Source organism: Lontra canadensis, unplaced genomic scaffold (genome assembly GCF_010015895.1).
Source record: "Lontra canadensis isolate GAN:19392208 unplaced genomic scaffold, GSC_riverotter_1.0 scaffold7, whole genome shotgun sequence".
In the NCBI taxonomy this organism is placed as follows: domain Eukaryota; kingdom Metazoa; phylum Chordata; class Mammalia; order Carnivora; family Mustelidae; genus Lontra; species Lontra canadensis.
The window spans coordinates 13573014-13645102 of NW_022631001.1; the positions used below are offsets into that span (position 1 = coordinate 13573014).

A 72089-nucleotide genomic window follows, 5' to 3' on the forward strand; every position below is an offset into this window, starting at 1 on the left:
CTATGTAATCTACACATTCAATGCAATCCCTATCAAAATATCATCGACCTTTTTCACAGAAATGGAACAAATAATCATAAAATTTTTATGGAACCAGAAAAGACCCCAAATAGCCAGAGGAATGTTGAAAAAAAAACCCAAAACTGATGACATCACAATTCTAGACTTCAAGCTCTACTACAAAATCTGTAATCATCAAGACAGTATGGTACTCACACACACACACACACACACACACACACACCACATAAATCAATGGAACACAATAGATAACTCGAAATGGACCCTCAACTCTACAGTCAACTAATCTTTGACAAAGCAGGAAAAAAGTATCCAATGGAAAAAAGATAGTATCTTCAACAAATGGTGTTGGGAAAATTTGGACAGCGACATTCAGAAGAATGGAATCATTTCTTTACATCATATACAAAAATACACTCAAAATAGAAGACCTAAATGTGAGACAGGAATCCATCAAAATTCTTGAGAACACAGGCAGCAACCTCTTTGACCTTGGCCACAGTAACTTCTTCCTGGACATACCACAAGGAAAGCAAGGGCAAAAATCAACTATTGGGACTTCATCAAGATCAAAAGCTTTTGTACAGCAAAGGAAACAGTCAACAAAACCAAAAGACAACTGACAGAATGGGAGAAGATATTTGCAAATGACCTATCAGATAAAGGGCTGATGTCCAAGATCTATAAAAAACTTCTCAGACTCAACACTCAAAAACTAACAACCCAGTCAAAATATGGGCAGAAGACATGAACAGACACTTCCCTAAAAAAGACATACAAATGCCTAACTGAAACACGAAAAAATGTTCAGCATCACTAGCCATCGGGGAAATACAAATCAAAATCACGTTGAGACATCACCTCACACCAGTCAGAAGGGCTAAAATTAACAAGTCAGGAAACAACAGATGTTGGCAAGGGTGTGGAGAAAGGGGAACCCTCCTACACTGTTGGTGGAAATGCAAGCTGGTACAGCCACTCTGGAAAACAGCATGGAGGTTCCTCAAAAAGTTGAATATAGAGCTACCCTACGACCCAGCAATGGCACTACTGGGTATTTACCCTAAATATACAAATGTAGTGATCCGAAGGGGCACGTGCACCCAAATGTTTATAGCAGCAATGTCCACAATAGCCAAAGTATGGAAAGAACCTAGAGGTCCATCAACAGATGAATGGATAAAGAAGATGTGGTATATGTGTGTGTGTATATATCTATATATATAGATATATACATACACACACATACATACATACAATGGAATATTATACAGTCATCAAAAGAAATGAAATCTTGCCATTTGCAATGAGATGGATAGAACTAGAGGGTATTATGGTGAGCGAAATAAGTCAATCAGAGACATCATATCATCTCTCTGATATGAGGAATTTGAGAGGCAGGGCTTCGAATTGTGGGGTTAGGGAAGGAAAAAATGAAAGAAGATGGATTGGGAGGGAGATAAACCGTAAGAGACTCTTAATTTCACAAAACAAACTGAGGGCTGCTGGGGGGTGGGGGTGCTAGGAAGAGGGTGGTTGGGTTATGGACATTGGGACGGGTATATGCTATGGTGACTGCTGTGAAATGTGTAAGCTTGATGATTCAAATACCTGTACCCCTGGGGCAAATAATACATATGTTAATAAAAATAATTTAGAAAAGTAAAATAAGAAAAATGGGGAAAAGAACATGCCCAAAGCACCAACTCTCTCCCCACCCACTCCTACCAAGTCGAATTATTACTTCTTCAAACATTGCCTTGCCTTGTTTTTTTTGGATATGCAATTACCTCTGGACCTTTTCATTTTATGCAATATAGTTTTTAACTCCTCATATTATTTCCTTCTTTAACACAGTGCAAGTAATTTCTCAGGATCTCTTCCAATTCACTAACCTCTATTCAGTTGTGTCTAATCTAATTAACATTCACTTTTACTTCAATCATTTTTCACTTCTGAAAGTTCTACTTGTTTCTTTTATAAATCCTCCTGCTCAGTCTTGGTATTCTCTAACTGCTTGCTTATTTTTGTAATTTCAGCTTTTATTCATTTCATTCATTCAAGTATTTATTGAGTATTTATTATGTGCAAGGCACGGTCCTAAGTGCTGGGGTTATACCAGCGAAACAAAGCAAAAAAAAAAAAAAACACAAACCACAAACCACCCTTATAACGACTACATACCCACGGGAGGAGAAATACAGCTAACCAAAGTAAATTATATAGTATATTAGATGATCATTGAAATGTTCACGAAGCAAGCCAGTAAAGGGTGGAACAAAGGGTGGACTATAAGTGAAGAGAAGCAGTTTTAAATATGGCTTTTACATCTTCTGATAACTCCAGTATCTGAAGTCCTTGGTCGTCTAAGTATATTACGTACTGTTTCACCTATCAGTCATAGCATGATTCATTGCCTGATGATCTTTGTGAGCTATTTGGCTGACCTAAATTTTCAGCCATCTTAGAGACCTCCTTAAGTATTTAGTTTCAATATCTAGTATCCACAGCAAGAGTGGGCAAACTGTGGTTTATGAGCCAAAAAATGGCCCACTGCATGTTTTTGTTAATTTTATTCAACACAGCCAGGCCCATTCATCTATGTATCATCTATAGTTGCTTTCACACTATGGTAGCAAAGTTGAGTGAATGTGACAGAGAATGTATGGCCTTCAAAGCCTGAAATATTTACTATCTAGCTGTTTACAAAAAAAAAAGTTTGCCAACTGCTTATCTACAGATATACACAGGAATTAAAAAAAGTAAAATGGGTACCAACATACACTGCTGGAGCAAGTGAATCTGGTAGAACCTTAATAGAAATATTCTTCCACTAATTCTGACAGACGACTGTGGAAATAATCAGAGATACACGACGACTTGTATCCTGGGCTAGAAGTCTAAATATTATTTATAATAGCAAACAACCAGAAATAATGAACACATCCAGAAAGGTATTAAATACTATTAGATCCATGGAAATGCATGAAATTTATAGGAACAAGGCTCATGAATCTGAATATTTGATAAAATTCAGTCTTGTATTTTACCTGGCACCCCTCATTTTACTTTCTCCCTTCTCATTACTCAGGTTTTCCTTATTCTCTCTGCTTCAGGTTAACTCCTCCACGTCATGTTGGTTCTATCTCTTTGGGGATTTTCTGGTCTTTTGTATCAGTCTCATTCTTGCTGTTTCTTCTTGTTCATAAATATTTACAAAGCACCTTATGTTTGGAACAAAAGATCAACTACTCTTAAGTCTGATTCCCACAAACATAACACTGTACATATTCCCCATTTCTTTCATTTTCCAATCACCTGCATTCAAGCTTCTATGTTCTCTTCTCACTTGCTCTTATGGTAATATTTCAATTAAGATTTCTAGGGGCGCCTGGGTGGCTCAGTTGTTGGGTGTCTGCCTTGGGCTCAGGTCGTGATCCCAGGGTCCTGGGACTGAGCCCTGCATCGGGCCTCCTTGCTCAGCGGGAAGCCTGCTTCTCCCTCTCCCACTCCCCCGCTTGTGTTCCCTCTCTAGCTGTGTCCCTCTCTGTCAAATAAATAAATAAAATCTTAAAAAAAAAAAAAAAAAGGATTTCTAATGGTCTACCTGCAAACCAAATAGCAGTATTTTTTAAAACCATTCAATCATTATATATTCCAACTCTATAGAATTTTAAACATAATTACTATGAAGTTATTACAGAAGAAATAAGAAATAAAAGACAAAGTTAATACAATTTCCAGTAAAAATAAGTAACAATATTTAGGGTTTAGTGTATGTCAAGTACTGTTCCAGCTGCTTCACTTTGATCATTTGAACCTTAAAAACCCTGTAAGGTAGGTATTTTCTTATCCCTGTTTCACACAGGAGGAAACTGAGGTAGATGTTAAGTTACTTAGCTCAGCTCATAGTTGCAGAGCCAAGAATTAAATTCAGCTTAGTTCTAGAACTTAACTTAGTCACATTAAAGAGCTTTCTTTAGTTAAAAGAACTACAAAAATGATCATTACAAAAAAGGATGTACATTTCTTTTTCTCACAATGAAAACAGACTAACACACAGCTTTACAAAAATAAATTTTTATTAAAAGCAGTAGAGTCTGAGCAGGAGACAGTACAAAGAATGTAAACAATGTAAACATCACTACATTCAGCTCAGCCTGATTGAATGCTGAAAGACAACTCTAAATGCTCTATGTGCCCTTACTAGCAAGATACAGCAATTCTATTATACACAGAAAACACACTCTAATTTTGATTAAGAAAAAGTATTTTATCGAAGTCGGTCCCAGCGCCAAATACTGGCATCATCACAAACAGCTATAAGAATACTGCTATCCCTGCTAAAACTGGTTTGTCTAATAGCAGCACCACATTTATGATGAGTCAGTGTTGTACATCTAGGAAAAAAACAAAACAATAGTTTAAATGCCAGTCATTAAAAATGTTGTATCAAATTAAACCAGTGAATTAGAAAACAAATAGATGTTCTGAGTCATATGGAAAGCATTTAAAACATCACTAAGAGTTCAATCTCTAATTTCATAAAACTTGGGTATATTTTTAATTAAAAAAAAAAAAATTGTCACCCCAGTACTTATGATAAGCAGTCATTATGAGAACACAAAGTATTTTAAAATAACTGAGTCATGTAAATGTTAAAAATGATTTAAGAATGGTAGTTCAAGTATTAATTACTTCCTATCTATTGGCATTTGAGTAAAAAGACAGAAATTATCAGTAAAGGGACGCCTGGGTGGCTCAGTTGGTTGAGCATCTGCTTCCGTCTTGGGTCATGATCCTAGGTTCCTGGGATTGAATCCTGCACCGGGCTCCCTGTTTGGTGGGAAGCCTGCTTATCCCTCTACCTGCCACTCCCCCTGCTGATGCTCGTTCTCAATCTCTCTCTGACAAATACATAAAATCTTTAAAAAACAAAACAAAACAAAAAAACCCACTTTATTTTTCCAGAGAGAGAATGCACACAAGCAGGGGAGGGGGGCATGCCAAAGGAGAACCAGACTCCCCACAGAGCAGGGAGCCTAATGCAGGACTCTATCCCAGAACTCTGGGATTATGGTCTGAGCCGAAGGCAGATGCTTAACCAACTGAGCCACCCAGGCGCCCCTATCAATAAATAGTTCTAAATACTTACTTGGCTTTATGAGGATCTTCTACTTCTAAATCCCAAACATAAAGTTTGCCAACCTGATTGCCCAATGCAAGCATCTGTATAAACATATTTTTAAAAAATTCAAATTATTAAATAGGCTACAGGGCCTTCAAGCATTCCTAAGACATGTTCATATTTCAGAAAAACCTCAGCTTTAGCCTATGACTATGCTCATGATTAGTTCTTTGCATCCTGTATTTCTGTAAATGGGGATAATAGCAACTAATACTTCAGAGGTGTCCTGAGTAAATTAGAAGGCATTTTACAAATTTATGAAGGACTTTACCATTTACATAGTTAGAATGTACTCTTTATTCTGCCTTAAAGAATTATAGCAACAGCTACAGACAGCTTCTCCAGTTTTCTGAGAAATAAATACCCAGATAATTTGTTACTATAAATTCCTAACACAAGTCTCTTTAAAATTTTAGATAACTATTACTTTGCCCCACCTACCATGCTGATTTTTCTCCAAGCTTTTATATAAAAAAATCTACTTAAAAAGTTTAACATTCCAATCACCAAACATTAAATCTTAGTAACAGATGTTATGGAAAGTAAACACCTCACTGCCACCACTGACACCTGTTAACTACATTTAAAATAAACATTGCAGATGGTGAGTAGAACCACAAATATAGAATAAATAATATCAATCGCCAAAGTAATCAATATAAAAGATCAAGGTAGATTCTTAGAGGAAACTGAAGTTGGATGCACAACAGAGAAAAGTGAAATTTTCAATGGTCTTAAGTTTAAAATGTAAAAATATGTTGCTACCTTTTGCCAGAAATCCATAGAAAACCTCATGTACCAAATGTCACACTGGCTGTAATCGAATCGCCCAAGAATAGTCACATTAGACTCACTGGGTTTAATTTTATCTATATCATCTTCCATTTTCCCAGGTTTCCAGCACACAATGGCATTTTCACAAGACTTTAAAAGAGAGAAATGAGAAAACAAGAAATGTTACATACAGAACTGAATTTTAAATATTAAAAACAAAGCCCTTCTTTATTATCTTTTTAGAATTGACAGTCTTAAAACCTGGTTACCCACCTACTAAATATAGTGATATACATTCATTTATATTTACAGAGTCAATGTCCACACTTGTGGACAAGAAGTCATATTACAACAGAATTTAACAATATTCAAAAGCATTATGTTATCTGGAGTATTCATTCTGAAGTCACAATTTCTCTTCCAAACCAAATTCAGCTCTAGATACCGTGGCATCCAGATTTGAGTGTTCTATAACGAAGGTAAAATTACAAAAACTCTATACAAATGCATGGCTCTTCAATATGGCCCCTGCTTAGAGGCCTTAGAGATCAGATTATACAGAAGGCAATAAACTCAGTAGTTTTAACATCAAGACACTGATATGGCGATAGGACTGAACTAGGCTAACTTACATTTTCCTCATTCTATAATATCATTATCTTTGCATACATTCTCGTTAAGCAGCAAGTGATAAGGAATACAATGGAAGAAAAACTGCAACACGGTGGGCACTATTTATATTAAAGGCCAGTGGTGTGATAATGAGGGACATTTGGCAATGTCCCTGGCCTTTGGTGGGTGGACAAGGAAAGATGCTGCTGAGCAACCTACCATGTACAGGATGGGCCCTCCCATTAAAAAAATGATCTAGCCCAATTACCTCAACAGAAACTGAACTGAGAAATGCCTGTGTAGTGAAAGAGTGCCTGCTGGAGTGTTACAGGGCACACAGTCCAGGTGATTCTGGCTTGGTCCCCAGCTGTGTCTGGTTCACTGACATATGAACACTTTAACAGCAGGGCCATAGGAAGATTAGGGAGACAGTACCCCCCCTTTTTTCTTTCTCTGCCTTTTTTAGATTATATAAAATCCCAGGGCTATATATCTGATACATAAGTTTTTTAAAAAGTACCTTAGATTAGAGATCATCTACTTTGGTAACCTAACTAAATGCACAATTGGACTGATAGCCCATAGACTTCCCTCAAAAAACTCATCTTGGTCCCAACTCTACTGAATCAGAATCTCTACAAGGGAAGGCCAAAGCAGAACAATTGTGACAAGAGTTCTTCAAGTGCTTTGCACTGATTACACTGGTAAAGGATTCTTAATTAGTCAAGTCCCCTCATGAACTAAAACCTGAGGTAAAGAGAATTTGTTCACTATAATGGATGACTGCATTTGAAAATCATCTAGATGGGTGCCTGGGTGGCTCAGTGGGTTAAGCCTCTGCCTTCAGCTCAGGTCATGTCTCAGGGTCCTAGGATCGAGCCCCGCACTGGGCCCTCTGCTCAGCGGGGAGCCTGCTACCTGGCCCCCCGTCTGCCTCTCTGCCTACTTGTGATCTTTGTCAAATAAATAAATGAAATCTTTAAAAAAAGTCATCTAGAGAGCTTTTTAAAAATTACAAATTCCCAGGTCCTTTTGCCAGATTTAGAATCTCTGGGACTGAGGCCTAAGAATCTATTTTTACAATGTTCTCCTAGTGATTCTGATGCAGAAATAGATTTGTGACCATCAATATAGTTCATTCAGATCAGCTTCCTGAAACCTAAAGTGCAGAAATCCCTTCCTATCATTTGACGAAGGTCTAAGAAAAGAAATTTTAGAGCTAGTGGCTTTTTACTTCTACTTCTAAAACGATGGGGTAGGTGTACTTTTCCCCATTTATCCTCACTACAGCTTAAAAGACTAAGTATCAAATATAAAGCAAACATAAGACTTTGAAAGGTAGAGAGAAGGCAGACTGGATAGGAACCTTGGGACATGAAGGATGCTGAGTTCCTTGGTTTTCTTTGCCTAATTTATGTATCCCAGACTAGATGCTAGAGAAGGCAGAAGCTCAGCAATCAATACCTATGGCTTAATTACAAAACACCCACAACAAAAGCCTGCTCTCTCTAACCAAAGAACCAGGAAAGTGACAACCTAGCAGGAGAGAAATTTTCAAACATCCTATTCCAGGAAAACACCACAGAAAAAAACTGGGCTCACCCTCGCATGAACCACCAATGGCCCAGTGGGGAGCACTTCTCAGGTGGTACCTATGTACCTCAAATGCATACCCAACCCTCCCTACTCCTGACTCTACCTGCCCCTCATCACAATGAGGTAACTTTGGTCTCCTTCTCTTTGCCTGGGGTGGTATCAGAGGAGGCCCAGCCAGAGTCAGCTTGTTTACAATCATCCAGAGCCCTCAGTGTCAGTGGAGACCACTTGGGAACAGTAATGAGAGGCCATCATCTCGACTTCCCCACCACTTGCCAATGATGAAGCAATGCTCCCCTTCTCCAGCTGAAAATTTATCAGAGGAAGACTGCTGCAAAAGATCTAAATAAAATAAGATGCAGTCTTGTAGTGTAACACTCAAAATACCTAGATCTCAATAAAAAATTCACTTGTCATACCAAGACTCAGAAAAAATCTCAACTTTAATGCTAAAAGACAATAAATGCCAACAATGAGATGCATAGATGGTCAAACTACCTGACAAGGATTTTAAAGCAGCCATAATAAAAATGCTTAAATGAAAAAAAAAAGCTTCAATAAGCAATTACACACTTAAAATAAAAAGGTCTCAGCAAAGAAATAAAAAGAATCAAATTGAAAATTTAGAATTGAAAAATATAACCAAAATAAGAAAATCACCTGAAAGGCTCAATAAAAAAAGAGTCAATTTAACGTCTGAAAAACAGAAACTACCCAATCCAAACAAAATGAAACAAACCTAAAAAAATGACAGTCCCAGGAGTCAAATGAAAGATCTAACATCTACATCATTAAAGTTCCAAAAGGAGAAAAAGAGAGGTCTAGAAACGAATTTGAATAATGGCTGTAAAACTTCCAAATTTGGGACAAACTATCTCCAAAAGTAATAAATCTATTACAAATATAAGGTGAGGGAACTCCTAAAGATAAACTCAAAGAAATCAAGGTACATCATATTCAAACTTCTGAAAACTAAAAAGACAAAGAAAAAAACCCTGAAAGCAAATAACACAGAACACCTTATGATTAGGAGAAAAATAATTCCAATGATGGCAGGTGTCATCAGAAACCACAGACCCTGGAGAGAGGGAACACAACATTTTTCAAATGTGTAAAGAAAATAACTGTCTATGTAAAATCCCATTTTGAATGAATATACCTTTCAGGAATGAAGGAGAAATGAAGACATTCTCAGACAAAGAAAAATGAAGAATTTGTCACCAGCAGACCTTTCCTAAAAGAATGGTTACAGGCAGTTTTATAAACACAAAGAAAATAATGTGAGAAGGAATCTTGGAACATCAGAAAGGAAGAAAGAACAATGGAAAAAGCAAAAATGAGTAAAGACTCTCCTTTTCCTCTTGAGTTTTTAAATTACGTTTGATGGTTGAAGCAGAAATAGTAACATTAAAAAAATAGTAACTTTTTTTGATGTTGTTCTCAATTATAAAGGGAATATTCAAGACAATCAAACTATAAATGGTGGATAAAGGAAAGTAAGATTGGTAAAATGTTGATACACAGTAGAGAGGCTACATAAATATATTTTTATATTTGTGTTTGCATGGTAGACATATCTTTGAGCAATTTTTATCTTTTTTTTTTTTTTTTAAGTAGGCTCCATGCTCACCATGGAGTCCAATATGGGACTTGAACTCACAACCGTGAGATCAAGACCTGAGCTGAGATCAAGAGTTGAATGCTTAACTGATTGAGCCACCAGGCCCTCTGGCAATTTTTAACTTTTAATCTACACACATTTTATACTTAAAGTGACTTTCTTACAGATAAAGCATTAATAAAAATACATAATATATAACAAAAGGTAACAAAATAGTTAATAAATATACATATATAACATCTAGAGGAAAAACCAAAAAGCTACATTAAAAAATGTACTTCAGGGGCCTGGGTGACTCAAATCAGTTAAGCACCTGCCTTTGGCTCAAGTCATGATCCCAGAGTCCTAGGACTGAGCTCCACATCAGGCTCCCTGCTCGCAGGGATCCTGCTTCTTCCTCTCCACCCTGCTCGTGCTCTAATAAATCAAGTCTTTTTTTTTTTAATAAATAAAATCTTAAAAAAGAAAAAAAATGTATTTAATATTACAGATAAATCAAATGGAATTCCAGAGGTACCTGGGTGACTCAGTTGGTTAAGCATCTGCCTTCAGCACAGGTCATGATCTCGGGTCTGGCTCCCTGCTCAACGGGGAGTCTGCTTCTCTCTCTCCCTCTCACCCCCCTCCCCTCAAAGGTTATGCTCTGTTGTGTGCTCTAACAAATAAAAACACCTAAAAAAAAAAAAAAAGAAAAGTGGGATTCTAAAAAATGTTCACATAGAAGTACCTGGCTGCTTTAGTCAGTAGAACATGGGACCTTTGATCTAGGGCTTGTGAGTTCAAGCCCTACATTGGGCATAGAACCTACTAAAAAAAAAATGTTTGCATTACCTATAGGAAATTAGGGGAAAAGCCCAGATAAAAGAAAAAGAAGAAAAAGACAAAAAGATTCCAGTCACCAAAACACAACAATAACAAGCAAACCACCATAAAATTGAAAGCAAAAAGGGAAAAAAAATCCACAAGTACAGCTGGAAACATCCCCATCTCTCAACAATTGATAAAATACACAGACAGGGGGCGCCTGGGTGGCTCAGTGGGTTGGGGCCTCTGCCTTCGGCTCAGGTCATGATCCTGGGGTCCTGAGATCGAGCCCCGCATTGGGCTCTCTGCTCTGCGGGGAGCCTGCTTCCTCCTCTCTCTCTCTCTGCCTGCCTCTCTGCCTACTTGTAATCTCTGTCTGTCAAATAAATAAATAAATAAAATATTTAAAAAAAAATACTTAGAAAAATCAATGAAGCCATAAAGAATTCAACCTCACCATCGACCAACAGTACCTAACAGACACTTACGGAACACTCCACACAAACAGAATTACACACTCCTTTCAAGCTCCCACAGAACATACCCAAGATAGTGTCATAAAACAAATCTCAAAAAAGTTTAAAAGAACCGAAATCACAAAGAATATGCTCTGACCACAATGGAGTCAAACTAGGAATCATTTAAGAGAAAGATAACAAGAAAATCTCCAACACCTAGAAACTAAAATTCATATCTAAATTAGTGAGATGCAAAAAAATAAAAAAATAAATTAGTGAGATGCAGCTGAAGAAGTGCTGAGAGGAAAATCTATAGCATCTAATACTTATCTTAGAAAAGTCTCAACTCAATAATCTGAGCTCCCACACCTTAAGAAATTAGTAAAAGAGCAAAATACACCCAGGGCAAACAAATGGAAGGAGAGATAAAAAATTGAGAGGCCTTTACCAAGACTTACAAAAAAATAGAAGACATTAACTACCATCTCAGGAATGAAATCAGAGACCTTACAGTTGTCAAACGTACAGTAAGAGAATATTACAAACAACTCTACACATCAATTTTACCTTAGATGTAGTCAATTAATTCCTCATATAACACAAACTACAACTCACACAATATGAAATAGTTAATTTGAACAGTTCTTTTAACTATTAAGGAAATGGAATCTTTATCTTTAAAACTCTCAAAAATTTCTAGGCCTGGATGACTTAACCAGAGTATTCTAACAACCATTTATGAAGAATTTCTATATTTCTTCCAGAAAATAGTAGGTAAAACTTGCCAATTCATGTCAATAAGTCTGTGTTATCAATGCCAAAACCAGACAAAGACATTACAAAAAACTTCAGACTAGTATCACAGCCTCATTAATACAAACAAATCTTTAACAAGATTATCAGATATTAGCAATATATATAAAAAGTCACACACTATGAATAAATAAAATTTATTCCAGGGATACAGGACCAGATCTATTTAAAAAAATTAAATACACTCCATACAGGCTAAGGAAGAAAAAGCCACCCGATCATATCAAATGATACAGATAAAGCATCTGACAAAATTCAACACCCATTTATGATAAAATTCTCAAAAAATTAATTGTAAGAGGGACAGTTCTCAACTTGATAGAAAACATCTACAAAAACCATATAGCTAATATACATAATTGTGAAAGACAGAATTTTTCCCTTTTAGTACCAGAAATAAGTCAGGAATGTTTGTTTGATCTTAACACCACTATTCAACACAGAACTGGAAGTCTGCCAGTGAAATAAAGCAAGGTCAGAAAGGAAGACATAAAACTGTCCCTATGTGCAGATGACATGATGGTCTACATAAACACTCCCAAGCACTAGACAAAAAAAATCAGGGGATTCAAGGTCAATATGAAAAATTAATTGCTTTCCTGTATACTAACTAGCAGTAAACACACAGAAATAAGGAATACCATCTATAATCACTCAAAAAAGAGCAGTAGTTAGGTATAAATCCAACAAAGCATGTACAGGACTTGTATGCTAAAAGCTACAAAATGCTGATAATAAAATCAAAGATCTAAATAAATGGAGAGACATACTATGTTCATGGACTAGAGAGCAGAGCAAAGACATTAATTAATTCCCCATCAAACTGATATACAAGTTTAACAAAATACCAGTCAAACTCTTCCCTGCCCAAAAAACCCCCAGCAAGATTTTTTATAAAATGTAGACAAGATTATTCTAAAATTTAAACAGAAAGGCAGGAATCAAAATAGCTAGAACAATTATGAAAAAGAGTAATAAAGTGGAAGAAAACACCTAACCAATTCCAAGACTTATTACAGAGCTACATTAATCAAGACTGTGTATATATAGCAGTGGTAGAGGGAAGAGAACAGAAAAACCAAAAACAGCCTCACACAAGTAGGCCAAACAATTTTGACTAAGGTACAAAGGCAATTCAAAGGAGAAAGAATAGTCTTTCAACAAATGGTGCTGAATAACTGGATATCCAAAGGCAAAAAATGAACTACTACCTAAACCTCATACAAAAATTAACTCAAAATAGATCATACATTTAATAAAACATAACACTAGAACACTTTTAGAAGAAAACAAAGAAAAAACCCTTTAGGATCCAAAGCGTGAAGAGCTTTTAAATGTAACATCAAAAGCATAATCCATAAAATTTTTTCAAACAAAAATCAATAAACTGAAATTCAACAAAAATTAAAATGTTTGCTCTGCAGAAGACCCTGTTAAGAGGATGAAAAGACAAGCTACAGACTGGAAGAAAATATCTGCAAACTATGTATCTGACACAGGATTTATATTTAGAATATATTAAGAACTCTCAAAACTCAACAATAAAAAAACAAAACCAATCCAATTAGAAAATGAGCAAAAGATATGAAGAGACATCATCGAAAAGGATTTAAGGATGGTAAATAAGCATATGAAAAAGATGTTCATCACTAGCCATCAGGGAAATGCAAATTAAGACCACGATGAGATATCACTACACACCTATCAGAACAGCTAAAATAAAAAATAGTGACAATACCAAATGCCGGCGAAGATTCGGAGACACTGGATCTTTCATACATTGCTGGTGGGAATGTAAAATGGCACGGCCACTCTGGAAAATAGTTTGGCAGTTTCTTAAAAAACTAAACAAACTTAACCATGACCCAGCAATTGCCATTCTAGGCATTTATCCCAGAGAAATGAAAACTTAAGTCCACACAAAAACCTATACACGATTGCTTATTAGCAGCTTTATTTGTAATAGCTCCAAACTGCAAAAGGACCAAAATGTCCTACAATAGATGAATAGTTAAATAAATGGTGGCACATCCATACCATGGAATACTACTCAGCAATAAAAAAGGAAAGCTACTGATACACACAACAACTTGGATGGCATACTGAGTGGAAAAAAGCAATCTTAAAAGGTCCCATACTGTAACATTCTTGAAATGACAAAATACACATGTAATAAAATGACAACATAGAACTATATGCACACACTGTACAAGGTCAATTTCCTAAATTTGATATTATACGGCAGTTACGTGAGATGTATGTAGAAGATATTGGGTGAAGGGCAATATGGGACCTCTCTATACTTTCTTTGAAACTTACTGAGAATCTATTATTTCAAGATCAAAAGTTAAAAAAAAGAAAAAAAAAAAGGTATAACTATACCTGTAAAGCCAAGAAAAAAAATAAGTCAGGCTCTGCCCAAGAAAATATGAAATGCCCTGAAATCCACATCTAGAAAAGAAACTGGACAGCAATTTTTCCAAATATGACAATTCTAAACGTTCAGATACCATCACCAACAACTACTCTAAATTATCAGCAAAAAAATCAACACATTAGAGAGCAGGGGTTGGCAAACTGCAGCCACAGCCAACTCCAGCTATCTGTTTTTGTAAATACAAATTTACTGAAATGGACACAAACATGACAAAAAACCCATTACTGACTTTAGATATTCGTTACTTTATAACATCGGATATCAGAGAAGAATCTCATCTTACAAGTTAACATTTTTTCCTTTATTGCAGAACAAGTTATAATAATTCATCAGGATGTTATACGCCTAAAACAAGTTTCCAAATCTGAGACTTCAAGGAAAAAAAAGGACTTTCCCATCTGCCATCCAATTTACCAAACTATAAAAAAACTGTGCTCTCTGCAAGGTTCCAACTCACACAAACACAAACAACAGAAGCTTAACAGCAGTTAGCATACCTTGGAAAGTATCAAATCACCTAACCATCGTACACAATCGACATAATTCCTATGTATGTCTCTGGTGGAAAAGTCAGGAAAGTGAATTTTCTGAGAAATAAATGGCCTGCAATGGAAATGTCAAAAGTTAAAAGAAAAAAGAATGTAGAATCACACTCATTTTCACTTTCAGATTTATGACTATTAATTTTATGTTCCTAGAAAACTGCAAAGCTTCTCATTATTGAGACCTGAACTCTCATTTCATGTATTTGTTTCTATATTTTTTCCATTATCAGCTCTCAATTCAATTTCATCTTATGAAATTTCATTTATAAGAACCGTAGCTTTCTTACTATGGTGACCAAAATTAATCACTTCAATTCCGGCTATCCTAACCAATGATAAGCAACGTCTGCCGCACTAAGATTCTCACAAAAAACATTAAACTATCTATTCAATCCTTTATATTTAAGCATCAACATATCTAGATTATTTCAAAAGATAGTCACTTTTCTAGGAACAATGACATCATTCCAAAGGCTGCTAAAGATAAGGTTAGAGGAGAGTCCTGCCTTGAGCAACGATTTCTAAAAATGTTATGACAGGAATTTGACATTTATTAAAGACTTTTCCCATATTTAGGCAAGTAAAACATAGTGCTATTTTTTTCCTTAAAGATGTTTTTGAGAAGACCAAGCAGAGAAGTTGCTACCAATTCTATACTTACTTAAAAGTATACCTAACATTTCTAATCTAGTGATTCAGATTTATACTGAAATAACTGTAGAAGAATGATATGATGCCACGAATTAGTTGTGTCTTGGGCAACTCACATGTCCTCTCTTTACTTTTTTCTCATATGCAAAAAGGATGGTGGGCTGAATCATCTCAAACATTCTTTCCAGTTCAAATTCTGGGAGCTTTTCTTTATTAAAACATTAAAATGTTATTAATGACCTGATACAAATTCTTAACTCTGTTATAATTATGTTAATTACTTTTTTAGCCAAATATATATGTTAGTGCATTGAAATATTTGTTGGTTATAAATTTAACTGATAACCTATTAATAATCCGGTTTGATAACCAGAAAATAAATGCTTTTTGTTAAAACAGAAGTACAAAGTTAATATACAGACATACCATAGTTACAATGAAAGTGTTAATAGCCTGATGAGATTCTGAAAAGACAGTTATTGAATTAAGAATTGAAGCATTTCAAAAATATATTAAGGGGTATCAGGCTGTCTTAGCAGGTGGAATGTGCAACTCTTGATCTTTGGGGTTCTAAGTTTGCACCCCATGCTGGATATAGCGATTACTTCAAAAAAATAAAAATCTTCATATATATATATATTTTAAGAAAACTGCAAGTTCCCACTCATAGTCAGTCCCATGAAGCAAGGCTCCTGCTTCTGAATTTTCTCCATCTAAAAAAGGGATCATCATTTAAAGGAAAGCATTACATTACCATGAAATAAAGCCAAGAAACCCATTTAAAAAAATTCAAGATCTACTATCTTGACTTTGGAATTTAAAGTGCTCACAAATAATACAAGTAATCTTATTCTGAAGGGCCCTTCACCCTACCCCACAGCAAGTTTTAAGCAGCTTTTAAAACTGTTATAATGTAAATAGTCAAGCATATGCATACCTAAATAAAAGTGTAACATGCTACTAAATTAAAAAACACAATTCAAAGGAGATTTTCCACAAACATTAAACTAAAAATAAAGGGCTTTGATTTTAAAAATCTTATGGTATATAAACTTACTCAAAGAAGGGCTTCTAAACTCGATGTTGGGACATTATGTAAAAATTTTGGAAAAAGTAGAATGCTTCTATACAACAGCATGAAAAAACAAATTGTTTTCAATAGCACAATTGTTACCTGTTAGTTTTATTTGGGTTATAATCATAAGATTCCTTAATTGCATTCATCATTCTCTTTGAGTTGATCCTCCAAAGTTTAAGAGAGTGATCCATACCACAGGACATTATTTTTTCACCCAAAAGATCATAATCCTGTATGTAAAACAGAAAAGTTTAAATATATAAAATTGCCCAAATTAAGACTACCCAATTTCCTTTTCTTTAAGATTTTATTTATTTATTTGACAGACAGAGATCACAAGGAGGCAGAGAGGCCGACAGAGAGAGGAAGGGAAGGAAGCAGGCACCCACCGAGCAGAGAATCCGACTTGAGGCTCGATCCCGGGACCCTGGGATCATGACCCGAGCCAAAGGCAGAGGCCCCAACCCACTGAGCCACCCAGGCACCCCAAGACTACCCAATTTTCATCTGATATAGAGCATAATGAAAAATTTTTTTCAAGTCACATACAAACATTCTGAGTTTATCTATGTAACCCATAAATCAGTTGTTACTACTCCCAAGACTTATTTTTTCAAGATTTAGTTTTAACTGCTTTGTCATGACTATGAGTTTACACAATATATAAGAAAGTAAATTGTTTGAATTTAGTTTTATCTATCCAATTATCTTTAAATATTTTCTTTGCTTGATTCTGAAGGTAAACTGTAGAACAATTATTCTATGACACAAAGATCTGAGTAAGTTTGTTAGAGTTCTTTGTCCAACCCTGATTAAAAAATGAAATCAATAGCTGTAAACTATACAGTCAGTCCCTGAACAATTGAAATTTTACTTTATCTGTGTAAGTCAAAATACTTGTTATATTGGTTTTAACCTCAATTTTTTTTTTTTAAGAGTTTATTTACTTGGCAGAGAGAGACACAGTGAAGAGACGGAACACAAGCAAGGGGAGTGGGAGAAGGAGCTGCAGACTCTCCGCTGAGCAGGGAGCCTGATGCTGCCGATCCCAGGACTCCAGGATCATGACGTGAGCCAAAGGCAGTTGCTTAACCAAATGAGCCACCCAGGCGTCCCTAATTTATAATTCTTAAAGGATGGTAGTCATGGCTCTTAGAACACATAAAACCAGATGGGAGAATGCTGCTGCAAGTTTTAGAAAATCCAAGGTGACAAGGTAGCTGAAGGTAGGTGTGATTCTCAAAAAAAGCATAAAAACTCCAACAACAGAAATATTTAGTACCTCCAAATAAAATGCTACAGACTTCAAAACATGGTGCCCCCTGCATAGTTTAATATGGAAGAGCTGTAAAACCACTACATAAGCTATAAATGGAAAGTAAATAAAGCTAAAATAATGTAAAAATACTAGCTGACTAAAAATACCAACATCATATCACTAAATCGATAAATAATACATAAATGTAACACCATGACAAAAAATTATCTAAGACTTAGCACAATAAAACAACTTCCTAAAAATGGATTTTATATTTCAACTTCAAATAAAAGATGAAAGTTGATCTCAACTGCTAACTAGCTTAACCTTTTTCTTTAATAACTGAAAACCAACAAAACAAGAGTTGTCTTGGTGTTGTATGACTGAACAAGTTTATGGTATTTTTTCATGAGAATCCAGGCACTGGTGTAAATTACAAAAGTAGAGATAAAGCACAAAAAGCCTTACTTGCTTAATTCCTTTATCTGTAAAGTAAAAACCTTGTCATATCACAAGTAAATAAACTGAGTGCCTAGCAGGCTATGTCAAATAAACCATATACTTTCTTGTAAGAGTTCCATGGGGATTGTTCAGCGGTCTATACACCTGAAGGTCACTGCCCTGCAGCTTTCAACTTACAGCACTTAGAACTTCATCTCTGTGCCCTTCTACGCCTCCAAATATTGCCACCAGAGTGTCTGTCTGGATATTCCACAATCGTAATGCATGATCTAGTAAAGACATAAAAAAAATTTTAAATGGGCTTTTTTTTTTTTAAAGGTTTTTCTTTATTTATTTGACACAGAGAGAGAGAGATCACAAGTAGGCAGAGAGGCAGGCAAAGAGAGAGGGGGAAGCAGACTCCCTGCCGAGCAGAGAGCCCAACGCGGGGCTCAATCCCAGGACCCTGTGATCATGACCTGAGCCGAAGGCAGAGGCTTAACCCACTGAGCCACCCACGTACCCCTTAAATGGACTTTTATCATTCATTTACTCTGGACTCTCAAAACCTCTTTAAAGAAGTAAAAACTACAAAAGTTCGGACTCAAGTAATGCACAGTGAGAAGTAAGAATGGAAGCTACATTTTCTAATGAAGTATGAGCTCAAACTTTCCAGATGGAAAAAAAGTACTTATGTGATCTTAAAATATGTCTAGCTTATTTGCCTCCAATAATTTCCTTTAAATAATATCCTAATTTGATGGAGTTATGCTCCTGAGATAACAAATACTTAGGGATTTGACAGAGAACAAGATACTGAAGTTTTTCCTCCACAGAATCCACATTTACAAATTGAAGGGTGAGCCTGGTGGTGGGTATTATGGAGGGCACATATTACATGGAGCACTGGGTGTGGTGCATAAACAATGAATTCTGGAACACTGAAAAGAAATTAAAAAAAAAAATAAATAAAAATTTAAAAAATACCACTGCCCATTTTTTAAAGGGTTGTCTTTACTGTTGAATTAAGATGTTTTGATAGAAATCCCTTATTAGATACATAATTTGCAAAATATTTTCTTATATTCTGTAGGTTATCTTTGTACTTACTGACCCAAAAGGGGAAGAGTACGGCTAGGGAGTTGTGATAATTAGAGAGTGAGGCATCATGACCATATGACTTGTAGAGAAATACCTGAGCCCAGCTATTATCAAGAAAAGAGAAAAAGTTATCAGCTCTTAGTTGTTGATTTCCAAACTTAAGCCTTGGTAGGTAAAGGAAAATCACAATGAAGCATTTTCATGGAAGAGTTTTAATCTGAGGACATCTTTTAGTATGAGCAGATTGTCAGATTGGGAAGGTTATAGGTTTGAGAAGCCTTTAAGAAGAATAAACTTGACTAGAATAATAATGTAGAAGTAAAAAGAGAACAATCAAGAACAGAATGCAGAAATAACACAGCTGATTTCAGAGAGCTAAGAAATTATTAAGAGGCTTGTCTGAACCCTGAATAAACGTATAATGCCAATTTAAGCGTACAGAGGAAGGCAAGGCTTTCTTTATGCATACGGGAAATATTCCAAAGAGCTTATGATGGAGAACTTAGCATTTTAAGGAATTCTATTAGGGACTCCTTTATAAAATAAAAACTTCATGTTTGAAAAAGCAATACAGATTCTCAATGTATTATTTCTTATTAACACAACCAATCAGTGATAAGATTTGCAATACTATTTAAATTCTTAAAAATGTCCTAACTTTGGTGATCTGCCACTTAAAATTAATAAACTTACTAAAATAATTCAAATGAGGATACATACATACCTAATACTAGTGTATTAGTGTCATAATACACTACCGTTAATAAGGGTTACACATACTTAACCTTCAGTACAAATTATTTATGTCTGATGTTAACTATTTCACAGCCATTTTACCTAATTCTTGGTCTGGAGATGCTACTGTAGCCTGAGATTTTTCTACTAAAGACATACTTTATAAATTCTTTTTAAATTTCACTTTTTTAATACCTTAGGACTCTTTGTCCCTTAAAAAATAAAATCATTCCCAAATAAATAGGACTAAAGAAACATTTGCTTCTCTTACCTTTACTTACTGACAGGAGAAGATTTGGATCTCTTGGGTGGAATTTCAGTTCATTGATTGCATTTCCATGGCCAACATAATGCTACAATAAATTTAGAACATTCAACTTTCATATTAAAAATCCATAAATTCTTTCATTAATCTTAAAAGAATGGAAAAATAGTTTCACTTAAATTAGTGGTTCCCAACCCTGGCTGCATATTAAAATCACCCAACAAAATTGAAGGGAAAAAAAGATGCTCAAGTCCTATCTGCAGGTATTTTGATTTGACTGGATCAGCTGAGACCCAAGGAAGGATTTAAAATATCCTTAGATGATTCTAATGTGCCCCAGGGTTAAAAACTTCTGATTAAAGTAATTTGCAAAACTTAGTATCAAACTCCCAGGCTTTACATTTCAGTTCTTTGTAAGTCCTTGACTCTACATCCCTCATTAGGATGTTTAGAAAAAGTACTCAGTCTTTCCCTATAGTTCATTTAGAACATCTCAGAATAAGGCAAGGGAGGAGGGAAATTATTTTTTAAAAATTGCAAATAAAAACTTCCCGCTTATTCCATAATTTGTATTAACATATGTGACAAAGGACTCAAAGACCAGTCTAAAGGAAGAAAAAGCCAAGTACAAATCAAATTAGAAACTGTACAGATAATGATTCTACTGGTTTTAAATTAAAAATGACAAGTTTTCACAAGTGTGTATTCAAAAAAGGGCAGATCTACAATTTAACCAAAAACCCACCTTTATGCACTGCATTGTTATGGGATTAATTATCCTAATTATGCCTCTAGATCCAGCCACAGCCAGCAAAGGATGGCTTGTATTGCTATCATATGTCCATGCACAAGTGTAAAAATTTTCATCAGCCTAAGAAATGCCAGTTAAGAATTGTAATTTGTTTTTGAAAAGTAAACATATCAATGATTATGGTATATACTACATGGAAACCTCTGAAGAAGTGTTCAAGTTTCTGACACAGAAGTTCTCATTTTCTTATATTACCATATTTAAACAGTGACCATTTTAGGTCTACAATCTAAACCAAATGGTCAAACAAAACCAATCCTTCCACTCAATTCTGATTACTATTTCGATGCATAATTATTCAACTGTCATTCCAAAGCAACCGTAGACAATGCAAATGAATGGGTATAGTTGTGTCCCAGTAAAACTATTTACAACAACAGGTGGCTAGGCCCACAGGCTATATATTGCTGACCCTTTTTTTATCCCAGTATGTCTGACTATGCATGTCTATTCAGTTTGAATAGCGTTAACTATGAGTTTTCCACCTTTTCCTGTGAGACTTGCCCAATATGGCTACAGTTCACTTCTTTCCATAAACTACTGAAGACTGAAGATCCTTGCCTTTTCTTTTTCGCTAGGTTTTTGAAATGATCTGAAAGAAACCTGTATCACCAACCTTTGTCTAACCTTTTGGCTTTTTAAGCCTTTCTTTTTCTTTATGTGTTCATGTTTTGCAATATTTTATTTCCTAAACAAACTGTATGTGTTTACTTTTCCCCTATAAGCTTTGTTGTTCAAATACTTGGTATGACTGCCAGTCATAGCTTCTGATCAACCCCAGTTCACTAATATTAACTACCCTCAAGTGATAAAATTCTAAGCAAGGTCAAAGAAACAGGAGGTTGTAGCTACTCTTTGCTAGCATTTCTATTACTAGATTTCCAATGCTCATCTCTAGCCACTTCTCCCCACTCTCTCATATCCACCTTACAATGCATTTCTAGGATCAGGAAAATTAAACTAGATATGAGGAATCTCTTGGGTGATAATAAAGGAAGAGCACTGGTTAAAGGACAGTATAGCTTAAGGGAACTAATTAATTTAGAAAAGTTTTGGTGTACTTATTGAAAGTCAATTTCTTTAGCAAAGATATTGAAAACTCAAGAAAGGATACATCAGCATCCACATAAGATTGCAACAACCGGATTTCTCCTTGTGAGTGACATTCATATAAGGTAACCTAATAAAAACAAAAATATAGTAAATTTAATCTCAAACACAGAAACCACATTCTTTTCACCTCTGCAACATATTTTAGTCACAAATGTGTCTTAAAGATACTACAGAAACTGTTTTAAAATAGCTTCTTTAAACTTAAGGAAGCATTATAAAGCCTAATGTATTAGATAACTTCCTGAGTATATTAAATATTGCAGTAATAATAATGGTTTCTAATTCCAATGTTTTAATTTTAGATCTCATTCATGTAATTGCCCAACTCTTCAAAGTGAATACATCTGAACACCTCAAAGTAAAGTTGTAATTTATCATTTTTTAATTAAGCTCTTCAAGTCTTTGGGTAGTTTTAAGAATATTCACATATTAATTACATATAAGAAAGCTTAAAACTTGCCTAAATAATGTTTTTCTCATGGACACAGCTCATTAAATATTAACTTTCTGATGTATGGTGGTCCTTTTATTTGCCATATATTCTTTTTTTTTTTTATTAAAGATTTTATTTATTTATTTGACAGAGAGAGATCACAAGTAGATGGAGAGGCAGGCAGGCAGAGAGAGAGAGAGAGAGAGAGAGACAGAGGGAAGCAGGCTCCCTGCTGAGCAGAGAGCCCGATGCGGGATTGGATCCCAGGACCCTGAGATCATGACCTGAGCTGAAGGCAATGGCTTAACCCACTGAGCCACCAGGCGCCCTTATTTGCCATATATTCTTAAGTTAATATATACACTATGTAAAATTAAACTTTAATAAAATTCTTTCCTTTTTTCTTAGAGCTTATAGTCATGTTAGCAACTACTTGTTAATTTTAATAGAAGTATCTAAGAACTCCATAAAGATACTATAAATTATCACTATTAAATTAATAAAAGCGCTACAATAGTTTAAAAATATTCCTTATTATTGCTAAAATAGGTTATCTTCTAGAAGATAATTTTTCTTTTCTTAAAAAAAAGTCCAAACAGAACTTTTTACAATTCAATGAACTATGTAATGCCCTTCCATGTCATTTTAAATGAAACTAGGGATACTTTTTATTACAATACCTGAACATTTAAATAAACACACTGAAGCACAAATTGTAACTAATTCCGGTATTATCATGGCCAAGTTACTGAAGTATAATCTTAGGTTTATAGTGACGTCTTAAAAGTAGATTCAAAGTAATTAATGCACTATGTTCCCAACTAGGAAAAAATAACCTGATCTTTTCTTGAGCCTGTTATCTTTCCCCACGAATTTTTTTTTCCGAAGAATTCAGTAACCAGACAACTATAAGCAGGCTACATACATGTCACAAGCCACATTTGGCTGAACACCAAGAAAAGCTGTTATTCCATGTTACCAACTGCAGTAGCCAAGTTTCAAATTTTCAGGATTTCAGTGACCTAGTAAAAGCGCCAGAGCCTTAAATGTAACGAAACCTTCCTTAAAGTAAGTTTTATAGGAAATTACCTAAAGCCAATTTTTACTTTTTAGAAAACAGGAATAGAGAGGATGTAGCCCAGAATGGATGCATGTGTGCTTGTTATGATTCTCGAACTTGCAGGAAAAAAGCCTGAAAATATGCTGACATTTGAAAAATACTGAGCTGACAACTCCCTTGTTACCAAGTTAACTTTGTTTGAGAACAGAATACCAACACTGAGAAACAAAAAACAAATACAGAAAACAGTATGCATTAAAACCGCATGCTTTTATTGCCTAAGAAACTTAGTACAACTACTAAAGAAGCATAAAATTTTATTTTACTCAAAGTAACAACTTATGTACCGTCTCTCAGATTCACTCCTCTTCACCTCTTAGGTTAAAAGCAGAGGAAATGACTTGTATTTGTTGCCAACCTGTATCTAATTAGTCAATCGCCTCTGTTTTTTATTTTTCCCCAAATACAATAATAAATTTCTATGTTGTTCCTCATAACTCTTAGTACAGTATTAATGGATAACCAGAATGTTAACTAATGTAAACTTAGTAAGAGGACAATTTTTCCCTGAGATGATTTCAATTTAATAACTAATTCCAAAGCACTCCCTGGAAAGCACTAAGGACTCTTCCTGTTCTCCATTTATTTAGAACTGAAAAGAATAGTAAGTCTTTGCAGTCCACCAAGCCAGCCCCCGGTTTAACTAAAAAGTTAAATAATGGCTGATGTTAAAATGTGCCAACATGCTTCTTCCCTACACTTCTCTCAGCTCAAGATACTTTTGGCTTCCTTAAATAAAAACAAATCTAACAGATTTTTATGGCAAATAGTTAAAGTACTTTCAATAACTAATATATAAAGCCACTGGATTTATCCTTTGCATTTACAGAGAGCCACAAAGTAAGTTTATTATTTTTAAGAAACTACAGACTTTATATCCTAATTTGCATGATACACAACTATTAAAACTGCTTCCAAAAAAAAGGAGTCAATTCTTTCAGTCACACACACAAAAATATTAACAAGGACAAAATATAAACAGAAACAACTGATAGTAATATATGAACTCTGAGAACTGAGAGTAATATATGAAAGCTATATTTTCAGTAGTAAATACTAGGTTTTAAAAACTTTAGTTTTGTGACAATATCTAGAATACTACATAAGGATTACTGTTAAACCAGCTATGCCAAATTTACTTCAAAATCATTACACTTCAATACAATATTAACACCAGAATCAAATAATCAAGCCAAATGCCAAACAGACCCCTGAACACTCACTCTGTTGCTTCCTACAGTTGCAAATACTAATGGATCTCCTTCTTTACTGTGCCAGTTAAATTGTACTCCAAACAATGGTTGATTATGATCTTCCTGAAAAATAATAGTAAGATAGAAAAGTTACTATAATTTAGAAACAAACGAATGGTGAACCCACCATTTCCCCTTACAACTTTTTTTCTCAAATGTAGACCACTATTTAAATCAGAGGTCAGGTTAACAAGTTCTCATCTATGAAAACACTCTGATATTTGCCTCCTACTTTCTGAAACCAAATCATTGGTTTAAGAAGAATCACTGATTCGGGGCGCCTGGGTGGCTCAGTGGGTTAAAGCCTCTGCCTTTGGCTCAGGTCATGATCCCAGCGTCCTGGGATCGAGCCCCGCATCGGGCCCTCTGCTCAGCGGGGAGCCTGCTTCCCTTCCTCTCTCTCTGCCTGCCTCTCTGCCTACTTGTGATCTCTGTCAAATAAATAAAAATAAAATCTTTAAAGAAAAAAAAAAGAAGAATCACTGATTCTTCTGATTCAAAATTAAACTGGATAATTGTTATAGCTGCATTTAATCTCTTGGGACATAAGTACATAATTTATGTTTCTCAAATATGAAAAGAACAAATACACCAAGAGTTAGTAAAACTTCTCTAACATTCACTAAACTTTATTAGGTTTAATTTTTCCTTTGTAAAGTGAACCATATTACACTCCATGCAAATCTCCGCTTTCTATTACTCCTACAGAAACAATTTCAAATAATCTTGAATTTAGGTCCTTAAAAAAAAAAAAATCCCAAGAGATTTTATAATGAACAAGAGTACCTGAGCACTGGAGACCAAGGAAGGCAAAGGACTGTAAGGTCAGTTACCAGGATGCTATAATGAGGTGCATAAAAAACAAGTACAGGTGACCCTTGAACAACAGGTTGGAACTGCACAGGTCCAATTAAGCATGGATTTTTTTGATACCTTTCTTTTCTTTTTAAAGATTTTATTTATTTATTTGACAGAGAGTGAGTGTAAGTAGGCAGAGGGATAGGCAGAGGGAGAGGGAGAACCAGGTTCCCTGCTAAGCAGACCCTGGGATCACAACCTGAGCTGAGGGCAGATGCTTACCTGACTGAGCCACCCAGGTGCCCCTGCAAATGTATTTACTGCCCCTTCAGACGTATTTTCTTTATATATATATATAATATATACGTATATATGTGTACATATACATATACACACATATATACGTATATATTATATATATATATTTTAAAAGATTTTATTTATTTATTTGACAGACAGAGATCACAAGCAGGCAGAGACGGGGGGGCGGGGCGGGGAGGAAGCAGGCTCCCCACTGAGCAGAAAGCCTGATGAGGGGCTAGATCCCAGGACCCTAGGATCATGACCTGAGCGGAAGGCAGAGGCTTAACCCACTGAGCCACCCAGGCGTCCTGCAAATGTATTTTCTTTGCTCTACCTTACTTTAGTATAAGAATGCAGTATATAATATATACAACACACAAAACATGTGTTAACCGACTTTATGTTATTGGTAAGGTATGTTACTGACTTCTGATCAACAGGAGGTTATTAGTAGTTAGGTTCCGGGGGAATCAAAAGTTAAACTTGGATTTTCAGCTGCACAGGAGTGGGGGTGGTGGCACCTTCAAGTTGTTCAGGGTCAACAGTATTCACTTTATTCAAAGTTATTTTTCAGCCTTAGAATTTTACTGGCAATCTCCTGGCACTGAACATTAACTTTCACATTCACTTTTAAAATGTAAAACTTTGATTTTTTATCCTTTGAAAAGCCACAGCTTTAGGCTTCTGAAATACTTAATCAAATTACTTAAACAGTTAAAACCAACACCTCCCAAGTATATTACCTAAAAAACAGGTGAAAATAACTAAATATTAACACAAAACTATAATGGACACTTCGCTTTTTTTTATTTTTAAATATACTAAGATTAATTTCCCTCCTTTTAAGAGAATTTAATTTGGCACACTGAGCAATGTATTTTGCTACACAGACAGGAAAATAATTTCCATACAGCCAGAGCTTCTAAGGCTTTCTGAATACTTTACCTAAAAGTATATTCAGATACTTATAAAAGATTCTAACTTACATATGTATAAAATAATGCAATGCATACTTTTGCTCAGTTTAAGAAAAATACTCCCAAATTAAAAAAACAGAAAATACATAATATGTAAAGGAAAACATTTTGAATAAATATCACTAATCCTTCTTAAAATAAAAATGCTATTGAGGAAGTAGTAATTTAAATAACTCCAAAACCTTGCCTTCCCCAAATACTGAATAGTAAGAAAATGTTAATGTATACCTTTTCCTTTGAAAACAATTTCAAGTAACACAAATGATAAAGATTAAATATTTAAAAACTGCACAAGGACATCTGTTTCAATTTATGCTGACTGAAAGTTAATGGGTCACATTCAGTTCTTATTATGAAGAGGTATCAGGAAGTGGCTTTGTTTCTAAAGTTTTATCAAAATAGGAAGAATAACATAGCCCAAATCTTTTTTTCTGAATGCAGATAATAAAGAAAACCTAGTCTGTAATACTAAGCATTACCCACTGAAATTAGTCTATGCTACAAAACAAAACAACTTTCAAAGTACTCTAATTTTAAAGTATTTTCAATGTGACAAAATATCTGAGCATAAAATGTTTACCACTGAGAAATAATTCTGAAGCCTGGCATTCAGCCCACAGGATCTTTCTGCACATACCTTGAGACTATTTACACACTTGAAAGAATATTTGCATTTCTTGGACTTCCATTTTCCCTTCCCCCAACTTTTCCTTCCAGGAGCATTTGGTGTATTTGTAGGTGTATCAGGGCGTTCAGTGTTTGTGCCACTTTCTATACTGACAGCATCGTCCTGTAAGCAATAAATCAGGAAAAATTCCATGAAACAAAACACTGTATGTAGCAGAAAATGACTTTGTGCTGGGCAGCTGCTGACTGACCTTAAAGTAGTGATTAATAAATTCTGCAAGAAATGGAAAAATATATTCCTGTCTCCAAACAGGATAAAAAGCAAACCAGCTAAACATTAGGGTTTATGGACTTGTGTTATTTCAGCATCAATACAGTCGAAAAAGCTAATCAGAATATTGGCAAGAATAATATTACCTTTAATAATAAAGCACTGGTCTATGCCAGCCACCTTAGCACACTGGCTTATTTCATCTTTACAGCTCTTCACAGAAGGTACTGTTAGATAAGGAAGTGTTGTTTAGAGAGCGTTAAGTGGTCTCTTGCTACTTAGAGCTGCTGGGATTCAAACCAAAGCTGTGACTCCTAAATCTGACTGAACTACATGTCTTCGTAATTCATTTGACAGCTGCTCAGCTTGGAGTACAGCAGTTAATGGGCCTCTTAGGATGACGGAATGCTGGTGATTCTTATTTTAGATGTAGTTTCTGAAAATCCTGTTATTGTTCAAACTCCGCTTAATTAGAATACAAACCATTTAGAATTTTTAAAAAATTCTACATATTCTGTGCTATTTACAAGTGACATTTGCCTCACAGCTCTTATGTAATAATGATACTTATACAGAATTCCAGAAACTCTCCATAATTAAAGTAAAATCCTTTCAAATGTAGAAACAACTGCAGGAAACCATGAAAATTCACTTAATTTATACCCTATCTCCAGTCCACAAGATACATTCTTGGCCCTCTAATCTAAGATTTAACTACCTCCTTTGATTACATATTCCAATGTGTTCTCTGGAATAAAGAGATTTATTTAAACCTATCGCCTTAAGGCAATAGTTCCTAAATTCATTCCAGAGGAAGGTTTTTTTCATGGAATGCCTGTTAATATCTATTAGAACAAGTCTAGGAAACACAGCCTTAGGGGCTATTTCTAAATGACTGCTTCCTAGTTTTATGTTTACAGAAGGTAAAAAATTAACTGGAGTGTCAAAAAGCATATAAAAAAATTCATACAAATTCCCTAAAAACAGTGTGGTATTACACAACTGTTCTTGGGGTGATTTTCAAAATTTCAAATGGTTCCTACCTTTTAAAAAACTGTAATTGTTATTCTCCAATATTATCAATTAGGATGAAAAAACCTGATAAATAATACATAGCAGGTGCTCAATATCTGAACTGTAATTTAACGTAAATATAATCAGACATTTGAAAATGTAAAATTCTAAAAGTTCAGTTCCTAGGCTGAAATCGTGGTTTATATCTCTTTCTTGCCCTCTTCACAGTTTCACATAGTTAACACCCAGTGTAGAAAATTAACCGTCTTTCAGTGAAAAACTATGCACTATCTTATGCACACCTTTCCACATTACAGATTCCAGCCTTCTTCATTGCCTTTGAACAAATTTATAACTCTTGTTATACTGTGAGTAACTGACATTTGAGTAAATTCTGTCTCCAAAGGTAGAGGCTTAAAATGTCTTCCCTTCCACAATGGAAAAAACTTTGGTCTCCATCTGCAATTTCACCTCTACACTCCTTTAATGTATAAATGTATATTGTTTGACTCACACGTGCCCGTTCCCTCATATGAGTGTAAAATAAAAATTTAACATGTTTTACTTACCTTTCTCTGAAAACTGTCCTTTAACACTAGAGAAGTAAAATGATAAAACTGACATTTACTCACCAGCTTCTTTACTTTCTGGCACAAAATTCAATTGCTAACCAAGAAAACACAAAAAACACGGTTTTGTTTTTTAACTCTGACCACTTACCCATCTCCTCCAAAGGAAAATCACGAAAGAATCAAATGGAAATGCAATGCAGTCACAACGCTTTAACTTTATCTTTAAATTAAAATCAAACCTTTGCTGAGTATCTGTGTACAGGCTGACTTCCACCATGCCCCTTCTCAAGGTACAGAATGATGAAATGGCACTACCATCTTCATTGGCCAAACAAGCAAACAGGGAGAGTAATTTGTCCCTTAATCTTGCCATAGGTTACTTAAGCAAAGTCTAAGTCTTCAGATTCAGCCCTCTACTGGGAGCCATTAATACTCCTATAGAAGCTACATACTCTGCAAGTCATGAGACCTTTTAAAAATTCAATAAAATGGCATATACACATACAAAAAACTTAAAATATGTTCTTTCAATTCTTTGATTTATCTACATAGTAGTAACTGCTCAGACTACCTTAATTCCCAACTCAAACACCACGTTCTTTCCTCACTTGCTTTTGGCCTTCTCATCACTATTCAGTTCCCTCAAGAGTAAGACCACACTGCCTGTTTAGCTTTCTCTGAACTCATTTTCCTAGAGTTCTCTACTATCTTTCCTTACTGCTTCCTTCTAACCTAAGTCCTGGATCTGGGGTCTTTGGGTGGAATTCTGAGGGCCTGTGAATTTAAATGGCCACACAAACCCACTTAATTTTCACCATCTTTAACTGAAATTTAGCACTTCCTTCTATTAAATAAAGTTAATATACATGAGACTACTACTGTAGCTGTCACTTTCTCATCATGGAAATCAAGTATTTTCATATATTCTATTAGTTGTAGATCTCAGAAAACTGCCTTATGTCCATCATTACTACCAGACCCTCTCCTAGATCTACTTACTTAATGTGCTAATACAGAAGCACTGGCTGGCTGGGTCTGAGAAACATAGAACTTTTTATCGCCAGCCTTTGAGTTTGAGCCCCATGCTGGATGTACAAATTAGCACATGACCATTTTATTATTAAAGCACTCTATTAAAACAAATCTTAAATTTGTTTTGAGAAATTTTTATAACATATTTCATAATTTTATTATTTTGTTTGTAACTTTATACATTGTATTTTATAAATTTAAAAATGTTGTTCTGAGAAGGCTACCCAAGATTCATTGAGGTGGTCAAGGCACTAAAAAGGCTTAAAGTCTCTATATAAATGAGGGAACCAAAATAAAGGCTTCATCTATTGTTTCTCAGTAGCTTCAGAATGCAAAGAATATATCCTCCTTAAGTGTCTACCAAAAAGGCTTTCTATTTATTTGGTCCCCTGAAATCTTCCTCAGTCTAAATAGATGATTGACATTTTCATTACATTTCTGCTTGATTATTTATTTAGTATGTGCTGGGGCCAGAAGCGGAAGTCTTCACAGTAATTTCTCTTCAGATCGCATAAATAACTCTTGTATAGTATTTCTGGGGCAGAGACTCTTTTAAGCCCTTTACCTGTATTATTTCATTTAGTCCTCACAAATACTATTTGAGGTAAATACCATTATTATCCCCATTTCTAAGAAATTAAGGAAACTAGATCAAGTACAAGTACCTTGCTCAAGGTCAGGCAACCAGTAAGGAGTAGTGGGAATTTTAACCTAACATGTGGATCCAATCTGTACTCCTAGCCGCTAACCTAATCTGCAAAGAAAAACTTCTATTTTGATTTTATGTTTTTTAAGACTGTATTTTATTTCTTTATTTGACAGGGAGTGCGCCCACGAGCAAGGGGGTAGCAGGCAGGGGGAGAAGGAGAAGCAGACTCCCTGCTGAGCAGGGAGCCCTGCAGCACTAGCTCCCAGGACCCTGGGATCATAACCCCAGCCAAAGGCAGATGTTTAAGGACTGTGCCACCCAAGCGCCCATAAAATATTTCTAAGAAGCAGAAATAAAACAGGCTCCAAGAACTGAAATGAAGAGGATCAAAAACGTTAGAAAGTATAGATTGGGAAGCACAAACCAGAAAAACTTATTTTTATTTTTTTAGATTTTTAAAATTTATTTGACAGAAAGAGAGAGATCACAAGTAGGCAGGGAGGCAGGCAGAGGGAGAGGGAAGCAGGTTCCCTGCTGAGCAAGGAGCCCTGCAGCACTAGCTCCCAGGACCCTGAGATCATGCCGAGCCTAGGGCAGAGGCTTAACCCACTGAGCCACCCAGAACCCCCGGAAAAAGGTTTAAAGTAACATTTCAACATGTAAACTTTCCAGAAACTTCAAGTCCAAATATCAAAAACTGACAAGTCCCCGAATATCTTTCTTCTGTCTACAAAAATTCTTTCCCATCTCTTCAGTGAAAATTTTGATTATGACACCACTCTCTATATATGCTTGTTAGTGAAGTAATGATGTAGAATTTAGTAACTGGGTGTGTAAGATAGCATTTATTCCTAAAACTAGCCCAACTGAGAAAATGAAAAACTGACATCACCCTCCAACAACACTTTATAAAGATTTTAAAAATATATTCAGATATCACAGGAGGTTCACATTTGGATAACTTTTGAGTGAATTGCCAAGACACTTCGCTGACCTTATTTGATATAAACTTAAAACTGAAAATTATCGTCACTTCATTTATTACTGGCAACTTACCTAAACACTAGATGATTACCGAGATCTATTTCAGAGTATTTTTAAAAAAATATCTGATTCCAAAAGCCTTACATTTGCAAAGCCATGAGCCCACACCTAAAGACATCGTCTTTACCACTGTTGCTTAAATCTTCCAAGTCATCCCCTTCATTTTAGTAAAAACTTTAAAAATAGTAACCGACTCTTATTACATCAAAGGTGGTTTCCCCCTCGGACTCATAAGACGACCCTCTTCAATTCAGCTCCTCCGGAAGAAAAGCCGTCTGTCAGGCATACCCCAACTCCACCCGCAGGACAGGAGCAGACATAAAATCCCACCTTTAGAAGAGTCACCCAAACCCCCTAAGCCGAAGATCTAGCTGCTCTTTCCATCCTGAAGAGTCTGTAAGGGTCGAAAAGTGACACAAACCCTAAATTTCTTAAGAGTCGCTAACTCACGCTGGCTCCTTCCAATTTTCTCAGAAAAACTTCTAACTTGCCTTTTAAACTACTGGAATCTCAGATCGCACTCTCCCCAAAATCTCCCAAAGGCCCAACCACGCAAAAGGATCTCACAGCGGACCCCTTCAAATCCTCCGCCTACCACGCTCTCTCTAAAACCACTCTCCTTCGCCAAGTTTCTACTTGCTCTCGGCCCCTGCTCAAAATCCCCATAGAGACAAGTTCGATTTTCTCCTCCACGCCCGCGTTTTCCTGAGGGTGACACCTCTCCCTCCCCCCCACAGCAGCCCGCCCGCCCCCACGCCGAGTTTTAAAAAGAATTTAAAACTTTCATTCCAGAGTCCCGTCCGCACTGCTCTGGGCTGCACTCACATTCTCGTCTCCAGAGAGGTCCGGATTGCTGTTCTCGTCGCTACTCAGCTTCTGCTTCTTGGCCGCAGGCATGTCTGTTCCCGCCGGCGCTGTCGACACTTCCCTCTCGGACATATTCCTCCGCCTCCCTCCAGGTTCCTGCCGCCTAGGGCGGGGCCTCCGCCACACCGCCGTCAAGCAAGCCCGGCCGGAGCCTGCCGCAAAGTTGCCGCTGCCGCCGCCACCTCCACCGCTCCCCCCACTGTCGCAAACCGCGCCCAGCCGCCGAGGCGGGCGTGCGTGCGACCCCGCCACACTGCTGAAAAAGGGGCGCGCGTGCGCGCCCTCCCGCGCAGCTTCCTGGCTCTTTCCCTTTCCCTGCTCCCGTCTTGCCCTTTTCCCGCCGCCCTCCCGGCAGTTTGCACGGAGAGGTGAGATCCGTTAGCTATCAAGAGCAGTATTTCGCACGTCCCCTTTCCCTATTGCCGTCTCGATAAAGAAGAGGCGGAACTCAAAGGGATGCCCCCTCACCCCCTTCCTCCTTCCAAAGACGTTTCAGCCGCAATCGGCCCAATCCTTCGATCCCCGACCCGCTGCAAGGACTCGAAAGTCTGTGGAATGGACTAGACCACCGATGTCCCAGGGGATGGGGGAAGATACGAGAAGTCACCTCTTGCTTTAGCGACGTATGCCAAGTGTCCTTAATCTTGAACTCGGAGAACAAAACTCTCACATCAGTCATTGGAACTGCTGAAGATCTAGTGTTTCGTTGTGACTAGGCGTTCGAAAACTGGAGAGTGCCTCTCACTTGCCTCCCCCATCTAGGAAATGGAAGTTGCCAGTTAAGACGTGCGCATGCGCCGGGGCGTATTCTCGCGCTGGGTCGTCCAGACCCGCCTCCCCGTGCCCCTCCTCCTCGAAATCTTGTTTGCTGAACCAGGTAGTCTTCCACCGGGTTTCCGTAGCCTGGGATGGATGTCAAAGCGCGGCCGAATCATAGCGTCTGGACGCGTTCTAAATTCGTGATGGGTATTTAATATGGTGAATATTTATTTCAATCAATGATTATTCTCACCCCGTTGTGCCAATATTGAGTATCATTTAATATAGGAATATCCTGCAGTTAGCATTTTAGACTCCAATGAGTTGCGGCCCAAAGTGCTCGTTTTAACTGTTAAAAACATGGTCACGGCGCTGAACAATGTCATGGCCTAAAAACCAGTGGTTAGCTCCAACTTAGTATAAGAATGTGAGGCTTAAACAACGGACAGGATTTGGGGACATACCAGATACAATAAAATTTTAGGGAAAGGCAAACAAAACTGTTAGACTTCACCAAAATACTTGTTTCTGTTAACTGTATCTGTGCGCTTGACAGGTGTCAAGTAATACTGGCGAACCTTGTAGGTTTGTTAGATGGTTCATAAGTCCCATAGTAAGCAGGAAAAGGAGAACCATGACAAGAAATAAAAGCCAGGCCCTCATCCCCTCTTTGGTAGATCTTAGTTATGACTACTTCCTGGGCTTCATTGTCCTCTTATGTAAAGATGAGGAAATTGGAAGCGACCTGACATTTCTCGAACACCTACTTGATAACAAATTTTTTCAGTTAGACCTCATCGCCCAACCTGATAGAGCGCCCCATCCAATAAAATTACGTGTACTTGAATTACTTCTGCATGATGCCTTAAGAGGGAGACTATCAGTTTCATTATCTGCAGATTGCAAGTCACTTTTCTTTTGGAAACCAGGAGAGAACTCAGTTGAGAATGAAAAAAAGGAAGGTAAATCAAAGGAAGGCAGAATAAGAGGTCTCTGCAATGCAGACTCGGGAAAAATAAGGAAGTTGAAAAAAATTAAAAGTTCAGGTCTTAATAATAATTGCAGTTATTTATTGAACTCTTCTAATGTGCCAGACATTCCTCAGTTGGTGAGAAAGATATGAGACTGGTATGGAGTCAGCCACTGAGAAATTAACATGTACTTAGTATGATATTCATGTGCAGAGACAAACTTCCCCTATCAAGAAGATGGTGAAATTTTGCTCTACAATTACAGGATAGTTAACTAAAGCATTTCCAACCTATATTACTCTGTGTGTCTGGGATCTGTGGGAGCTAGAAAATGGGAGTCAAATTCTGGTCATAAAATTAGGACAGTTGTTCAACATCTGAATAAAGGACGTACGTGGAAAGAAAATGCCTCTAAGCATGCATGTTATCTGTAACAAAGCAAAAATGTTTTTAAAGAATTTTATTAAAACTTGGAGGAATATTTAAAACTTTTTTCTGATGAGACAGGAATAAATGGAAATTAGTTAATGCTTGTTATTACCAACGTTAAAAAATTATTCTGGCACTTGTTAAAATAGTAAGTAACTTTATTTAGGACTATAGTAATAGGTATCAAGACTATTACAAAAAAAAAAACAAACCCAAAAACAAAGAAACAAAAAAAGACTATTGTCAATAGGAAAGAGATAGGACTCAACTCCAAAATGCAGTAAGGACAAGTGGCAACTTATAATCAAGGAGCAGAGATGGGGGTGAAGGAGCTTAAGGACGTACCACCCACAATATGCTTTTTGGGTTATATTGGTTATTTTGAGCGAAGTCACTTGAACAAAAGGCTTTCTCTGAACTCCTCTTAACTGCCTAAAGACAGATCATCCAAGAAGAGCGCAACTGTCATAAATCCCCTCTCCAGGAGTTTCATCAACCAGAGAAGATTGACTCTTACCACAGAAGAGGAGACTAGAAATCACACCACATCCAGACACACTTTGTTATGAACTGTCGGATCTCCCATTGATTGTAAGGGCCTATTCATCTTCCAAAAAAATCATTTACTCACCCCTGTGTGACATACATCTCCCATCCCCTTCCCCTACTGAGATGGTATAAGCTCAAATCTCAGTTTTGGGTATTCACTTTTTGTTCCCTGTGGTGACCCTGTGCATGTTATATGAAAAAATTAATAAATTTGTATACCTTTTCTACTATCTTTGATGCACTCAGCTATCCAACCTGGGAGAGTAGAGGGGAAGGCTTTCCTCCCCTGTGGGAAGGAAGAGGGTAGATGAAAACTTAGGAGAAAGAAACATTCAGGGTAGGAGGATTCTTTTTTTTTTGTTTTTTAAGACTTTATTTATTTGACACAGAGAGAGGGACAAGTAGGCAGAGAGGCAGGCAGAGAGAGAGGAGGAAGCAGGCTCCCCGCTAAGCAGAGAGCCCTATGTGGGGCTTGATCCCAGGACCCAGAGATCATGACCTGAGCCGAAGGCAGAGGCTTAACCCACTGAGCCACCCAGGTGCCCCCTTTATAACTTTTTTGATGAACGTGCCATGGTAATAAAAATGTTAACAATGAGGGAATCTGAGTAAGGGGTATACAGGAAGTCTCTGTGCTATCTTTGCAACTTTTCCGTAAAATTATCCCCCACATGCCAAAAATCCTGTTTTTTTCTTTCAAATTTTTGTTTAAATTTTAATTAGTTAACATATAGTGTAATTTTGGCTTCAGGAGCAGAATTTATAAATAATACCCAGTGCTCATCACAAATGCCCTCCTTAATGCCCATCACCCATTTAGCTCATCCCCCACCCAACACCCTCCATCAAGCCAGTTTGTTCTCTATAATTAAGAGTCTCCTACAGTTTGCTTCCCTCTCTTTTTTCAAAAACCCTATTAAAAAAAAAAAAAACTATCTCACTAGACTATGGAAAACGCTAGCAGAAATACCCGTAGCCTTCAAATAAAGGGTTAATTTTTTTGGACAAACTTTCAAAGATCATTTATTTATAAAGAAAAGAAGCTTAACAGCCTCCCTTCGTATTGTCTTCCAGCATCATGCAAGCTTCCAATCAGGAAATGAGTTTCAAAAGCTAAATTAAATCCTTCCCATTTCAGTTGAAGTCTATTTCTCATTCATTCAACATTTTTTTCTGTCTCTTCTGCTTCATAAATAGCAGCTGTTCATCATCACTCAGGCACTGTGTAATCATATGCTTGCAGATCCAGTTTTCTATGAACTGAACATCATATGGCTTCTTTGAACACTTTAAAATCAATCAGGAGGAATTTACTGAATGCCATTTATGTGCAAAACATTATGGTAATTGGGTGTGGGGGTGGGGATTAAAAAGGGAAAAATAAGACACAGTCCCTGCCTTCAAAAAGCCTAATATTCTTCCAGCATTAAAAAATGTCTCATGCAGACTTTCTGCCTGCATTTTGAGACTAGCTCGTCCCAAGAAGGTGCCGGGGCTGGAGGAAAGCCATCAGAGTCATGGATTCTTGTCAGCCCTGACATCCTAATCCTTGGGACCTTGCCTGGCTCAGTGTAATCCTGTCCCCAGAAATCGTCTTCTAAAGCTTTCCAGCTGAGGGAGGGTCGTCCCCCTCCTCCTCTCTCTTGGGCGTGTTAATAACCTCAGCATACCCAGGCTCAACAGCACACTTCAAGGCTCTCTTTCCGGATCCAGGAGGTAGATGGGGTTTTGCTACCTCATCCCAGCTTTGCAGGTGAATGGAGGAAGTCAGGAAGATGGAATGAGGAGTGTAGAGCATGTCCCCAGGTGTGAGATATTCCTAGACTGCAATTCAACTTCTCATCAGTACCTTACCTGGCACTCTTCTCTCCAAATGTCCCAAATGTGATCTTAATATCTTTGCCTCAATTAAAGCCTCTGAAGGGAGATGCCAGTTATTAATGACAGCTGTTGAGTCCCCTCGTTTCCTGATTTGGATAAGCTGCCCCTTGCCTCAGTTGGCTACGTGAAACCAAATGGAGCTGCCTGGTTATATTAATATCATTTTTTCCTCCTCACACTCCCTTTTTGATTTTCCTAATGTTTTCTTTCCTTCAGTCTGATTCATCCTCTTTTTTGGTACCTATGGATCTGTCAAATATTTCCCTTTTCATCTGTTAGTAATACTGACCAACTCCAATATAAGCCAAAACATTCTCTGATTTCCCTGTACTTCCCCAAGATTTTAGATTAATAGTTGAAAGATTGTGTCCCTACACCACTGAAGAAAAACAGGTCAACCCCTCGGAAGTGAACTTATGCTCTAAAATTTAGGTGAATTGTATGTAAATTATAACCTACCCAATATCTAGGTGCTTTGGGGGAAGGCTTAAACCATAAAAGCAGAGGTTGAGAAATTACAGCTTGTAGAAGCTGCTTTTAGGCAACCAACGTGAGCAATGGAAACCCAAGTATGGTAAAAGGGCCCATACTGACCACCAGGCCATTGGGCAAATCGCCTCAAAATAACCATAAGCCCTAGCTGACCAATGGGTTACTTACACCTGGGCACAGATACAAAAAAAGGAAAATTCATAGATTCCCATACCTCCTTACCTTGCCCCCTTCACTAAGCTCCCCGCCACATGGGCAAGACTCTCCTCTCCTGCTTGGCCCGTGTTCCCTTGCAGTATATTCAATAAACTTCTGTCTCCTTCATACTGGTCAATTCTTTCACCCCCTGAGCTGCTGGCCTCCACCTGATCAGGTCACCCCACATCTGGTGGACCCTGCATTTGGTGGGGAGCCTTTGTCGGCCGCCGCACTCCCCGGATTCTCCAGAAATTTCTCAGGACTTTCCCTTTGTGGACCAATTCTAGTACTTTTCGGGGAATTGACAACCTCTGGCCGAGGTTGTCAGCGAGGGTCTGAAGCCCCAGGGGGAACCAGCGGGACTGACCTTGCCGGAAATGGTGAGGGATTTCCACTCCTGTCCTTTGGAGGGATCCTTCCCTCCCTCTGCTTTGCCGCCCTTCAGCAGTCTAATCCTGCTTAGGGGTCAAATGTTTGACGGCCACCTATTTTTGTAAATAAAATTCTAATGGAACACAACCATGTCCGTTACATATTATTTATGGCTTCTTTTGTGCCACAACAGCGGAGCTGACAGAAGCTATATGGTCCTCGAAGCCTGAAACATTTGATACCTGGTCTTTCACTGAGGAAGTCTGCTGACATCTGACTTAGGCAGAGGTCAGAGTTTTCTACTTCTGAATAATTACCCAGGTGGAGAGGTGGCCATCTTTAAATCTCTGTGACATCTCCAGAGGCGCTGTGACATGAATGCCCCGCAGCCCATGACAGAGGGATCACAGTCCTTAGAGATTTGTTGGGGGCAGGGGTGAATCCATCTCCCACTGAGCTGCTGCATGATTTGGGGCAATTGTTTCTAGCTTCCCTGGATTTGCGTCTTGGAGAAAGGCACCAAATGCTTTGAGTAGAAAAGGATTATCTGATACAGGCATTAAATTAGGATAATTCACCCTCAGACTAGTTCTCTGATCTCTGGCTCCTTGCACCATCTTCACTGGTTGGTTCTTCTAGCTGAATGTGGAGCGGTGATCTCTAGCACCTGCATTTCAGGAATGCTCCCTGAAGGGGGCAGTAAAGGCCACTAGTGAGCAAAGCCGAACGGCTGGAGAGCTAGGAGTGTTCACTGAAAAGGGCAGGAGGAGAGTACAGATGGAAGCAGCCACCCAAGAGGGAGGTTGTCAGCTCAGTCTCCCCAACCGTGGGACCCGTGGGGCCCAGGGCAGAAGCTGAACATTTCCAATACTTGGTTACTTCATCTCTGAAATAAGGTAATAGTACTACCTAATTCACAATATATTTAATGCCCCTAGTACTCTACCTGGCATAATACATGGGGTCTTTAATATTATTTATGTAATCATTTAAAAAGCATATTGAGAGAAAAAAAACACAGGAAACTGCCTTTAAAAAAAAAAGCATATTACAACACTGTATAGACTTTGGCCCCAATCCTGTTATAAATATGTACACACCCATATAGACAGTAGAAAAGATACATGAAGATACTCAGAAGCCATCTTAGGGTAATGGGGTTATGAGTCATTGATAGATTTTCTTGTACCTTCCTGCAATTTTGTAATTTTCTGCACAGAGCGTAGGTTTTATTACCAGAAAAGAAAAACCAAAAGGATAATCATGACTGAGATTTTCCAAGAACTTCCTAGAGGACAGGACAGTGAGCCTGGGGAAGCACCTCCGGGCCAGAACCACCGGACAAATCACCATCTTGGGCTGTGCTCTGCGGTGCAGGGACGGGGACAACTTGGCATAACATGCCGTGATCTCCCAGAGCAAGGGGTTCGATCTTCTTGCTTAGTTTCTTCATAGTTCTCCCTGTAGGAAATACATGGCCCTCCCAAGGCAGGCACAGTTCTGCTCTGGCTCTCCGGGGCCTGGGTCTCTGAGACCATACCCATCTTCTTGCCTTGCAAGACAGACACGGTGACAGGTTTGTGTTCTGGCTTCTCTCCAGGACTCAGGGGGCAAGGAGACCCACCTGGCCCTTCTTGCAGGGGGCTAAGGAGGTTCCAGAAGCATTTCTGACCCCTCATTAAACCCCTTCCCCAGGAATATGACAATTGAAAGAACCAGGGGAGGAAAAGAAAAAGGAAATTGGGTGCTTTTCATGAGGGAATGCAGCAAGCCCAAGGGAAGTGTCGTTGCTGGCATGTGGCAGGCGGGGTAGCCTTTCATGGCCTTGTCCTGCTTGATCCCATGGAACCTGCTCCCTGGGCCACTGTACTGGCACAGGAAAGGCATCTCTGGGGGCAGCCCAGAGCCCAGTGTCAGGGCCTTCTTAGCCTGAGGCTGAGCTCTAGCAGTCCCTCTTTGGCTTTGAGGATACGGGGAGAACAGGACACATCAACTTCCTAAGGTGACTGGGCATGTCTGGGTCCCCACCTGTATTTACCACTATGGTGACCTATACTAGGAAGTCTCTGCCCTGTGCCTCTCTTCACTGGACCACTCAGATCATGCATGCATTTTGTTCTCTCCTGGCTGATCATTTTTATTCCCCCAAACAAAATAACTTTATTGTTTTTCTAGTTAAAAAAAAAAAAATGATGCTACGAGAAGCCTGGGTGGCTCAGTTGGTTAAGCATCTGACTCTTGGTCTCCCCTCTGGCCTTCATTTCAGGGTCGTGAGTTCAAACCCTGAGTTGGTCTCCATGCTGGGTGTGGAGCCTACTTTAAAAAATAATAACAAAATACATTTTATAAAATTATGTTTAAAAAATCCAACTATTGATGAAAATGTGAAAAAGGCAAGTCACAGAACAATAAGGAGAGTGGGGTTGCATTTAAAAAAATAAGAAAAAATAATAAATTTGATTACATATGCTTAGAAGAAAATTTAAAGAATGCATGTCAAATATTAACAGTAGTTATACCTGAAAAGTAGGACTGGTGGGGAAAGAGAGTTTCATTTTTGTCTTTATATGCTTCTCTGTTGTTTGAATTTCTTATAATAAGCCGGTTTTACTTTGTAATTTAAGTAAGTAAATAATTAGAAATGAAAAATAAACATTGTCTAACCTCCCCACCAAAAGTCTCATGCATTTAATAGACATTTACTGATTACCCTGATTACCCACTATGTGTCAGTCACTATTCTCAGTGTGGGGAATACCTGATAATAAGCAAAACCAGACACTTTTCTACTGTCACAGAGTTTACTGTCTAGTGGGGGAAAACAAACATTAACCAAATAATCACATAGATAAATGTAAAATTACAGCTGTGATAAATACCATGAAGGGGAAGTATAAGGTCAGGACTGCTGCTAGCCCATATCATGTCTGTGTGCATTTTTTAAAAGGTGTCTCCTTGGACAAAAACAACCCAGAGTAGGCAGAGCTTAGCAAGCTGACTATGCCTCTGATGAATTAGAAAAAGTCACCCCTTCTAGACTGACACAACCCTGCTCCATATGCAAGGTTTTGTGAGTGGAGTGAAATTGGATTTCATCTACTAGCATTTCAGCTGAGAAAACTTATTTAGATGAACATCCTGCACAACTGTACCCAGCAGGCCTACAAAAGTTTTCATGGACACCTATAATGAAATGAGATTTGAGAGGATTTCTTTGAGGAACACACAGAAGAATGAGAGCTGAAAGAAGAATGGGAGCTAACCAGGTGAAAGGGAAGAAAGAGAAACATTCTTAGGGAGTGGTAACATCATGTGCAAAGGCCCTGGGGTGGGATAGGAATATATGCCTTTGGGGAACTAAAAGGTAATTGCTGATGAAAGACTGAAAAAGTGACAGGAGCGATGGTAACAGTTCAGTCTAGAAAAGTAGGTGGGAGATCAGATCCACAAGGGCCTTGTAGAGATCTTAAGATTGATAGGCAAAAAAACTTCTGCTGATAAGATATATACAGAAGGAATTAAAATAGCAATACTTTATTTTAGTTTCCTGTTGGTACTTCATTTATATACAGTGAAATGCACTGGTCTTAAGTATACAGTTTGGACACCTGGGTGGCTCAGGCATTAAGCATCTGCCTTTGGCTCAGGTCATTATCCAGGGTCCTGGGATAATGGGATAATGGGATAACATTGGGCTTGAGCCCCACGTTGGGCTCCCTCTTCCATGGAAAGCCTGCTTCTCCCTCTCCCACTCCCCCTGCTTGTGTTGCCTCTCTCGCTATGTCTCTCTGTCAAATTTAAAAAAAAAAGTCTTTAAGTATACAGTTTGATGAGATTTTGTTTTATTTTTTTAAATAGGCTCCAAAACAGGATTGAACTCACAACCTTGAGTTCAAGACCTGAGCCAAGATCAAGAGTCGGACGCTTAGCCCACGGAGCCACCCAGGCACGCCCAGGTTTATGAGTTTGACATAGGCATAAACTCTTGTAATCTGTTTCCAATCAAAACATAGAACTCCATGTGTGTTTCTAACAAACTCAATGTGATGTCTGTGCTGCAGATCCAGGATGCATACTTTGAGAACTACTGGTCTAGATGTTAAAATAAAAAATGTGTCATAAATAGTTTCTAGAAGTTTATTCATTCAGTAAACATTTCCTTTAATTACCTGGTCTTTGCCAGGCATTTTCTAGGTGCTGGGGACTCAAAAAGAATTAAAACCTTCCACCTCTTCTCTAGTAACTTATAGTCTGGTAGGGGGTACCTAGGTAAGCCAACTGGGTATTTCTAGTTGTCTGAGAAAGTCTGCTCCCTAAATAATGGACAAAATATTTTAAAAGAGAAAACATTCTTGGTTTCCAAAGTAGATAAACCACTAAGTAGAAAACAAGACTGTATAATGGATCCTATCCTAGGCATAGGATTCCTCACTGCCACACTGAATGAACAGATGATCAATAAGATCTACTTTATTGGGTGTTTTCCATGTGTCTCGTACTGTGCAAAGTACTTTCCATGTAGCTTGACATTGAATCTTCTCAATAACTCTATGAAGCTAGGACCATCTTGTCTATATTTTATGGGTAAGGCAACTATATAGTCAGAGAGATTAAGGGACTAGACAAAGGCCACTCAATGAGTAGGTGAAGGAATCAGATTTCAATCTCAGATCTGGTTGACCCAAGTGGTGGTTCACTTGCAGCCTTCTAGCAGAAAGCAACCTTCATAAATCATTTTAGTGCTAAAAAAATTAACAAGTCCAATAGTAGAAATAGTCAATACAGAACACAGTACTATGATAGGACAGCTAGGGCAGGAAATAATTTTAACTGGGTGGAAATACAAGAAGTCTTCATGAAAAGGTGGGAATTAGCTTGGAAAATAAATTTTTCTCAGTGTTTCCCAAATGAAGTCTGAGAGGCAGAGATAATCTAGTGGAAGCGAATGCTATATTCCGAACATTAGAAAAGCACACTGTTGTGGACAAAGGAGAGGGTATTGGGATCTGCTCTAGTCTGCATGAAATTTCCCTAGTGATTGTACAGTGCTTCTGCTTACTAAGTACTACCTTACCTTTGTCACTGCAACTTTCTGGTTTCCTTGCTAATAGGAAGAAAGGGCCCTAAAGAGCAGACATTTGAATTTTAGTCACTGCAGAGGAATATTCCACATTACTTTGATACTTGGGTACACGGTTTGTAAATAGGTATCTTGTTCATTTGGAAGGGGCCGGATCGTGAAAAGCCTTATGCCACTAGTCTGGAAGTAATGGTGGCCAAAGAGTTTTCTCTGTGGCAGACATCAGGGAGTAAGGTTGGAGGCAGTGAGGTGAGCTCCAAGGTGATTGCAACACTACAGACCTGGAATAAGGCAGTGCCAATGAAGATGGATGGAAAGTAAGGGGTTGTTTCCAGATACATTTAAGAAATATAACCAGGGCGCCTGGATGGCTCTGTCAGTTGAGCGTCTGACTCTTGATTTCAGCTCAGGTCATGATCTCAGGGTCATGTGATCAAGCCCCACATTGGACTCCTCACTCAGCGCGGAGCCTGCTTGTTTTTCTCCCTTGGCCCCTTCAACTCCCACCCCTTGCCGCCCCTGCACTCATGTGCTCTGGCTTTCAAATAAATAAATAAATAAATAAATAAAATCTTTTTTTAAAAAAGATTTTAAGATGTTTTTAAAAGTCTTTTAAAAAAAGATTTTATTCATTTATTTGACAAGAGAGAAAGAGAAAGAAAGCACAAGCAGGGGGAGAGGGAGAAGTAGATTTCTTGCTGAACCAGGAGACTGATGTGGGACTCAATCCCAGGACCCTGGTATCATGACCTGAGCTGAAGACAGATCCTTAGCCAACTGGGCCACGCAGGCACCCCTAAATAAATAAAATCTTAAAAAGAAAAAAAGGAAATATAACCAACAGACTCAGTAATTCATGGAATGTAAGGGTGAAGACAGAGGCATAGCATGACTCAGGTTTAGAGTCTGGCTGACTTCCTGGTTGGTGATATCTCTAAATAAGATAGGGAAAATAAGAGGAGAAGCAGGTGGAATTTTTAGCTTTAAGCATTGAGCAGATAGACATGTAATTTTATTTCTCCCCAAATCTAAATATAGTCTCCAAGGGCAAATGCAAATGACAATGGTCTATTATTAGTGTAAAGGAAGAGTTAGTTCAAAAAACGGAGATAATTCTAATGTCTTGTTCTTTCAAAAGAGTATTGTGTGAGCATTAAATAAAACAGTATGTTTGGAAGAGCTTGAAACATTATTGCACGGAAAATTGCAAAATGATATATTAATTTTGATTCGTGAAATAAAAGATTGCTCTTGCTTTAAAAACCAGCCTTGATTTTAAAAATAGCATCATTTTATATGCAATTTCCCCCTTATACGATTTTGAAAAAAAAAAAAAGTATGAAGTGTGAAGAAAAAGATAATTGTGATTATAAATGACTATCTTCTGAGATGCTCAGTGCCCTTTTCGAATGTAAATCAAAACCATCAATGTCCCAGGCGCCTGGACTCCATGGGTTAAGTAGGCGTCTTTGGCTCGGCTCCGGTCATGATCCCTGGGTCCTGGGATGGAGCCCCACATCAGGCTCCCTGCTCAGCGGGCGTCTGCTTCTCTCTCTCTCTCTCTCTCTCTCTGCCTCGGCCCCTCCCCCTGCTCCTGCTCTCTTTCAAATAAATAAATAAAATCTTAAAAACAAAAAGCAAAACAAAACAAAAAAACAGTGATGTCCCTACTTGAAAACACTACGACAAAAAGAATCAAGAAAGTTGAACTAATAATCAATATTCATCAAAGGCTTGCTATAGGGGCGCCTGGGTGGCTCAGGGGGTTAATTAAGCCTCTGCCTTCGGCTCAGGTCATGGTCTCAGGGTCCTGGGATTGAGCCCCACAGCAGGCTCTCTGCTAAGCATCCCTCTCTCTCTCTGCCTGCCTGTCTGCCTACTTGTGATCTCTGTCTGTCAAATAAATAAATAAAATCTTAAAAAAAAATAAAGGCTTGCTATATACAAGACACACTGCAGGACATGTTTCATTTAATTTTCACAACATCCTTGCTCCTCTATTTTACAGATGAGGAAGGTGGGATGGAGACATGAAATTACTAGCTCAGCACAGAGGTGGCGAGTGGTGGAATTAGGTGTGAACGCACACAGCCTATCTAGCTGTGCGTACTGAGCTCTTTGACCCTGTGCCATATGGCTTCCTACTGTGTCATCAACATGTTTATACCTGGGGGGGGGGGGTGGACCTGAGTAATATTCTTTATTTCTCTCTTTCTGCTTCTCTGTATTTTTGGGAATAAGCATACATTACGTTGAGGTTATGAGAAAAGGGTTATTCTAATTTAAAAAGCAATCAGATAAATGAAATTTATTTTAAATAGCCCATTTCTCATTCAGTTCCTGAAAAGAACACCTCTCTATCTAATTCTGATTTGAAGCATTAGGTACACTGCTGTTCAAAGACCGAGTTTTGTCTGGTGTGTGGTTCATGGTGTGTGCTTAATTCTCTGAAAAATAGATGACGGTTATTGCCGGGTTAATTAACTCTCATTATCTTAGAGTCTGGAATATTACAGATAAATGTGCAATTCTGAAATAAAACTTTAGCTGTCAAAGCCAGAGAAAAAGGAGTGTGGGGTTTTTTTGTTTTGTTTTGTTTTGTTTGTTTTTAACATTTGTAACCTTTAAATTGTCTGAAAAATTGTTAATCAAGCTTAAGAAATTCTCTATTATCTATAAGTTAAGGTCAGCCCCATAGTCCTGAGATCGGATGTTTAAAAGAAATGAGAGGTTAGCCTCTTCGAAGTGCAAAACTGCCTTCTAATTCTCTTTGCGAGTATTCGGTTTTTCTCTTTCCCTGTTCATCTTGGTTTGTTATTGTATGATGTCTCAGGGGCATTACTTTGTTGGATGAGATAGTGCTGTTTTTGTTGGAATAAGGCAACATCAGGGATGTTTTTCTGTTGAAAGGATAATTAGATAGATTAAATTACGTGGACTTTGCAAAACAACATGAGGCACTTAAAGGGAAACAAAAAATAAAACAAAACAAAAAATCCTTTAATACAGGTTACGCCTGGATCCCCTGAACTTGACACTAATCCTCCAGTGGCACATATAACCAAGGCACAGAAAGAAATAGACTTTAATGCAAATACGCTTTATACAAAATTACTTGCTGCTTTTGGTTTGAAGATATGTATGTATTTAAAAGTGTCTGAGAGAACATTGAATAGGTTGAAGGTATATAGCGGTTTTTTTCAAGTGAATATGAGTAAAAATAAATGTGTTTAAAAAGGGAATAGGAACTGAATCAGAAACTGTACCTTCTGAATTTACTCCAAATTGGGTTCTTTATTTTATTTCTTCAATTCTGGTTCTTTGGACAAAGACTTGTTGGAGCCAAGTTCAACCATCCAGAAGGCTCAGAGTGAAGGCTGCGAGTTGAGGTTTTGATGAGTTACCTGTAAATGAATCAAAATCACAGGGATTCTGTGCACATGAGTTTAAATGTGCAGAGGAAAGATACTCAGTTAAAAGCTCAGGGGCATTCTAGGGGCACCTGGGTGGCTCAGCAGGTTAAACCTCTGCCTTCGGCAGGTCAAGATCTCAGGGTCCTGGGATCTGGGTCCTGGGATCGAGCCCTGCATCAGGCTCTCTGTTCCGTGGGGAGCCTGTTCCCCACTCTTTCTTTGCCTGCCTCTCTACCTACTTGTGATCTCTCTCTCTCTGTCAAATAAATCAATAAAATATTTAAAAAAAAAAAAAGCTCAGGGGCATTCTAAAACTCAAATACTTGAAATATTTGAGATTTGAGGTATGCATTAATGAAACCATGGCTATCCATCTCCAGAATAAATGTGATAATATGGCAAATGTGGAAATGTGGATAAATTTGTTTTTCCATTCAACATTTTGTAAATCTTATGCCCATGACTAGGGATGCTAGAGGGGTACCTGGGTCGTTCAGTCAGTTAAGCATCTGCCTTCCACTCATGTCATGATTCCAGCGTCCTGGGGTTGATGGAGCCCTCCATCAGGCTCCCTGCTCTCCAAGGAGTCTGCTTCTCTCTCTCGGCCCCTTTTCTCACTTGTTCTCTTAATCTCTCCCCCCACCTCTCTCTCTCGAATAAATAAATAAAAACCTTAAAAAAAAAAAAAAAGAATAAGGACACTGTGTTAGTCAAGGTTCTCCAGAGAAATGAAACCAATATAGAAAGAAATAGAAAGAATTTGGGGGAGAGTTAAGGAATTGGTTCACTCAGTTATGGAGACTGGAAAGTTTAGTCTGCAGTTCAAGTTCAAAGGCCATCTGCTGGCAGAATTTCCTCTCACTTCCCGGAGGAAAATCTTTTGTTCTACTCAGGCCTTCAGGTGATTGGTTGAGGCCCACCCACATTTCGGTGGGCATTCTCCTTTATTCAAAATCCATTGATTTAAATGTTAATGTCATCCAAAACACCCTTACACAAGCATCCAGAATTTTGTTTGACCATATATCTGAGCACCGTAGCCCAGCCAGATTGATACATAAAATTAATTATCACAGATGTCAAGTTGGCTGATTTTTGTCTTCTTGATAAAGCAATGCCATTTCAGGTGAATGCATAAAATCCACCAGCAAACTTTTAGAGCTGGAAAGGGCACAGGAGAACTTCCAATGGTACTTCTCAGTGGGGATGCAATTAGCATTGGGGGGCCAGAGTAATTTTTGTATGTGTGCCATTGCCCCAACCATGGAAAAGCATTTACCGCCCCTGACCCTAACCTCTGGTTGTAAATACCTCTCCCAATCAATGCACCAACCACAAAACCATCCCAAAGCTTTCCAAACACTCTAAGGTGGGCATAACACTCTTCACGAAGGATTATCCTCTACCTATCCAAATATATTTGACAAGGTTACCTTTTTAGTATATCTCATATGTAGACGATTCCTCTTTTTTCTGACTTGACAGTATAATTAATTGTATCAGATTATTTCATAGTAAATAATGTGACTCTATAATTACACTACCTAAAATAGGTTTAAAATGAAAACTCTCATTGTATAACAAGTTATACTGTACAAAAATGGGTAAGGATTTCAGTCATAAAACTACCAGGATTTGATTAAAAATGTATGTATTTTTGGTATTAAGCTAAAAGCATGGATAAGTTTAAAAAAAATGCGGCTTTGAAAAATTTTTGAAAAACAGATTAGTTGGGGAAGCATTAATTCAAAGCTTGTATACATGAACATACTGAATGTGACCATCTGTTCTGTGTCCCTCCTGAAAGGGAGCATTTCTGGAATGACAGTTAGCTTTATTTTGGTTAACTAAACCTCACTCTTTAGATATGAACTTAGATGTCACTTGCTTCAGGAAGTGGTCACAAGGCAAAAGTACTTCATTGACATCTCCTATTCTTCTGCTCACAGAAATCATCCTCATAAACTGTAGTTGGCCTTTCCACCTTCCTCACTGAACTGAAGGCTCTGTGAGGTTAGGAACTGTGTGAAGATTGTTTGCCTGCCTTTGTACTCTCAACATGGAGTCAAATGTCCGGCACATAGTAGAAGCTCAATAAATATGTGTTGGATCAGTGAATGAGGAGCAGCACAAAGAAAGCAAACTTCTATCTTTATTGAAAATTATGCACATTATTTTCCACTGTGAAGCCTAGGGAACAGTAATATTTTATCATCTGCATGTGCTACCACTCCTCAGCATTGCACCCGGCGTGCCTAGTGTCTCTCATGCTTTATAGAGGTATAATTTATATACAATGAAGTGCCTTCATTTAAAGTACACAGCTCAGTGAGTTTTGATGCCACAAAGACATAGAACACTTCCATTATCCCAAAAGTTCCCTTTGAACACATCTTCCCCTCTCCACTCCAACCTAGGTAAACAGACTTGTTTCCTATCACTATAGATTAGTTTGCCTTTTCTAGAATTTTAGATAAATGCATATGTCATTTGCTCCTTTTTATTGCTGAGTATTTTATTTTATTTAATTAATTAATTTATTTATTTTTTAAAAAGATTTTATTTATTTATTTGACAGAGATCACAAGTAGGCAGAGAGGCAGACAGAGAGAGAGGGGGAAGCAGGCTCCCCGCTGAGCAAAGAGCCCAACGCGGGGCTCGATCCCAGAATTCCGGGATCGTGACCCGAGCCGAAGGCAGAGGCCTTAACCCATTGAGCCACCCAGGGGCCCCTTATTTTATTTTTTTTAAAGATTTTATTTATTTATTTGTCAGATTGAGAGAGAGACATCACAAGTAGGCCGAGAGGCAGGCAGAGGCAGAGAGAGAAGCAGGTTCCCTGCCGAGCAAGGAGCCCGATGTGGGACTCGATCCCAGGACGCTGGGATCATGACCTGAGCCGAAGGGAGCCGCTTAAACAACTGAGCCACCCAGGCGTCCCTGCTGAGTATTTTATTAAATGAATATGTAATGTGTTTACCCATTTCCTGTTGATGGACAATTGAGTTGTTTATATTTGGGGGTTAATATGTGAATAAAGCTGCTATGGACATTCATGGACAAGTCTTTGTATGGACATATTTTTAAATTTCTCATGGACAAATTGCCTAGGAGTGAAATTCTGGGTTATATGGCAAGTATATGTCTAACTTAATAAGGGACTATCAAACCATTTTCAAAGTGGCTGTAGCGTATTTTCATTGCCACCATCCACATATGAGAGTTCTATTTGTTTTACATGCTTCCCAGCAGTTGGTATTGTCAATCTTTTTAATTTTAGCCATTTTGGTGGTTATGTGGTCATATCTTACATGGTTTTAATGTCCATTTCCCTGAAGACTAATGACGTTGAATGCTCATTGATTATCCATGTATCTTCTTTGGTGAAGTGTCTGTTCAAGTCTTCAGGTTTTTTTTTTTTAAAGATTTTATTTATTTATTTGACAGACAGAGATCACAAGTAGGCAGAGAGGCAGGCAGAGAGAGAGAGGAGGAGGCAGGCTCCCTGCTGAGCAGAGAGCCTGATGCGGGGCTTGATCTCCGGACCCTGAGATCATGACCTGAGCCGAAGGCAGAGGCCTTAACCCACTGAGCCACCCAGGCACCCCAAGTCTTCAGATTTTTAAAAAGTTGTTTGCCCTTTCTTTTATTGAGTTGTAAGAGTTCTTTATACAGTCTAGATACAAATCTATTGGCTGATACACATAAAACGTCTTCCCTAGTCTTTTTTTTCAGTTTTTTCACTTTCCTAATATCTCTTAAGTAGCAAAAGTTTTTTTAACTTTGATTAAGTTCAAATTATCAATTTTTTTTTTTTTTTAGATTTTATCCATCCACTTGACAGACAGAGATCACAAGTAGGCAGAGAGGAAGGCAGAGAGAGGGAGAAGGAAGCAGGCTCCCTGCTGAGCAGAGAGCCCAATGCAGGGCTGGATCCCAGGACCCTGAGATCATGAACTGAGCCGAAGGCAGAGGCTTAACCCACTGAGCCACCCAGGTGTCCCCAAATTATCAATTCTAAAATGATTTCTTCTTTTTTTGGTTCTGTCTGAAGTCACAAACATTTTTCTCCTATTTCCTTCTAAAAGTTTTATTGTTTTAGCTTTCACATTTAGATCTACATGACATTTTGAGTTAATCTTTACATATGATGTAAGATGAAGACTGGGGTTTGATTTTTTTTTTTTTTTTTGGCATATGTATATCTAGTGGTTCCAACACAATTTATTGGAAAGACTTCTCTCTCCTCATTGAATGCCTTCGCACCTTTGTCATAAATTAACTGACGACTAATGTATGGTTCTTCTTCCAGGCTTTCTATTTCATTGCATTGGTCTGTATGTCTATCCGTTCACCGGTACAACACTATCTTCATTACTCAAGCTTTACAGTAAATCTTGAAATCGGGTATTGTTTGTCCTGAACTTTGTTCTTTTCTTCATATGTTTCTTTTGTCATTTTAATGTTTATCCCAAAGATGATCTTACTTAACAGGACCCAAGCAAAATCCTGCTTCCTTTCATATCCCCTGATGCCTTAAACCATCTGTAGAGCTACATAAATAAAGGATCATGCTTTCCTTACTCTGTTATATCTAGCTTCTTCCCTGCCCCAGGAGAATACTCTATGCTTCGACCAGGAGACTTTTCTCACTTACCAATGGCTAAAACGTATGGGGTTTTCTTTATGATTTTACTTTTTTAAGCAATCTCTACACATAATATGGGGCTTGAACTCATAACCCTGAGATCAAGAGTCACATGTTCTACTGAGTCAGCCTGGCACCCCTAAAACTTATTTGTTTTTTAAAAAAAGATTTTAGGGGTGCCTGGGTGGTTCAGTTGGTTGGGCTGCTGCCTTCAGCTCAGGTCATGATCCTGGAGTCCCAGGATGGTATCCCACATCGGGCTCCCGGCTCGGCAGGGAGTCTGTCCCTCCCTCTGACCTCTCCCTCTCATTCTCATTCTCTCTCTCTCTCTCTCAAATAAATAAATAAATAAATAATTTAAAAATTAAAAAAATTAAAAAAGATTTTATTAATTTATTTGGGAGAGGGGGAGAGAGAGAGAAAGAGAGCATGCACGTGCATTTGAGTTGGAGGAAGGGCAGAGGGAAAGAGAGAGTCTCAAGCACACCCCACCCTGAGCCTGGAGTCTGAGGCAGAGTTTGATCCCAGGTCCCTGAGATCATGACCTGAGCTAAAATCAACATTGGACCCTCAACCGATTGAGCCACCCAGGCGCCCCCCTAAAACCTGATTTTAGGGGGGCGCCTGGGTGTCTCAGTGGGTTAAAGCCTCTGCTTTCGGGTCAGGTCATGATCCCGGGGTCTTGAGATGGAGCCCCGCATCTGGCTCTCTGCTCCGCAGGGAGCCTACTTCCTCCTCTCTCTCTCTCTCTCTGCCTGCCTCTCTGCCTACTTGTGATCTCTGTCTGTCAAATAACTAAGTAAAATCTTTAAAAAAAATTAAAAAATAAAACTTGGTTATAATAGAGAATGTGGTAGGTCATGAGATGGATAAATGAAGTACTTGTATACATGCTCGAGTTAACTGCAACAAGAGGAATCCTGTGCAATGTTACAAAAATTATTTTGGAATGAAAATCATAATAAATGGGCACTCCTGGGTGGCTCAGTCAGTTAAGTGTCTGCCTTCGGCTCAGGTCATGATCCCAGGGTCCTGGGATTGAGTCTTGCATCTGGGCTCCTTACTCAGTGGGGAGACTGCTTCCCCCTCTGCCTGCAGCATCCCCTGCTTGTGCTGCCTCTCTCTCTCCCCCTCTGACAAATAAATAAATAAATAAATAATCTTAAAAAAAAAAAAAAAAGAAAATTATAATAGATGAAATATGTCCTTATTACCCATAAGCTTAAGTCTAAACTTGTTTACCCAGCATTCTTGTTTCATGAAGACTTCATATACGTGATGCTCCGGGAAAACTGTTCAAGACCTGTGTTCTATAGCTTCCTCATCTGTATGCTCGGAGGCTGCCATCTCCTGAATGCCTTTACCCTCATCTCAGAATATCTCAATTTTCTCCTTGTACAAAGTTTTTTCAGTCTTCTCAACCAAAAGTAATTATGCCCTCTCTAGATCTCTCATAACACTAATTTTTATCTCCGTATTGTATTTATCTTAGGAATATAATACCTTACATTTATTGATTACTACGTGCCAGACATTGTGCTTAGTCCTTAACATACATTGTCATTTTTAATCGTCATAGAAACATGATAAGGTAGACATTATTATGATTGAATTGATGGATGAGGAAATAGAGTCACAAAGAGATTAAGTAATATACTCCAGGCCACATGATTAGTAAATTTTAGTGTTAGGATTCTAAGTTCTGGCTCCAGGACCGATGTTCCTAACTAATATGCTGTTCTGTTCCAGATAGTGCCTATTTGAGGCAGTTGGGTGACTCAGTGGGTTAAGCCTCTGCCTTCAGCTCAGGTCATGATCCCAGGGTCCTGAGATCAAGTCCCACATCTGGATCCCTGCTCAGTGGGGAGTCTCCCTCTCTCCCTCCATCTGCCTCTCTCCCTGCTCATGCTGTTTGTCTCTTTGTCAAATAAACAAATAAAATCTTAAAAAAAAAAGGAAACAACAAATAGTGCCTATATTACTGGCCTCTCAGAAACTCTGGTACACTACCAAAGGCTATCAGTAGTCCTCTTTGCACATGGCCAACTAGAATACTGGAAGAAATGCTGAAGACTTTAACATTGCTTCGAGGTCCCATAGATATAATAAATTAAAATCCCTTGAACATAAAAAGATGTAGGAAGACAACCTTCAGTTCCTGAGGAGGATGCCCCAGACAGGATGGGAAGTTATGCTTTTCTTTGCCTCCTGATACAAGTTCTGTAAGGTTTTGAGTTGGCACAGTTGGTGTCACTAAAATAGCCTTCCGTTCTAGTCCTTGGGGAATTTGGTAAAACTTCTTTGTCAAGAAAAGCTACAAAATAGGAAGAGCTAGACTACATTTTGGTCTTTCTTGTTAAAAATATAATTTGTTTTGAATAATGAAAGTAACACATGTACATTTTGTATAATTTGGAAAATAACAAGAAAACCACGAAGAAGAAAACTCTTCTATAATTCTACCACCCAAAGGGAACCACCATTAATATTTGAGTCTTCTATTCTTATAGTCTTTTTTTTGAACCTACAACATGAATATACACATATTTGGAAAATGTAATGATACCATGTTATGATTTTGTAGGCAATTTTTATAACAGCATATGGTGAATATTTTCCTAACACATCATTTTAATGGATCCATAGTAATAAACCATAGGGATAGCCAAAATTTAATTAACCACACCTCAATTGTTCAGCATTTAACTTGTTTCTGATCTTTTCATATTCATGCAAATATATGTTTATATCAGAGTATGATTATTTCCTGAATTGGGGGAGAGGCTAAATCATTCATGCAAAGTTACATTTCACTCTGGTAAAGTTGTATAAGTTAACACATGTGGAGTTGGGTTCCTATTTGATGACTAAAAGATCTGTAATTCTGGGGTACCTGAGTGGCTCAGTTGGTTAAACAACATCTGCCTTCGGCTCAGGTCATGATTCCAGGGTGCTGGGATTGAGTCCCACATCAGGCTCCCTGCTCAGCGGGGAGCCTGCTTCTCCCTCTCCCACTGCCCCCTGCTTGTGCTCTCTCTCTCTCTGACAAATACATAAATAGAATTAAAAAAAAAAAAAAGTCTGTAATCCCTTAGGGGCCAGATCCTAAAAGGGTTGCCAGAATTGCAGGGGCAGATCCCTCCACTGGGAGCTGGAAGAGCAGGGGTTCCAAGCAACAATGAGAAAATACAAACCAAGCTTTTCAACTTTCATACCAGAAGACTAACTTTGAAAAAAAAAAAAAAAAGAACACTAACTTTGCCATATGCCACCTGTTTCTTGGTCTATACCTCAAAGTCCATGGATCAACAACACAAAATACATGTACTTCAAGTTCTCAACAGTGATGTTAGCCCTAATCCAGCTAATTAGCTGTGCCATACCCCCACCCTGGGCTGGATGATTTGTGGGCAGAATCCATTTCTGATTCATCCTGATATCCTCCATGCCTTCACACTCAATATTTTCTGAATGAATGAAATCAATTCTATTTTCTGTTTACTACCTTAATTTAATTGACTTTTTTTAGGGCCTTTCAAGAAGGTAAGCTCCAGAAGTTATTACAGGGATTGTTACTTTACCTGCGGTGAGAATAGAATTGGACCAAATGAAACCATTTTGACAGGTTGGAGCTTCTGGGTAGAGATCTCTTGCCCAGGCCCACTAATCTACCTAAGTAAAGAAATCTTGAAATAATCATGCTCAAACCCGCATTTGAAATCAATTCGATTGCAACACACTTGTATAACTTGGTTTTATAGTATATATATCAAAGTTTAAAAAAAAAAAAATCCCTGTTCATACCAGCAGGAGAAATTTCAACAAGATTGGGGTTGAAACTTGGTGACCAAGTTCTATTCTTTCAGGTCAAATTCCAGTAAAACAGTTTTCATTATCACAAGATGGATTATAGCAAAAAATTTTCCAAGCTTTTATAGACTCATAATAATAATGTTCTGCCAACATCCACTATAAGAAATGTTTTGTCAGTATGTACTTATCTCTAACACTCATTTATGCCATGCTCCTGAGAACCACATGGAATCTCCGTCACAGCCAGTACATTTGCATAAAGAAAGAAGATTACGTGGGGTAGAGCAAGGCCTTAAGATGTCCCATAGTTTTCTCTCTAATGATTTTAGTACAGAAAAGATACTATATCATTTCTGATGCCTTTTTTTTTTTTTTTTTAAGATTTCATTTATTTATTAGAGACAGTGTGTGTGAGCAAGAGAGCACAAGCAGGGCGCCTGCGTGGCTCAGTGTGTTAAGCCGCTGCCTTCGGCTCAGGTCATGGTCTCAGGGTCCTGGGATCGAGCCCCACATCGGGCTTTCTGCTCAATAGGGAGCCTGCTTCCCTTTCTCTCTCTGCCTGCCTCTCTGTCTACTTGTGATCTCTCTCTGTCAAATAAATAAATAAATAAATAAATAAATAAATAAATAAATAAAAAGAGAGAGCACAAGCAGAGGGAGCAGCAGAGGGAGAGGGAGAAGCAGACTCCCTACTGAGCAGAGGGCCCAATGTGGGGCTCAATCCCAGACCCCGGGGTCATAACCTGAGTAGAAGGCAGAGGCTTAACCCACTGAGCCACCCAAGTGCACCATCTGATGCCTTTACTATGAAAGTCCCGAGTGCTTGTACACTTATGCAAGCAAAGAGTTAATGTTTCTTTGCCTGTGAATACTAAAGGATGGGGTTGGGGTTTTAGACTAAGTGTTAATAAAAACCGGAATTTCAAGGTGATTTTTTTTTTTTTAACTTCTCTGAGCCAGTGTTTCCTACTGTGTCAAAAGCAGGGGAAAAGTGAGAATTGCAGGAGGCTGATTGATTGTACTAGCATCATTTCTTTCCTACTTCTGTTTTCCTGGCTTTGCTAGTCGGCAAATCATAAGAAATTTGGAGCCAGCATGGTGGAATGAAGATCTGTGGTATTTGGGGAAGACTAGCGTGTAAACCCTATTTCTGCTATTTAAAAACTGTGAAACCAGGCACCTGGGTGGCTCAGTGGGTTAAACCTCTGTCTTCGGCTCAGGTCATGATCTCAGGGTCCTGGGATCAAGGCCTGCATCGTGCTCTCTGCTCAGCGGGGAGCCTGCTTTCCCCTCTCTCTCTGCCTACTGCTCTGCCTACTTGTGATATCTGTCAAATAAATAAATTTTTTAAAAAATCTTAAAAAAAAAACAAACTGTGAAATCTTGGGTTAAGTCATTAAATGAGCTTAAGTTACCGATACTATGGAACTCTGATAACAACTGCCTGAGGTAGCTTGTATGATTGCAAGTAAGACAAAATTACTTGAATCCTTGTTGTCCAGTTTATTTAATTTTCAAATGTTCATGAAAGGCCTTTTCTTCTTTGTTTGGTTCCTTTTCCTCCACCTATTACATATCTGCTCCCGTTTCTTAGAGTTCTGCCATACCTTGCTTTTGTTGTATCAGTGAATATGTAACCCTCAGGTGACCTATTCTCTTCTCATAGCTTCAGCTATGAAATATATGTTGATGTCCGCTATTGGTGTGTACCACTCTTGTTGAACTTTAGATCTACATATTGTACTGCCTATTGGAGATGACCATCTCAGAAGGTCAAGGTCAAGTTTGGCCCGCATATAATTTTAAAACTTTGAATTAGTTCTCAAAATTTCAAAATTGAAGGAGGTCTCTGGTTTGCCTGGAGAGAGCAAAGGCATAGCGGCATTGAGGCCATGTTCTGGCAAAGTAAAATCAACCAGTGCCTGGGGCTGCTCATCCCCATAGCTGGACACAGGTCACCTCACACCTCACACTCCAGTTCACCTCAGGCCCTACCCAGCCAGCTGTACTCATGGTAGGTATTTGAGTTTGCCACCTTGCAAGTTAAGGAATTAATTAGATGGATGAAAGGATAACCCGATGGAGTAATTAAATGGATTAAGGAATAACTCAACGATCATGTGGCCAGGACCGAAATTACCTCACCTGACCACGAACTCCTTCGGGCGTGTCTGAAAGAGTTGATGTGCCTCTGCTTGGATGCAGAGCTCTGTATTTATGAATGTCCATAAGTAGAAAGTATTTGCCTAAAGACCTGCAGTGAATTCCTTATAGTTTACTGATTAGGTTGTGCGCTTTTTCATACATATGTTTCCTTTTGCTTAAAATACCCTCTTCTTCCTAATTCATCCTTTTCTCTTAGCTCATCCTTCAAAATTTAGCTTCCCGGGAAAACTTCCCTCATCCCCCAAACTGATTTGGTTGCACTTTCCCCCACATTTCTGTAGAATGCTTCTTTTATCGTAGTCTCCAATTATAGATTTTGTTCTAAAATGTGTTTTGTGATCTTTTATTCGAACACGATTGGGAACTTCTTGAGGGCAGATTACGTGTTGAGTTTTATTCCTATCCTATAGACCTCTTTTCACTTCCTCATAGAGGTCTCCTTGTATATCTAGTGTCAGGCATGCAGAAGGCTTGCAACAAATACTGGAAGGATCAATGATTGAAATTCTCCATCAACAGACTGTATCTGATTTGCTTTCTGTTGCCCTGTCAGCAATAATTTTGTCAGTGGTGGTATATAGATGGACCGGGTCTGATTTATTACCTTAACTGATCAATTTATTTACAGTTTGTGTTGGAAAGTGTTTTGTTTTGTTTTGTTTTTTGATATGCTAAGTGTTGGAGAATAGGAGAAACAAAGAAAGTGCAGGTCTAAACTCTTAAGTCTTAAGTAGGGCCCAAAGTTGTTAAAAGGCTCCACTCCTCTCTTCTGGGAAAACACAGTGCCAGAATATTTAATTTAGCTACACATTCTCATGAGCATCTGTAACATCTGATTATCAAATAAATGACTCAGAATAACATGGTATTGGGCTTACATAAAGTGGGGAGGGGACTGCTGTAATTACTAAGTGAAGACAGACTGATGTCATTAATTTGCCCATGTAAGAAGTTAGTGGGAAATAAATTGAGATGAAATGCAACGGTAACCTAATACCTTATTATTACCTTTGAAACCTTGGTTAATATCATCATTACAGTCTACTTATTAACTGTATATACCCCTACACTTACAACCTTAAATTTATTCCCACCCTTGGTATCACAGAGGGATCTTTGGTTTTGTTTATTCCTGCCACAGAGCTCCTAAAACCCTTGGAATTTCTTGGGATAAGAGTGATAGGAGTGTCTTTTAATGAGGCTAGTCTTGGCGAGCCTCTAGATAGCTTTAGCAAGGGGAGCCAGAAAGACCAAGCCTAGTTTAGTAGTTTGGAAATTTCAGCCCTACCTCCTGAGAGGGGAAAGGGGCTGGAGATTAAGTATAATCACCAACACCCAGTGATTTAGTCAGTCATGCCTACGTAATATAACCTCCATTAAAAACCCATCAACAACAAGGTCCAGAGAGTTTCCAGGCTGGAGAACACCTCTAAGGGCTAGGGGCATAGCACAGGGACAGAAGCTCCTGCGCTTGGGACCTTTCCAGACCTCATGCTATGTACCTCTGCATCTGGCTGTTCATTTGTATCCTTAATAGTAAACCTGTGAATGTAAGTAATGTGCCTTCTTAAGTCCTGTGAGCCATTTTAGCAAAACGTCCAACCTGAGGAGAGGGTCATGGGAATCCTCCATTTATGTCTGGTGGATCCAAAGCACAGGTGGTCTGGGGCTTGTAATGGGCACCTGGAAGTGGAGGCAGTCTCGCCGGGGCTGAGCCCTTTCAGTTAGGAGATCTGATATTAACTCCAAGGAAATAGCACCAGAATTGTTGGCCACCCAGCTGGTGTCAGAGGTAGGTAGTGTTGGGAAAGACATCGGATATGTGATGTCAGGAGGACAAAACCTCTCATGCCCTTAATCGTTAGATTGATCACATCAGGCTGATCGTTAGCGGAACTGCTAAGTTACCTTAAACGGTCCCTTTAAATCTGTATGTCAATTCCTTTTCCCCATTGCCTTTCATGCAATATTATTCACTTGCTCCACAAATATTAAAACCCTGTTATATGCCAGACCTATGCTGGGACCTAGGGAATAGTGGGAAGCAAAACCAGATATGAGTCCCCACCCTCAGGAGCCTAGTGATAAAAACAGACATCCATCAAAGAACCATATATATATATATATATATATATATATATATATATATATTTGCAACTGTGGTAAATGCTGAAAGTGAGAGGTATAAGATGCTCTGATTGTTCTCATCAGAAAAAGTATGACACGCTTTCCTAAGGAAGCTGGAATCTAAAGACCTGTAGGAGGAGAACTAAGTGAAGGTGTGGGAGTGGGCAAACTTAGACCTTGCTTCTTGCAATGTCTTCTGAGACTGAGGATTCTTTTTTTTCTCCCTCCTCTTTCAGCACTCTCCTCCTCTAGATTTCCGCCCGCCCCCCCCAACAATTTGGCTTCTATTAAGAGCCTCTCAGAATATACCCAGAACAGCATCAGAAGAAAACATTTCATAAGGCTTCTTTAAAAAAAAAAAAAAACAGATAATAGCATTAGATGCTCAGTAAAGAAAGGCCCCTAACTTCTCATAATTGAGCAGAGTACTGGTCTCCTTATCGGTTTCCTTCTCACTTCTCAGGAGGACCCCCAACTGAATGCACCTGGCATTCATCCAGCTAGGGCCTCAGGGATTGCAAAAATTCATAATAGAGCTATGACCCAAGACTATTGCAGTGGGAGCAACTTACTTTGCTGAGTGGAGTCACAAGAGATTTAAAATAGGTTTTGAAGGGTGAGGAGGAGAGGGCATGGCAGGAGAAGGGAGCACCCACAAAGGCACAGAGGAGTAAAAGAACACATATTTGCAGGGACTGAGGGTAGTTTGGAATTCTCTTAAGTAAGTCAGGAAAACATCATAATAACATAGTGAAACTAAATCCACTTTCTAAAAATACAAAGATCAAACTTCAGTGAACTCTAAAAGTCCCATAGGCAGCAGTCCTCATTTCTCTAAAATCCTTGGTAAATGAGTTGTTGCTACATGTATTAATCTAAACATCTGCAACAGTCCTAGGTTCTAGAATCTTTAGTTCAATTCCTTAGAATCTGTGTATTTTCCTGGCATACCTTATTTAAATTCTTTCCCATTTTTTTTTTATTGTCTTCCAAGTGTTACCCTTCTTTCTTGCTTACCATGTAGAACAATCTTTGTCAGATGATTTCCATCTTCCCAGACCGTGATGTAGTTGACTACGAGTTTCTTTGGCATAGCTCTTTCCTTTTAGTTGCCAGACTGGAAGCTTCTACCTAAAATGGCACATGGCAAGGGCTAGAGGAAAAAATATCAAGAAAACAGGTTCAGCCTATGAAGAGAACCAGCCACCGAAAACTTCCATTAGGAACACATCTAGAGGGGAAAACAAATGTTTCTGCAGTACTTTTTTTTTTTTTTAAGATTTATTTATTTGACACAGAGAGAGAGAGAGAGACAGTGAGAGAGGGAACACAAGCTGGGGGAGTGGGAGATGGAGAAACAGACTTCCCACCCCGCATGGAGCCCGATTCTGGGCTCTATCCCAGGACCTTGGGATCATGGCCTGAGCTGAAGGCAGCCCCTTAATGACAGCCCCTTAAAGACAGCCCCTTAATGAGCAACCCAGGCACCCCTCTGTAGTATTTTGATTAAACAAGTTGTATAGTTCTCTACTGTTACATCACCAGGCAAATATTCCTGTGTGTGCCCGTTTTCAATGAATAAAGAAGGCAAACCTTTCTTAAAATTGAGAATGTTGCAGAATGTTTCCATTTTGTGTGACGAAAGGAGGCATCAACAGGTCTTAGCACACATCTGATGCTAGGGCTCTGCAGTGCAGTCTCAATGCTATCTTGTTTAGTCAGCTATCGGGAGCCTAGATGGGGAGATGCTCATACAGTTTCATCGTGGTGACAAACTCGATATGGAACCCACTCCCTTGATTCTCTGGAGAGTAGTTTCGTGGTCATTTAGGTCATTAACAGCCACGTGGGACTTGAACCCAGGCTGCTGATCCTTCATCAGTGTTCTTTCCACAGCAGGCTGAGATTCTCGTGACCTTTCTCTTCCAGTCCTGTTTCCCTTTTCTTTCTGTCTTCTTTCTTTTTCAACAGTGTGGTTATCTCTGTTCTTTGAAAATGGGTTGTTTGAAATCATCCTTCAACAATATAACTCAACATTTAACAATGGATCATCTACTGCACACTAGACCTTGACACTGTGGTAGGCATTTGGTTGAATAGAATAAGATAAGCAATGTAGAGATAACTAAAATACAAAGGAGAATACAGGAAGGCTTTGTAAACAAGTTCTACAGGATTTCAGAGCTGGGTGTGGGGAAGCTTGCCTGGGACTTGGGCTTTTAATGAATGGAAACGATTTTCATGAGGAGATGAGGGCCCAGGGAAGGAAAAGAATTCTAGGTAAAATGAAGAGCAATAATAAGGATAAAGAGGAAGGGAACATGGGGGAGAGATGTCAAGTAGAATATGACTAACAAAGTACTTATATTAAAAGAGAAAATGTGAGACAAGATGGAAACATAAACTGTGCTGTTTAAGCAGCTAGCAAGGAGAACTTCCTATTATAGAGATCAGAGGCGCTGAAATACGAGAGGATAGAAGCCGCAGTCAGAGGTCTCCTGATCAGGCTAAAGACAGGTCACCTAGAAGCGGGCTGGAAGTGGGTGGAAGATGGCAAGCAATTAACTAAGGTTGCTGTTAAGATGGACTGTGTGGACTGAAGTCAAGAGGGAGGCTGAGACTCTTCCTAGCACACTCCTACCTCTAGGGGGTGCTCAAGGCTTCTGTCCTTCATTCCAAAGAAAAAAGAACTCAAGTGAATCTAGAACAAAATGGAGATTTTATAGAAACTTCTGCGGGAGATTGTGTTGGAGGAAGAAAGTCATAAATGGAGGTGGGCTGAGAAAATATTTTCCCCATCAATCATCTCCGGGGATCCTTAGCTTTGTTTAGATCTCGTAATGTACTTATCTTTTCATCTCTTCTCTGCCTTGTGTTTGGTGTCTGCTGGGACATTCTGAGTCAGAAGGGCAAAAATATCACTGGGGAGTCCACATCATCCAGCTCGATAGGATCTGGAGCCAGCGTGAGCTGGCAATAAAGATAACAGGCAGAAAGCCCCAGTGTCCTTTGTACATATGTCTGGTGGTGACATATGTAACAGCTTCGTGCATGATTCAGGATCTGGTCAGATTGTTCCCACGTAACTGTAATAAGATGTGCATCTGGTGTGGTCACATACGTCACACTAGTCACTGGGACTTTGGAGGCAGGATCTCAATGGGCAGAATTCTTGCTGAGAGAGTTCTTGCTCAATGCTTCAGCTACTGATTACCAAGAGGCAGAGACAAAGGGCTATTTCTGACACCAGAAAAGGTGTCCTTGAGAGGCTGAGAATGCAAAGGCACCTACCTGCACCGTAGGTGCAGCTCTGTCCTTCATGGTGAGGGAGAACCTGCTTTTGGCCAGGATTCACTTCTGGGACCAAAACAGTCTCATCAGCAGAAGCCTGGAATTGGAAGAAATGCAAAGCCAACTGTGAGGCACACACCTTCTCTAAAATGAAGGCTATCTTCTTGGACAGACTCGGTCCCACTTAATTTAGGAGTGAGAAGCTGGAAATGCCAAGAGTGATGGCATGAATCTAGGACCCTGGAGAGATGTTTAACCTACAGGAGTGAAGGAGGCCTGTGAATGACTTACAGGAGAGAGATGACAATACTGTAAATTCTTAGTTTCACCAGTTCACAGTGGTGTTTAGGTGCAAATCTATGGGAAAGCAGGCAGCCTACACGGGAGTAGGACTTACCCTAGCTTGTGGGTGTGTCAGAGAGGTATAATTTTAACCCTAGTTTTTATTCATATATTTAGAAAGCATTTTTTTAAAGGTTTTATTTATTTATTTGACAGAGATCACAAGTAGGCAGAGAGGCAGGCAGAGAGAGAGGGAGAGGGAAGCAGGCTCCCTGCTGAGCTGAGAGCCCAATGTGGGGCTCGATCCCAGGACCCTGAGATCATGACCTGAGCCGAAGGCAGAGGCTTAACCCACTGAGCCACCCAGGCGACCCCAGAAAGCATTTTTAAAACCATCTTCCATGGTCCAGTTATAGGAGTTACATTATTATTCTAGCATGCCATCTGATATTCTTATATGAAGGTCCATGTGTTCTGGCCCAACAAATCTTTTATTCTATTATTTAACGTACTCCTAACTTTCTAATTTAATAATAATTTTATTTCATTATCAAATCCATAAATAACTAATGCAGAATATTTGAAGACACAAAAAACACAGTGTAAAACAAAAATTAGCCATAATTGTATCAAAGATAATTTTGATGTATGCACTTTTACTGTTTCTGACTATATATGTGCATGTTTTAAAATAAAAATCACCATGATATTTACGCCGATTGTAGCTTTTTCTTTCTACTGACTAATGAGTATTTGTGAACTTTTTCAATGTCAGCAAATGATTTACATCAAGATCTTTTTCTTTATAACTTTTTTTGTTTTTTAAGATTTTATTATTCGACAGAGAGAGAAAGATCACAAGTAGGCAGAGAAGGAGGCAGAGAGAGAGAGAGAAGGGGAAGCAGGCTCCCTGCTGAGCAGAGAGCCTGATGCAGGGCTTGATCCCAGGACCCTGAGATCATGTTCTGAGCTGAAGGCAGAGGCTTAACCCACTGAGCCACCCAGGCGTCCCTCTTTACAACTTTTTAAATTTTAAAGTATTAATTAGCTGTACACTATTGTGAACTTAGAAAATGGAAAAAAAATTGCCCAGAAGGAAGTCAGTCATTGAGAATCCTATCATTCAGAGATTAATTGCTTTTGATATTTTAGTCTATATCCTGGCAATCTGTTTTTAAAAGTTCTATAAGTAAATAAATATAAATAAATATAACTATATAAATATATCTAAATGTATTCTCACTATAAAGTTTCAAATGATACAGAAATATTTTACTTTTTACTTTGCATGTAATAAAAATCAGGTCATTGTTTCTTTGAGTAAACTTTTGCCTGTATTTATCTGTAAATGAAATACAGAAAAGTCTGAAAGGAGGCATAAATCACTGGGCTGAAGTCAAGATGTGAGCAGGGCCACTCTCCCAGAAGAGGGCTCTATGGGACACTCTGTCTCTTGCCTCTTCCAGCTTTTTTTTTTTTTTTTTTTAAGATTTTATTTATTTATTTGACAAAGAGACACACAGCAAGAGGGAGAATACAAGCAGGGGAGTGGAGAGGGAGAAGCAGCCCCCCACCTCCTTGCAGAGCTGGATGTGGGGCTCGATTCTGGGACCCTGGGATCATGACCTAAGCCGAAGGCAGACACCCAACGACTGAGCCACCCAAGTGCCCCAGGCTCTTCCAGCTTTTAAGACTTTCAGCATTCCTTATTTTATGGCTGCTGTCACCCTAATCTTCAAGCCCAGCAGCTTCAAATCTCTTGTGTTCCAATTCCTATCACCTTCTTTGATCTCTCCATCAAATCTCTCCCTGCCTCTCTCTTAGGAAGACCCTGGTGATTGCATTTAGAGCCCACCAACAATCCAGGATAATCTCCTCACCCTTAACTTAATCACATCTACAAAGGTTCTTTTTCCAAATTAGGCAACATCTGTAGGTTCCAGTGAATTGGGCGCCAGTATTCAGCCTGCTGGACCTGTCTTCATTGTGTGGGGATAGAGTGCTGTGAGTCAATAGGAAGAAGGGAAAGGGGAGACTGTTCTAAGGACACCAGCCCTAAAGCCCGTTCCACTCCTGGGGGGTAGGGGGGAGACACATGATAGCCGGAGTCATTGGATCAAGAAGAAGTTAAGTTGCTGAATGGTCAACTGAGAATGTGTCTGAGATGGCAGAACTAGGACTGGAGCCCACAGCGGAAGTTCAAGGCCAGAGCCAGAGACACAAATGGATCAGAGGACAGGGGAGGAGGCCATAGACAGGAGCCCTGCCAGAAAGATTCCTGACCTCATCATCAGCGTGAGAGAGGTGGAAGGACTCAAAAGATGGGACTTTGGTGCCACAGGGAATTTTCCGTGTTCACAATCCATCCGCTGACTTAATACCTGCTATTGATTGTATTCTGCAAATTAATCTTTTCTATAAACCTGTTTAAAGTGACCTGGTAAGGGGTTTGAGCCAGACCTGCCTGTCTCCTCATGAATACTCAGGGTGTGTGGGAGGGGAAGTAAGCTGATGGGATCTTTAATAGGTGATTGGTGACTAGCCCGGAGACCTTACAGAAAGACTATACCAGACATTAAGTGTTTCACGGAAACACCCTTCTAAGGGCTGAGTCTGTCATTCTGACTAATTGGGGGGCTTACAGAGATGGTATATTTTTCTCTGAGAGGCTAGAACATTTCGGAGAGCTTGAGTAGATGAACGTCTGTATGAGTGTTGGTAGTGGGTGGGGACCATTGTTTGAGCCAACTCTCTTCACCAAGAGCAACCGTAGTGGAAGATCAAGCTTTAATTCGAAAGTCTGCAGAGATGACTGGGCTGGATTTCCCCAGCCACATACAGGAGAAACCTCAAGGAAGAGGAAAGGGAGAAACACTGTGGTGACATGGAGGCCTTCAACCCAGTTCTCGCCCCTGCTCTGGGCATTTCCTCCACTGTGAGCTGTGCTCTTGCTGCCCTCAAAGCGCCTCAGCTATTTTCTGAGTAAGATGGAGAAAGTGTTTGATGATTAAGTGGAGAGAGGGTTGAGCTGGAACAATGATAGGCCTCATGTTGGGACATTCCAACCCTGAGAGAGGAGGGGGGCTGAAAACCAGTGGGAGGGGAGAGGAGAGCACATATGACCCAGAGTAGGGCATTTCTCCCCAGAAATTGATAGTTCATATGCACAGATATTAGTCATTTAATAAATGAATCTTGTAACCCTCTTCCATGAGGGTATCAGTAAAAACTATACTAATAAATTCAGATGCCTTAGGGTTAGGCATTATGCTTTTCCTTTTCCTGGAGTTCTTTTCTCCCCCTGGAAAATTCCTCATCCTTCAGCATTTAAACCTCCAATATGAAGTTCACCCAACACTTCCAGATTCTTAGCACCTTTCAATTCTTACATCCTGTGGGTCTTCTTTATTCTGGTGATTCAGTAATATTCTTGAGGAAGATTTACAAATTCTATATATCTGAGTCCCACCCAGATTTATTAAATTAGGTGGGACATAAGCATTTGCAGTTTTTAAAACTTAAAATGGTTCTAATTCTGAGGCTGAGAACCAGTGAACTATCACATCATAAGCACAATATGAATTACCGGAGTATAAAGACTGTACCGCTTTCATCTTGTTTCCCTGCCTCGTAGTGTAAGGCCCTACTTAGCCAGAGCGATTTCAGCTTGGTTAAACAGTGATTTTGTCGTTTATGCAGTAAAACTTAAACTGACCTTGCCCCCCCACAGGGGAACTTAAAAGCAAGTCCGGGAAACCAGTAAAATATGGTCGACCAGTCCCTGATAACAGAGCCCAGACTACAAGGACTAGTCAGGCCAAGTGGAGACATCCAATCAGTACAGCGCACACACTATCTCCCTAACTACCAAAGAATGTGGGCCCCGCCTTTTGGGCACCCATTCTGACCAAGGTGATAGGCTAGTTCAAATATCTACTATAGAGTGAACTGTAATTCAATTGGCCACCTGTGTGTGACCTAGCATGACTATGCAACTTTCTCTGTGTGTTACAATCTCATTGGCCACCTGTGTGTGGCCAGGCTCAACCACATGGCCTTTGCCCTATAAAAGTTAGTCTGTAAGGCTGGGAGGGGTCGCTCTCTCTGTAAGAGGCGGCCCAGACCAGTCGGTTTGATTCTCGATGCTTGGCGCGAAATAAAGCTTTGCTTGACCTTCGCTTTGTATCAGTCTCGTTCCTTTGATCACGGACCCTAACAGTAGCATGTTGTAAGTACTCAGTAAAAGTTTATTGAATTTATTGAAAGAATTAGAAAGCAGAGAGAGCTGAAAAGTATATGATGTGGCAGTGTAAGTTTAATGAAGGACGTGTTCTAGGGCAGGGCAGGTCAGGAGTGCTGAGAGTCCCTGGCATTGAATGAGGTATGAGCCCAGAAGGGGAAGCCTAGAGTGAAAGATACTAAAAGAAGAAGTGGGTATCAAAGCCCAATGTGGCCCAGTCTACATTCCTTTGACATAAGATTGCTGCACAGCCGGAATGGGATCACACTTTGAATAACCTACTCAGGACTGTGGGATAGACATTGTATCAGGTACTCTTAGTGGGAAATAAGAGATGCTGACAAGACAGACTTTTTTTTTCCTTAAAGATTTTTATTTATTTATTTGACAGAGATCACAAGCAGGCAGAAAGGCAGGCAGAGAGAGAGGGGAAAGCAGGCTCCCCGCTGAGCAGAGAGCCCGATGTGGGGCCTGATCCCAGGACCCTGAGATCATGACCTGAGCCAAAGGCAGAGGCTTTAACCCACTAAGCCACCCAGGCACCCCAAGAAAGAGTTTAAAAATCTAGCTAAGACCCAACTGAAAAACAGTCACAAACCAACACAGCACTTAAACTTAATGCTTTACCATTTGTGAGGGCTTACTACGTGCCAGTGTTTACATTAAGCACTTTATGACTTAATTGAAAACCATTACTATAGCCCTTCATGAAGAAATGCAGGTTTGGAGAGCATAAGTAGGTTGTTGAAAGTTATAGGGTCAATAAGTGTTAGAAACTGGATTTGGACTCAGGTCTAGCCGACTCCAGAACCTGTGATTTCATGCATGACACCTCTAGCCTCCTTCCCCAAATCGATCTTCTGCATAGCCTCTGGTCTAAGTGATGAACATGGTAAATCCTACCGTGTCTTTGAGGCTTGAAACGGTTCCTGACTCTTCACTGCCTTACAGAATGTGTTAGAAAACGGAGTTTCTGCAGAACCAAGCAGAGAGGTGACTGAAGAGGACGGCATTGATATCAGGGTGGCATTGATATCGGCTTCCAAAAGTGATGAATGAGCTTGAAGTTTACTTGAAGGAAGTAAGGAATACGGAGGAGAAAGAACAGAGCAACATTAAATCTAGACCTGAAATGTTTGAGGAGAAAAAATCTCAGATTCACCTTTATACTTACCAAACTCATTATTGAAAACCTCACCTGATGGCACAGTTGTGACACATGCACACACAGAGTCAGAGAACCTATGAGATTTTGCTAAATACTAATTTTTCAACAAATAGATAAAACAATAAGATTAAAAAGATATATTTAATCAGGGGTGAGCTGTTTTGACTCACAACACTTTTGACACCAAATGTATGTTTGTTTGTTTTTCCTTCACACCAATTCTCTGATTCTTTGGACACCAACTGGGTGTGGCACAATTCAGCTCTAACACTAACTTCCTGAAGTTAAACTTCATAGGTTTAAGGGCTCAATCCTACAAGACTGCTTATTTTCAGATGCCAATTCCAAGTCCCAAGCCGCCCCTGTGTGTGCTTCTGAACAAGCAGGTATAAATTGGGGATTCCCACTCTGCTCTTCTTAGGTTCAAAAAATTGCTAGAACAGCTCACAGAACTCTAGAAGTCACTTCATTTGTGTCTACTAGTTTATTATAAAGGATACGAATGAACAGCCAGCTGCACAGGTACACAGAGCAAAGTCTGGAAGCACCCTGAGTTGTAGGAGCTTCTGTCCTCGTGGAGTGGGGGTGTACCACCCTCCCCATATCTCCATGTGTTCGCCAACTTGAAAGCTATCCAAACCTCATCTTTAATGGGTTTTTATGGAGGTTTTATTGCATAGGAATGACTGATGATATCATCGGCCATTAGTGATTGAACTCAATCTTTAGCTCCCAGTCTCCCCTGCCTGGAAGATTGGGGGTTGCCAGGCTTGGTCTTTCTAGCCAACCGCCACCACCCCACCATTCTGAAGCTATGAGGCCCTAGCCATCAGTCATCTCATTAGCATACAAAAGACAATCCTATCACTCCAAGGACTTAGGAGCAAGGGACAAAGACCAAACACTTACTTTTTATTGCACCCCAAGGGATGTCTTTGCAGAGAAAGAATGCTGCTTTCTGTTCTCTGGTGGTGTTACGTATGATGGAATCATCCTGAAATTTGAGCCAGAAAATTCATGTAAAAAACTGAAATCAAAGTACAGCTTTAAATGCCTGTTGACTTAACTTAGGCTAGAACTCCATTCAGATGTTACATATGCACATTTGCAAGATGTATTTGATACCTGTGCTGTGGGGTTGGGGGGGGTGGGTGGGGAGGGTAGCGAAAGGATAACCCTCTGCAGCTCTTGCCAGTTTTATCTTCACTTGGAGTATTTCCTCCCCTGATTTTTATGTTACATGGACTTGTCTCATGATGGCACCATTGTGACATGTGTACAGGCTGGTCACACCCTTTTCAACTGTTATTTATTTAAATCCCTCTCTCCTAATGGACTGGGCCCAAAGCTTACCTGTTTCCCCCCAGCTTTAGAATGGAAGGCAAATAGTGAAGCTTCTTCTCAGGAGATTTTCTAACTTTTGCCATTGCCATCATTACTTCTAGCCACCCAACCTGAGTTATGATCAGTAGCTCACACACATATACAGCCAAGATCTATGAGCAGCATTGTACTGTTTAAACTTATGTTTTATAATCATCTCAGCCACTGTTTCTGGATGACTATTGTTATGTAGACCTCTACCACATTACTGCTAGACTACTTGTGTTATATTTATATAGACTACTTGTTCTTATATTTCATTTGGTTCTTCTTTTGGGGTAGTTTCTTTTCTATTTTATTTCTTAATGCATAGGATTTACATTTGCATACCTGAGATACTGCTGAAGAAAAGGTTAGTTTTACATTTGAATGACTGGTAAGTAATATGATTTTAGTTGGTATTTATTAAAATAAATGAAAGAATTCTTGTGGGATTGTGTGAAATCAGTTTTCTTGCGGCGTTATACTCACACAACAAATGAATAGACTAAACAAAAGCATTTCCGTGCTTAACAATTAGCAGCAAGTCCATATTGCTCACTAAATGTTTACTGAGGACTTACTCTGTACTTACTGTGGGCCAGATACATGGGGGGCAGGGCTCATAGGACACAACAAGATGCTGGGTGCTCAAGTAAGGAAGACAGTGGCAGTCCCCATCATTCTTTGCTTAAATTCCTTGGAGGGCTTTGGGTCCAAACTGGTTTAGAATTTTCCTCTCCTGCCCAGAGAACAGGCTGAAAGAGCCCAGAAAGGGGAGAGAAAGCTTTAAGAATCCACACTAGACGGTCCCTCTGGCCCTCTGCTTTGACTTCTTTGCTGTCCTACTCCCTTCAGTTCATGTTTCCTATTAATTATTGCTGGTTTTTCTTCTCAGCTTTGAGTAAATCCTGGCTTTGGCTCTGGGTCTGTACTTGAAATCCTCTCAGTTCCATTCTCTGCACCTTAAGGAGAAGTCTCACCCTACCAATAACCAGAACTAGTTTCTGGAACTACAAACCCAGAGTGGCACTATAGTTCCCACTTGCCTTGGAGAGGACTTGGGACATGATTCACAGCTTTGCAGTTAAAATTCCTTAGTTTAACACACAAAGCCCCTTTAGATCTGACACCTGCTTGTCTTTCTAGCTTTGTCCCCTGCCATCCTTGACCTTGTATGTTAGGTTTCAGTTGTACTGAACTTCTTGAGCAGTTTCTGGAACAAGTAATTTTATTTTCCATCTCAGAATTTTTTTTCTACCTATGAGCAAGACCCTAATAAGTGTGAATTGCTGAATCAAGATATATCCAAATGTTACCAAAACTAAAGGTCAATTTGGTCACATACGAGAATCATCAGTGCTCAACAATTATTGAGTATCTATTACATGCAAATTACAGCTTAATCTATAAGGATGTCATGATTTAGGGAGGAACCATATAGAATCCTGAAGCAGGGAAGACTGTGGTAATCATATAGATTATCATATAGAGGTTCAAACAACATTCTATGGGATTCTGATGGAAACAAAAGTTAATTCTGATTAGAATGATCAAGTCAACAAC

At 38.8% G+C, this 72089-nt stretch overlaps 1 protein-coding gene and 1 long non-coding RNA gene across 4 annotated transcripts; both read right to left on the reverse strand.

Moving 5' to 3' along the window:
* Positions 1–4085: 4085 nt before the first annotated feature.
* On the reverse strand, positions 4086–34041 carry EED (embryonic ectoderm development). Of its 2 annotated transcripts, XM_032852887.1 has the most exons (13): positions 33241–34041; positions 27844–27996; positions 25099–25191; positions 22324–22389; positions 21144–21269; positions 20405–20486; positions 18496–18587; positions 16695–16828; positions 14822–14927; positions 13626–13700; positions 5975–6133; positions 5177–5250; positions 4086–4421 (listed from the first exon to the last, which is right to left on the reverse strand). In XM_032852887.1, exons 1-13 carry the CDS (start codon positions 33352–33354, stop codon positions 4295–4297), a joined length of 1401 nt encoding a protein of 466 aa, XP_032708778.1. In that variant the 5' UTR covers positions 33355–34041; the 3' UTR covers positions 4086–4294. The 2 variants fall into 2 exon arrangements, with proteins under 2 accessions (XP_032708778.1, XP_032708779.1); XM_032852888.1 differs by lacking the exon at positions 13626–13700 and having other exon boundaries at positions 33241–34039.
* A 13333-nt stretch (positions 34042–47374) lies between these two features.
* Positions 47375–70150, reverse strand: LOC116864989. Of its 2 annotated transcripts, XR_004382120.1 has the most exons (4): positions 70071–70150; positions 63472–63568; positions 61198–61333; positions 47375–47417 (listed from the first exon to the last, which is right to left on the reverse strand). It is a non-coding gene; the product is annotated as an uncharacterized LOC116864989 (long non-coding RNA). The 2 variants fall into 2 exon arrangements; XR_004382121.1 differs by lacking the exons at positions 63472–63568; positions 70071–70150 and adding an exon at positions 61774–62748.
* Positions 70151–72089: the final 1939 nt, after the last annotated feature.

Excerpts from the sequence above, each read along its gene's own strand:
- EED (XM_032852887.1), bottom strand. The coding sequence starts at position 33,354 with ATGTCCGAGAGGGAAGTGTCGACAGCGCCGGCGGGAACAGACATGCCT. Across the intron at positions 25,192-27,843 it reads AGTGTGTAAATAGTCTCAAG|GAAGATCATAATCAACCATT; the intron begins GTATGTGCAGAA and ends ATTATTTTTCAG. Across the intron at positions 20,487-21,143 it reads TAACAATGCAGTGCATAAAG|CATTATGTTGGCCATGGAAA; the intron begins GTGGGTTTTTGG and ends AATTTATTGTAG.